Source organism: Carcharhinus amblyrhynchos, chromosome 3 (assembly GCF_965287045.1).
Source record: "Carcharhinus amblyrhynchos chromosome 3, sCarAmb.v2.hapA, whole genome shotgun sequence".
NCBI classification, from domain to species: Eukaryota; Metazoa; Chordata; class Chondrichthyes; order Carcharhiniformes; family Carcharhinidae; genus Carcharhinus; species Carcharhinus amblyrhynchos.
This window is the reverse complement of record NC_137326.1, coordinates 129,477,894-129,549,982: the sequence shown is the minus strand read 5'-3', so window position 1 is coordinate 129,549,982 and position 72,089 is coordinate 129,477,894. Positions and strand designations below refer to the sequence as shown.

The window sequence follows — 72,089 nt, the reverse complement described above, 5'->3', positions numbered from 1 at the left end:
TCAGAGGGTAGTAAGGGCGTGGAATGCCCTGCCTGCAGCAGGTGTGGACTCGCCAACTTTAAGGGCGTTCAAATGGTCCATGGATAGGCACATGGATAACATTGGAATAGTTTAGGATAGAGGGTCATTAGATTGGTTCCACTGGTCGGCGCAACATCGAGGGCCGAAGGGCCTGTACTGCGCTGTAATGTTCTATTCTATTCTATTCTATTCTATAAAATCCACCTCTTTAACAAAGAACAAAGAAAAGTACAGCACCGGAACAAACCCTCCGGCCCTCCATGCCTGTGTCGATTATGATACCCTAAGAAAGTTGGAAAAAAAACCTCCTGCCCTTACTCATCCATATCCCTCTATTCCCTCACTCTCCACGTACCCATTCAGATGCCGCTTAAATGTTGCTAATGTGCCTACTTCCACCACCTTCTCTGGCAGCGCATTCCAGGCACCCATCATTCTCTGTGTCAAAAACTTGCCCCGCACATTTCCCCTTGAACCTGTGCCCCCTCATAATTGACACTTGCACCCTGGGGAAAAGCCTTTGACTATCCATGCTGTCATAGAATCCCTACAGTGCAGAAGGAGGCCATTCAGCCCATCGAGTCTGCACTGAGCACAATTCCACTCAGGCCCTATTCCCGCAGCCCCATGTATTTACCCTGCTAACCCTCCTGATACTAGGGTCAACTCATCATGACCAATCAACCTAACCCACACATCTTTCGACAGTGGGAGGAAAGCGGAGCACCCCGGAGGAAACTCACGAGGAGAACGTGCAAACTCCACACAGTCAGTGACCCGAGGCCGGGATTGAACCCAGGTCCCTGGTACTGTGAGGCTGCAGTGCTGACCACTGTGCCACCGTGCCGCCCAATGCCTTTCTCTGTCTCTCATAATTTTGTAGACCTCTACCAGGTCATAAGAAATAAGAACTTAAGAAATAGGAGCAGGAGTAGGCCATCTAGCCCTTCGAGCCTGCCCCGCCATTCAATAAGATCATGGCTGATCTGTCGTGGCTCAGTTCCACTTTCCCACCCCCTCCCCATAACCCTTAATCCCCTCTCTTATCAAAAACCCATCAACCCGCGTCTTAAATATATTTAGCGAGGCAGCCTCCACCACTTCAACGGGCAGAGAATTCCAGAGATTCACCACCCTTTGAGTGAAGAAGTTCCTCCTCAACTCCGTTCTAAACCGGTCTCTCTTCAGCCTTCATCTTCCCAGTGAAAACAATCCTAGTTTATTCAACCTCTCCTCATAGCCAACGCCCTTGAGTCCAGGCAACATCCTGGTGAACCTTCTTTGCGCTCTCTCCAAAAAAGTGGTGGATCGTCATCCCTAATCTCTCCATTGGCCTGGTCTGATTCTCCGCTGTTTTCCTCTGTTCAATGCACACTTTAACTCTTATTGATTGCTCTTGCCTTCTCAAGTTGCTAGGAAACATAGCAACAGATCAGGGGATTGATATCAAAGCTGTCAAGCTGTGATCAGTTGTCCAGTGTACACGGTTAACAGAACAACTGAACCCTACGTTTGATTTGATCAAACCCGTCTGTCGATTATCCTGTCGGTTAAACATTAAACCACAGCGAGTGCCTTCACAAGAAAATTCCTCCTTCAGTCAAAGACTGCCGATAGGGTGACAGGCTGTCAGCTCCTGGCATGAGTGAAACTGTCTCTTGTAATGTAAACCTGACAACAAACCACGATTTGCAGCTTTCATCAGGTTTTGTTCCACCTAATTCAAACACTGAGATGACATTCCCAAATAGATTTAGCCGTGTAACGTTACACATAATGATAGTTATCCTGGTCCCTTTCGCAGACAGCCCTAGAGGAGACTGGTCCCAGTACTTGTTGGGGTTATTATTATTTTATTTATTTATTATCAGTGTCACCAGCAGGCTTACATTAACACTGCAATGAGGTTACTGTGAAAATCCCCTAGTCGCCACACTCCGGTGCCTGTTCGGGTACACCGAGGGAGAATTTAGCATGGCCAACGCACCCTAACCTGCACGTCTTTCGGAGGAAACCGGAGCACCCGGAGGAAACTCACGCAGACACGGACAGAGCGTTCTGACTCCATACAGACAGTGACCCAAGCCGGGATTCGAACCCAGATCCCTGGTGCCGTGAGGTGGCAGTATAACCATTATGTCACCGTGCCACCCAGTCCAGCAACAGCCAAAAACTTGTAAAAGCTGATTGGATTTACAGCAGCAAGCAGCAGGTTTTACTCACTCCCTCTCTTTCCCCTTGCATGTTGGCTTCAGGTAGGTGTGTGTTAGTGTGTCAGGTACAATTTACCAACAATATTGTGTCTGATTTGTTTTCTTTCTAACAATCAAGTTATCACTTGGGCAGCACGGTGGCACAGTGGTTAGCACTGCTGCCTCATAGCGCCAGGGACCTGGGTTCGATTCCCGGCTTGGGTCACTGTCTGTGTGGAGTTTGCACGTTCTCCCTGTGTCTGCGTGGGTTTCCTGCGGGTGCTCCGATTTCCTCCCACAGTTTGGAACATGTGCTAATTAGGTGCATTGGCCATTCTAATTTCCCCATCAGTGTACACGGACAGGCACCAGAGTGTGACAACTCAGGGATTTTCACAGTAACTTTGTTACAATGTAAATGTAAGCCTACTTGTGACTAATAAATAAACTTTAACTCTTGCTGTTTTGCCGAGGATTGGGGCAGCAAGGGAGGGTGGGGTGAAGAGTTAGGAGCTTTTTTTTGTTTTTTTAATACATTCTTTCATAGAATATGGACATCGCTGGCTAAGTCAGTCCTTCCAGTTCAGGAGGAAGGTAACAGCCAATCACATTGCTGAGTCACACAGAACCATCAAATCCCTACAGTACAGAAAGAGGCCATTCAGCCCATCGAGTCTGCACTCTCTCTCCAAAAGAGCATCCCAACCCAGGCCCACTGTCCCCCTAACCCTACTCATTTCCCGTGGCTAATCCACCCCGACCCGCACATCTTGGGACACTAAAAGGCAGTTTAACATGGCCGATGCACCTAACCTGCTCGTCTCTGAAGTGTGGAAGGAAACCAGAGCACCCATGCAGACACTGGGAGCATGTATCAACTTTACACAGGCAGTGACCCAAGGCCAGAATTAAACCCGGGTCTCTGGTGCTGTGAGACAGCAGTGCTAACCACTCTGCCATTGTGCTGCCCATAGGCCAGACCCAGCAAGGATGTTAGATTTCCGTCCGTAAAGGAACCCGTAGTGAACCAGACGGGTTTTTACAGCAAACAATTTGAATCAGATTACACAAAGAGATGGGGGAAGCGATAAAGTTTAATCATGTCCAGACTAAATGCCAGATATAGAATCAGAGACCGATACACAATCTATTGTGTGTGTGCTGTTTGTTTGCAGGGGTTGTTCAAATTAATCTAGTTCCACAGCTCTTTCCTCATGTATTGGCTTATTGCAACATATTCCCGGCATAGGATCACCATTCAAACAGGCATTAAGGAATCTTTGCAGAATATCAACAGAACTAGCCTTCATTTTCAGCACAACAGCAAATGACTTTGTTTTATCTTAGTTCAGTTGGGCACCCAGTCTGGGAATTATTGAATGGCATGTTGATAAAATCATGGGAAGGAAAGTCAACCACAAAATTTTGTTTGGTGACACTACCCCCTAGAAAGTTTTATTTTCAATTCAGATTGCATTGATTTACATGTCATTGTGTGTGTACATTATGTTCACGTGTCATTCGCAGGAGAATGGATTGTCACTTTGACCGATAGAACCAGTTTATATATGGATTTGACTTGCCTCTTAATCAGTGACCACCCAAGTGTTAAGAAGATTCGAGCCAATTCGGGAAGCCAAGACAGAGATTTTCTTCATCGAGCTGTTTCATTGACTTGTTCAGCCTCACAGCTCCCCTCCCACTCAACCATTTGTTCTCACTGGGATGACAGAGATTGAAGGGCAACACTGACAGAAGTCTACAAGATTATGAGGGGCATGGACAGAGTGGATAGTCAGAAACTTATTCCCAGGGTGGAAGAGTGAATTACGAGGGGACATTGGTTTAAAGTGCAAGGGGCGAGACTTAAAGGCAAGTTTTTTACACAGAGGGTGGTGGGTGCCTGGAACCAGCTGCCGGGGGAGGTAGCGGAAGCAGATACGTTAGTGACTTTTGCTGGACAAATACATGAATAGGATGGGAATAGAGGGATATTGTCCCTGGAGGGTAGGAGGTTTTAGTTCAGTCGGGCAACATTGTCAGTGCAGGCTTAGAGAGATGAAGGGCCTGTTCCTGTGCTGTAATGTTCTTAACCCAGTGTCCCAACTGTCCCCTAGTTTTATTCTTTTGTATAAAACTAGGGGACAGACCCTGGTGGGGCAGCATAACTAAAACAAAGTGTCAAGAGGAAATTTAAATAATTAAATTAAAATGTCATTCCTGGGTGGGGTGGTGATGCAATCCAACCTTCACGATGCTCACTGATTATCCCCCATTTATACATGCTCAAAGTCAGTTAATACCAATCATCTCTTTCTCTTAACCTTAACAATGTAATTGACAGTAACAAAGCTTAACAATGTAATTAACAAGGTATTAACATTAAAGACCTCGCCACATAATCTAAACTTATTGACACATGTAGCACTGGAAAGTTACCATTTGCCCCATCATATCCCAAAATTCACCCCCTTGTCTAGCTCTGCTCCCACAGATTTCTGATTCGAACATTTATCCAGTTTTCTACAAAGACCTGGAGAGGGAACATTCAAAACAAATTAAGGGTGTTTACCTCCCAAGCAAGACTTGCAATTGATTTAACTTAACTCACACAAGCTAAGACCTGTGAATTATATGGCATGGCTATTGAACAATAGGGTATAGCATAGAAAGGATAAAGAAAATTACAGCACGGGAACAGGCCCTTCGGCCCTCCAAGCCTGTACCGATCATGATGCCCTAACTAAATTAAAACACCCTTCTGCCCTTACTCGCACTGTATCCCTTTATTCCCTCCCTATTCATGTACCCATCCAGATGCCTCTAAAATGTTGCCGCTGTGCCTGCTTCCACCATCTCCTCTGGCAGCGCGTTCCAGGCACCTCCTACCTCCTGCGTGAAAAACATTCCCCGCACATCTCCCTTCAACTTTCCTCCTCTCACCTTGAACCTGTGTCCCCTTGTAATTGACACTGGGAAAAAGCCTCTGACTATCCACCCTGTCTATGCCCCTCATAATTTTGTAGACCTCTTTCAGGTCACCTCCCAGCCTCCTTCTTTCCAGTGAAAACAATCCTTGTTTACTCAACCTCTCCTTCATGGCCAACACCCTCGAGACCAGGCAACATCCCGGTGAACCTTCTTCGCACGCTCTCCAAATCTTCCACATCTGCGCCAAAGGGCCAACTAAATGGCACACAATACTCCAAGTGTGGCCTAACTAAAGTTTTATACAGCAGAATATTCCTAATTATTAAAAATATAAAGATATTGAATGTATTCAAGAGGCAGCTAGATATAGCACTTGGGATGAATGGGATCAAAGATTATGGGGAGAAAGCAGGACTAGGCTATGGAGTTGGACGATCAGCCATAATTGTGATGAATGGTGGAGCAGGCTCGAAGGGCCAAATGGCCTCCTCCTGCTCCTATCTTCTATGTTTCTATGAAGGAACATGGGGATAGTGTGGGAAATTTGCACTGAGGTAGATCGCCATGATCTATTTGGATGGTGAAGCAGGCTTGATGAGCTGGATGGCCCACTCCTGCTCCTATCTCCGATGTTTGGATGTAACTTGACACCGTTATGGTCCATTTTGAATCACCTATCACTGGTAAACACGTTGAGCTCACAAGGGAGGAGCAGTAGTTGTGGAATCTGTTCTATACTATGCTGGGGTTATTTGCTACTGAAACAACAGCCCCAGTTTATTTAAATGTAACTGGAATGTTAACCAGCCATGCTATTATGAAACTCCTTGTTCAAATGTGCTGCACAAAGTTAATTTTGCCATCAGAAGGAAGTATGAAAAGTGAAAGTTGCCAAAATCCCATAGGCTGCTCTCCACTTCGATAGGGAGAACTGAACTGGTGATGATTTAACCTGAAGATCACCACACCTCAGATGAGGGGTAAGGTCAGGCGACGTGGTAGCATTGCTGCCTTTCAGTGCCAGGGACCCGGGTTTGATTCCCAGCTTGGGTCACTGTCTGTGTGGGGTTTGCACGTTCTCCCCATGTCTGCGTGGGTTTCCTCTTGTTTCCTCTCACCGTCCAAAAGGCGTGCTGGTTAGGTGCACTGGTCGTGCTAAATTCTCCCTCAGTGTACCCAAACAGACACCGGAGTGTGGCGACTAGGGGAATTTCACAGTAACTTCATTGCAGTGTTAATGTAAGATTACTTGTGACAATAAATAAATAAAACTTACTTAAAAGGTTGAGAAGGTGGGGCCTTCATGGATAACGCCAGCTGGTACAGGAATTGAACCCATGCTGTTGGTGTCACTCTGCATCATAAACCAGCCAACTGAGCTAACCGACCCCTAATCTGCCTGAGAAAGCAATAACCTAGTGGCAATATTGAAGAATTGCCATCACAATTATCATTGAGAAGATTCAATGGAACATTTTATTTTGCATTGTGCCATAAACAGACAGTCTCCAGGTTACAAAACCAGAAAGCTTATCCCTTATTAAGTAGAGAGTGAACTGCAGGCAGGCAGAGGACTGATTTATACACGCTTTAAGTAGTTCCTTTAAAACGCACTAATTGCATCTTTAATCATGGAAACACAATAGGTCAAACGTTTCCGTGAGCTATCTCCCATTATCCTTGAGAAAAATGACTGAATAAATCTGGAACCAGAGGATGGCATTGCAGAGCTGCTGAGCATAAATTAGATTTACCATTCAGTGAAACATATAAAGTGACACACGTTGACTGCGAGGCACCAGCATTCATCTCTACAGCACTCCATGTAGTTCAGTCCAGTTTGCTGCTTTTTTGCCTCTGGGATTGCCCCTTCAACCGTTACAATAAAACGCTTTGGCTTCCTCAGTGAGGGGTACTTAAGACTTACTAAGGGCCTTAGAAATTCACTTACACTTGAGTGCACCATAGAACATAGAACACTACAGCACAAACAGGCCCTTCGGCCCACAAGTTGCGCCGATCATATCCATACCTACCAGGCCTATCTATAACTCTCAATCCCATTAAATCCCATGTACTCATCCAGAACTTACTTGAACAGTTTAGTGGGTGACGAGTAGGTTAACATGATCAACTTCACACCCTCCACGTGTTTCATTCTCAAGAGTGTTGGAGAAAAGTAGGGCAACTCACGACTGCACCTTTTAGAGTTCCATGTTTAACTGCGCATGTGTGTGTGTGCCAGAAGTTTCCATCCAATTTACTCCGTAATAATGTGATCACTGATATAGTGGCACGGTGATTAGCACTGCAGTCTCACAGCGCCAGGGACCCAGGTTCAATTCCGGCCTCGGGTCTCTGTCCGTATGGAGTTTTGCATGTTATCCCCGTGTCTGCGTGGGTTTCCTCCAGGTGCTCCGGTTTCCCCACAAAGCTTAGGTTGATTGGCCATGCTAAATTGTCCCTTAGTGTCAGGGGGATTAGCAGGGTAATTATGTGGGGTTACGGGGATAAGGCCTGGATGGGATTGTTGTCAGCACAGCCTCGATGGCCCGAATGGCCTCCTTCTGCACTGTAAGAGTTCTATGATAGCCTCACCCTTATCCCCATCACAAATCCAGCCCAAAGGTGTGCTGTGTTCTCTGTGTGAATGTCTAGACATTAAAGGAATCCCTCAGGGATCCATACATAAGTAATTACTCCTCACCATTTTACTCAATGATTTGGATGAAGGCAGTGGAGTGGGGAGATGTGTGCAGAAAAGAATTCTGAAGTTTGCTAATGACATCAAAGTGTGGGCACGTGAGTTGGTGTTTCGGATTAAATGAACAGACTCTGGACTGATCTTGATACACTGGGGAGATGATCTGTGTAAAAAATGTTCTTCACTGTGATGCTGGAAATCTTTCTTCATTCCAAGAACTGTCGTCAACTTATAGGACAGCCTTCCAGTTGATTGATACCCTGGAACTGTTAGAGAAAAACCACAAGATGCTACAGTGAGCAAGTTCTAGAATTTTCTTCAGTTGCATTGTAGCATAGTATTTGCAACACATGCCAATCTGCCCAATAAGTCAATGTTTATGTTCCAATCCCATTAAAGTTTTAAAGTTTATTTATTAGTGTCACAAGTAGGCTTACATTAGCACCGCAATGAAGTTACTGTGAATATCCCCTAGTCGCCACACTCCGGCGCCTGATTGGGTACCCTGAGAGAGAATTTAGCATGGCCATTGCACCTAAACTGCTACTCTTTTGGACTGTGGGAGGAAACTGGAGCACCGAAGGAAACCCACACAGACACGGGGTGAATGTGCAGACTCTGCACAGACAGTGACCCAAACCGGGAATCAAACCTGGGTCCCTGGTGCTGTGAGGCAGCAGTGCTAACTACTGTGCCACCTTACTGCCTATTAACATATCTTTCTATTCCAATCTCCCTCATGTGCATATCTAAATCCTCCTTAAACACTCTATGCTTTTCACTAAGATAAAGGCAAAATACGGCTGAGACTGGAAACTGAAACAAAAACAGAAAATGCTGGAAAATCTCAGCAAGTCTGACAGCATCTGTGGAGAGAGAATAGAGCCAACATTTCGAGTCTGGATGACCCTAGCCTCCACCTCTTTGGACTGTGAAAGGAAACTGGAGCACCCAGAGGAAACCCACACAGACACGGGGAGAATGTGCAAACTCCACACGGTCAACCAAGGCTGGAATTGAACTGGGATCCCTGGAGGAATGTGGAGGGTGGCCACTGAGCAGGGTCACAGGAGTCTGCTGATGAACTTTTAACAAAATAACCAACATTTTTCAGCAAAGGATTAATTATATTACACTATACCTTTATGCCAACGATCCTTTTATGGACAAATACAGATTTGTAAGGGTAACATGAGTTACAGGTCAAGGTGATGCCAGAACGTGACAACTTCTTGCAAACTATGCCCAGCCTACCATCTAGTTCTATCTTTTACTCTTGTTCTACACTTCCAAAACTACTTTATCTCTTAGAAACTCTCTAACAATGGATTATTCACTACATTCTGCACCCTCTCCTTTCTTCCTCCATGTATAGTATGTTTTGTCTATATAGCATGCAAGAAACAATACTTTTCACTGTACATTAATACATGTGACAATAACAAATCAAATTTTAAAAAAGTCTATCTTATACTGTAATGCTCACAATTAGAACAGTCCATACAAACCAATAGGTGACCTTGTGGTTGGATACACAGCACTCTGAAACCAAGTGGCAGATGCCGTCTAACATTGAGAGATCAACTCCCCCAGAGGCTTCTCACAAAGTGAGCCAACTAGTCTCCCAGAAACACTGGCCCTGATTTTACGGCGCACCCACCCAAGACTCGATCTTACAGGCCTCGGGCGGGCACACCTGTCTTTCACGCAAGGGTTTCAAATCTCCACTCTCGAAAAACTCACCTTCAATTGCCTCCCAAACTACACTCCCTCTTGAACATCTTCAACAAGGGTCCACTTCCAAGGATTCAGCCTCTCCATCTGATGTTCCTCTCCTCTGGACTGCCACCTGTGTTCAAGTTTAGCCTTTCACACACACTCTCAGCCATGCCAACAGAATCCAACATTTCACATGCCCACGGGAAGGAGTCACCAATCTTTGGCTGTCTCCTCTGACGTTTTGGCTTCTCACAAGCCTGCTTTGCCTTGATTCTGCTCCCCTCACATATCCCTCTTTAATTTGGAGCCTTTTCCTCAGCTCTTTAATTTAACTTCACCGAATTGAACCTTGTCCTGATTCCTGTTCTTAAGAACATAGGACCCTACAGTGCAGAAAGAATCCCTTCGGCCCATCGAGTCTGCACCGAACACAATCCCACCCAGGCCCTAGCCCCATATCCCTACATATTATACCAACTAATCCCTCTAACCTACATGGACACTAAGGGACAATTTCTTAGCATAGCCAATCAACCTAACCCGCACATCTTTGGACTGTGGGAGGAAACCCTATCAAGGGCAGGAGTCTTAGTAGTGTTGAAGAGCAGAAGGATCTTGGGGTCCGGGTCCACAGGACTCTTAAATCGGCCTCGCAGGTGGAAGAGGTGGTCAAGAAGGCATATGGTGTACTGGCCTTCATTAATCGAGGGATTGAGTTTAGGAGTCGGGAGGTAATGCTGCAACTTTATAAGACCCTTATCAGGCCTCATTTGGAGTACTGTGCGCAGTTCTGGTCACCTCACTATAGGAAAGACGTAGAAGCTATTGAAAGGGTACAGAGGAGATTTACAAGGATGTTGCCTGGACTGGGAGGCATGCCTTATGAAGTTAGGTTGAGGGAGCTGGGTCTCTTTTCCCTGGAGAGACGAAGGTTGAGAGGCGACCTGATAGAAGTTTATAAAATGTTGAGAGGAATGGATAGGGTGGATTCTCAGAGGCTATTTCCCTGGGTTGAAATGGTCGCTACGAGAGGACACAGATTTAAGGTGCGGGGAGGAAAGTACAGAAGTGACGTTAGGGGTAAGTTTTTCACTCAGAGGGTGGTGAGTGAGTGGAATCGGCTGCCATCAGTGGTGGTGGAGGCGAACTCGCTGGGGTCTTTTAAAAGACTTCTGGATGAGTATATGGGGTTTTATGGGATTGGGGGTTATAGATAGGTGTTGATGTGATCGGCGCAACTCGTGGGCCGAAGGGCCTGTTTGTGCTGTAGTGTTCTATGTTCTATGAAACCGGAGGAAACCCACGCAGACACGAGGAGAATGTGACAGTGACAGTGACCCGAGCTGGGAATTGATCCTCGGACCCTGGAGCTGTGAAGCAGCAGTGCTAACCACTGTGCTACCGTGCCGCCCTCAACTTTAACTTTCTTTTGGTGTTCCTTAACTTTGGTAACTTCCTCAACCTTTCTTTCTTGTCCCACTCCCTGATTCCTGGAACCTTCTCCTGTTCTGTTGAGAAACCTTTCTGCTATTCCCTCTCCTGCCCAGCTCCTCCGGGCACCTGCTTCCAGGTTTACCCCTGTGTTTGTGGGCCTCCTGTTGCTAGGCAACAGCAGTTTTTTATACTCAAGAGTTTTCTCTAACTTCACTAACCCACTGGCACTTTGATAACACAGCTCCCCATTTTAAGGGTCATAAAACTTCAGTAAAACGTAGGTATGCAAACAATCCACACCCCCCCCCCCCACCCCACCCCCCACAACAACTAACTTGCAGGCAACCTTTCAAAGTGAACGCAAATCTCAGTTCCTGGAAGTTTTACACAACTACAGAAATATAAATGGAACTTAAACTTACAGCTGAACTTAAAGCTACAGCTTATTCCTGATAGGCACAAATTACAAATACATCTGACTTAAAACTATCACTATTTCATTAGAATCCTTCAGTGCAGAAAGAGGCCATTCAACCCATCGAATCTGACCACAATCCCACCCAGGCCCTATCCCCATAACTCCATGCATTGACCCTAGCTAGCCCCCCTGACATTAAGGGGCAACTTAGCACGGCCAATCCACCTAACCCGCACATCTTTGGACTGTGGGAAGACACCAGAGCACCCAGAGGAAACCCACGCAGACATGGGGAGAAGATGCAGACTCCATACAGAGAGTGACCCAAGCCTGGAGTCGAACCCGGTTCCCTGGTGCTGTGAGGCAGTCGTGCAAACCACTGTGTGCCACTGTGTCGCCCATAACACAATCATTTAAATCATGCTTGGCAGTGCTTGGGAATGATATACTTTTTCATGACGGGCTAAGTGGGTGGGAATGTGCATGGCAGATGCAGTATGATTTGGATAAATGTCAGAATATCCACTTCGATAGCAAAAATAGGCAGGCAGATTATGGGTGTAAATTGAGAGAGATAGATATTCAGTGACACTTTGTGCAGGTACAGCAGGCAGTAAAGAAGGCAAATGGTCTGTTGGCCTTCATAGCGAGGGGATTTGTGTATAGGACTAGTGATGTTTTATTGTATTGGGCACTGGTGAGGCCACACCTGGTGTATTATGTGCAGTTTTGGTGTCTTTACCTGAGGAAGGATGTCCTTGCTGTAGAGGGAGTACAGCGAAGGTTTACCAGACTGATTCCTGTGATGGCAGGTCTGTCATATGAGGAGAGACTAAGTCGGTTAGGATTATATTCATTTGGGGTTTAGAAGAGTGAGAGGGGATCTCATGGAAACTTACACAATTATAACAGGGTTTGACAGAGTAGATTCAGAAAGAATTTTCCGATGGTGGGGGGAGTCCAAAACAGAGGTCATAGTTTGAGGATGAGGGGTTAACCTTTTAGGATTGAAGTGAGGAGAAATTTCTTCACCCAGAGACTGGTGAATGTGTGGAATTCACTACCACAGAAAGTAGTTGAGGCCAAAACATTGTGTGATTTCAAGAAGAAGTTAAATACAGCTCTTGGCGTTAAAAGGATCAAAGGATATGGGGGTAAAGGGGGGGGGTCAGGATGTTGGATTTGATGACCAGCCATGATCAAAATGAATGGCAGAACAGGCGCAAAGGGCCAAATGGCCCACTCCTGCTTCTAGTTTCTATGTTTCTATGTGTGGTAATTTGCCAATAGGTTCAGAAAACTAAGTGTTAAGGTTTTGCAGATGGGAAAGACAGCTTGTGTTTACGCAAGTCAACAAGTCAACACCAGCTAGTCATTAAATTAATCACAGACTTTTCCTTGTGGAAGATCTTAATTGTTTTGTGGGGTTGCATGCATGCTCCAGATGTTGGGTAACATCATAATGACTTGACGTACTGCGATTTGTTGAAGCAACACTAATTGAGAAAGTGTCACCTGTCTTGGAATAATCATTTTCCCAAACTATCAAGTTGACTTGTCATAAATAATGCTTGCATGGTACGTTGTCACATTAGAATGTTGCAAAGGGTTGCTGTGATGCAGACGAGCGTAGCAACTAATTCTTAACCAGCAGTTTCTAACAAACAGGAATGAGCAGCTAATCCATTTTGTTAATGGTATTTGTTGACTGAGGAAATTTGCTTAAGATAAAGCAGCATGCTTCTATGAATAATATCAGGGGGAGCTTTAATATCCACATTAATCATAGAACCCTACAGTGTAGAAAGAGGCCCTTCGGCCCATCGAGTCTGCACCGAACACAATCCCACCCAGGCCCTACCCCCATATCCCTACATATTATACCCACTAATCCCTCTAACCTACACTTCCCTGGACACTAAGGGGCAATTTCTTACCATGGCCAATCAACCTAACCCGCACATCTTTGGACTGTGGGAGGAAACCGGAGCACTCGGAGGAAACCCACGCAGACACAAGGAGAACGTGCAAAGTCCACACAGACAGTGACCTGTGCCGGGAATCGAACCCAGGACCCTGGAGCTGTGAAGCAGCAGTGCTAACCACTGTGCTACCGTGCCGCCCCATTAATGTCAACATCTCTGGAAAAGACAGAACACTTAAAATATTGAAGGGTTTCCACAGCAGAGAGAAATTGGGGGCCATTCTCCCAGCCCGCTGCATTGCTTCTGCAGAGCAGGAGACTCGAGCAGAAGCCATTTTGCAGGCTTCCTGTTGGATGCCATGTCCCCTATTAGTCTCTGGCAGCTGGACAAGGGTGGCAGCTCCTCTGCCCCACTGCCCGCGACCTTGGCCACGATGACTGAGGTGGGCCCAGCCATGTCGCCTGGAGCACCCTCCCAGGCAGAGCCTACTCAGGCCTTAGTGGTCAGAGGATGACCGCCAAGGTTAGCAGGGCCAACAGGACAGCAGGGTCAGTAACCTGCCCCCAGTACTGGTGCCAGCGAGTGGGAAGGGGTAGGGGGTGGTTTGGGTGGGGGTGGAGAAGGGGGTGATGTTGCACCAAGATGTAGCACTCGCAAGCATCAGTTTAGTGCACCGTGAGCACAGGGTGAGTTTTCAACAGGGACTTTTGTTCATTTCATCAAAATAATGTTTTGTTTCTGTGTGTAACTGCCAACTAATTTATGTTCTGCTCCTTGTTTGCAAGTCTGCTCAGGATATAAATAAGTATTGTGTTACAATGAGGGTGGCACAGTGCTTAGCGCTGCTGCCTCACAGCACCAGGGACCCGGGTCCAATTCCGGCCTTGGGTCACTGTCTGTGTGGAGTTTGTACATCCTCCCCATGTCTGTCTGGGTTTCCCCTGAGGGCTTCGGTTTTCTTCCACACTCCAAAGGTGTGCGGGTTAGGTGGATTGGCCATGCTAAATTGCCACTTGATGCCAGGGAGATTAGCAGGGTAAATATGTGGGGTTACGGGAATAGTGGCTGGGTGGGATTGTTGTCAGTGCACACTCGATGGGCCGAATGGTCTCCTTCTGCACTGTAGGAATTCTATGATTCTATGCGCTAGGAGGACACAGATTAAGAATAAGATAACTCCCTTATAAGACGGAGATAAGGAGAAATCCTTTTTCTCAGAGAGTGGTTAGTTCTTCTCCAGAGAGCAGTCAAATTTATTTGAGGCAAAGGTTGATTGATTTTTGACAGACAAGGGAGTCTGGGGGAAGGGGTGGGGTAGACAGGAAAATGGAGTTGACATCTCTGGCCTTTGTTTAAGAAGGGTTGCAGGGAAAAACCTGGGAACTACAGGCCCGTGAGCCTAATGTCTGTGGTAGGTAAGTTGTTAGCAGGTATTCCGAGGGACAGGGTCTACATTTAGAGACACAAGGACTGATTAGGGACAATCACCGTAGCTTTGTGAGTGGAAAATCATGTCTCACAAATTTGATTGAGTTTTTTTGAGGGGGTAACCAAGAAGGTAGATAAGGGCAGTACAGTTGATGTTGTCTACATGGACTTTAGCAAGGCCTTTGACAAGGTACTGCATGATAGGTTGTTGCATCAGGTTAAATCTCAAGGGATCCAAAGTGAGGTATCTAACTGGATACAAAATTGGCTTGATGACAGAAGACAGAGGGTAACTGTAGAGGGTTGTTTTTCAAACTGGAGGCCTGTGACCAGGAGTATCCCTTAGGGTGTTGGTGCTGGGTTGTCTGTTATTTGTCATTTATATTAATGATTTGGATGAGAATATTGGAGGTATGGTTCATATGTTTGCATATGACACCAAGATTAATGGCATAGTGGACAGTGAAGAAGATTATCTAGGATTGCAATGGGATCTTGATCAATTGGGCCAGTGGGCTGATGACTGGCAGGTGGAGTTTAATTTAGATAACCACGAAGTAATGCATTTTGGAAGATCAAACCAGGGGCAGGACTTACTCAGTTAATGGTAAGGCATTAGGGAGAGTTATAGAACAAGAAGATTGAGGGGTATAGGTCCATAGCTCCTTGAAAGTGGAGTCACAGGTGGGCAGAGTGGTGAAGAAGGCATTTGGCATGCTTGGTTTCATTGGTCAAAACATTGAATGCAGGAGTTGGGGCGTCTTATTAAAGTTGTACATGACAATAGTTAGGCCACACTTGAAATATTGTGCACAGTTCTGGTCACCCTATTATAGAAAGAGTTATTAAACTAAAAAGAGCGCAGAAGATATTTACTAGGATGCTACTGGGACTTGATGGTTTGAGTTATAAGGAGAGCTGGATAGACTAGGACTTTTTTCTCTAGAGCGTAGGAGGCTTAGGGGTAATCTTATGGAAGTCTATAAAGTAATGAGGGGTATAGATCAGTTAGATAGTCAATATCTTTCCCCAGAAGTAGGGAGCCTTAGACTTGAGGGTATAGATTTAAGGTGAGAGGGGAGAGTTGCAAAAGGGTCCAGAGGGGCAATTTTTTCATTCAGAGGGTGGTGCGTGTCTGGAACAAGCTGCCAAAGGTCGTAGTAGAGGCAGGTACAATTTTGACTTTCAAAAAGCATTTAGACACGGGTAAGATGGATACAGAGGGATATGGGCCAAATGTGGGCAACTGGGACTAGCTCCGTGGGAAGAAAAGGGCGGCATGGACAAGTTGGGCCAAAGGGCCTATTTCCATGCTGTATACCTCTATGACTCTACGACACCACAACCAGGTCAGTCAGGACTGCTGTGAATGTTAGAACAAGCTCGAAGGGCTGAATGGCCTACTTCGGCTCTGTAAATTCTTGTAAATAAATATGTTTTCAATTTTGCCGCAGAGAACAGTGTTCTCCTTATTTATTGTTGTATCTTACACGTTATTTTCAATACAATTGCTTCTTGCAAGCAATGTTCTGTTTGTGTTCCATTCCGCTGAGCTTCTCGGTGTCCAACCCAAATTCTCTTGTGTTCTTCAATCCTGATCACAAAGGCTGAATGGCTGCAAGATCTTCAATCAGATCTATTACCATGGGAACACAATGAGCCTGTAACTGCAACATTCTTTTACAAGACTCATCGCTCAAACATAATCAATTATTCATCCACCCGAGACCAGATACATCTTTGTGAATGAAAAATCTCTGGCTTTCTCTTCAGCGTTCTTTTAGTGATGGAAGAGGATAGGAGCGATGTTCTGACACATGATGAATTATTCAGAGTAATTTGAGAGCAGGACTGGGTTCCGAGGGTTATCTTGATGTCAGCCTAAGGTATGCAGTTCAGCTGATCGATGGTCATGTCACTGTGTTAAATAAGCGGCCAGGCTGACTGGCATCAGGATAAGTCCTGGGAGCTGGAAGAACGGAGATCTTTCTCATTGAGAGCAGTGCTGACTTGCTATGTGCAATTCACAGATGGACAAGGAATTGGACAGTCATGACCGTCACTTCAGCGAGCAAGATTTAGATGCAATCACCAGCAAGATCAGTGACTTAGGCAAATGGAGAGACATCTTCAGCCAACAAGGGTAAAGCAAACCTTTTATTTTCTCTTTCACACTGATTTCCTCCAATTTGTAGAAAATACCTTTTTCCCTCCGAAGTACAATTCTGGTCGCCACACTACCAGAAGGATGTGGAGGCTTTGGACTGGGTACAGAAAAGATTTACCAGGATGTTGTCTGGCTTGGAGGACATCAGCTATGGGGAGAGGCTGGAGAAACTTGGTTTGTTCTCACTGGAATGGCAAAGGTTGAGGGACGACCTGATAGGAGTCTACAAGGTTATGAGGGGCATGGACAGAGTGGGTAGTCAGAAGCTTTTTCCCAGGGTGGAAGGGTCAATGATGAAGGGGCATAGGTTTAAGATGTGAGGGGCGAGGTTTAAAGGAGATGTACAAGGCAAGTTTTTTACACAGAGGGTGGTGGGTGCCTGGAACTCGCTGCTGGGGGAGGTAGTGGAAGCAGATACAATAGTGACTCTTAAGGGATGTCTTAACAAATATATGAATAGGATGGGAATAGAGGGACATGGTTCATGGAAAGGAAGGGGGTTTTAGTTCACATGGGCAGCATGGTCAGTGCAGGCTTGGAGGGCCGAAGAGCCTTTCTCTTTGTTCTTTGTTATACCACTCACAGATTGACCATGAGGTGGGGGCAACTTCCATAGTTAAAAGATCAACACTCAATTTCTCTCCCAATTTCTCAGGCCTCCTCAGGATTTGTCTTTACATCACCTTCCTGGCCACCTGCCCTCGTCATTCCACAGCTACAGAACATTCATTTACCCTGTGAATTGTTTTGTGATGTTTACAAAGAGTTCGCAAGAATGCTCTCTGAGGATGATCATGTCCATCTCAGCTAACTGAATACATGCCATTAGCAATCGTGGCATATGACAAGATCCCTCATTTAATAAACCTTCATATTTTGTAAAGTCTGTCTGCAAATAATTTGAATATTGTTACAATATCTAGGTGCTATCCAGCACTGTTCTTTAATTACTGCTCAGGGTACGAGGAAAGGTTTCATCATCAGGTAAATCATCTTTCTCCCACCTCCAGCCTCAATTGAAACCTTTTTCGCCCTTATCCATGTTTTCACCGTAACAACTTTCCTCTTGTGTTCTTCAGTGGCGATTAATATAGTATCCCCTGAACTCCCCCCTCACTGAACTCCCTCTCACTGAACTCCCCCTCACTGAACTCCCCCTCACTGAACTCCCCCCTCTGACTCTCCCTCACTGAACTCCCCCTCACTGAACTCCCCCTCACTGAACTCCCCCCTCACTGAACTCCCTCTCACTGAACTCCCCCTCACTGAACTCCCCCTCACTGAACTCCCCCCTCACTGAACTCCCTCTCACTGAACTCCCTCTCACTGAACTCCCCCCTCACTGAACTCCCCCTCACTGAACTCCCCCTCACTGAACTCCCCCTCACTGAACTCCCCCTCACTGAACTCCCTCTCACTGAACTCCCTCTCACTGAACTCCCTCTCACTGAGCTCCCCCTCACTGAACTCCCCCTCACTGAACTCCGCCTCACTGAACTCCCCCTCACTAAACTCCCTCTCACTGAACGCCCCCTCACTGAACTCCCCCTCACTGAACTCCCCCTCACTGAACTCCCTCTCACTGAACTCCCCCTCACTGAACTCCCCCTCACTGAACGCCCCCTCACTGAACTCCCCCTCTCATTGAGCTCCCTCTCACTGAATTCCCCCTCTCTGACTCTCCCTCGCTGAGCTCTCCTTTGCTGAGCTCTCCCTCACTGAGCTCTCCCTCACTCAGCTCTCCCTCACTGAGCTCTCCCTCACTGAGTTCTCCCTCACTGACTTCTCCCTCGCTGAGCTCTCTCTCACTGAGTTCTCCCTCACTGAGTTCTCCCTCACTGAATTCTCCTTCACTGAGTTCTCCCTCACTGAGCTGTCCCTCACTGAGCTCTCCCTCACTGAGCTCTCCCTCACTGAGCTGTCCCTCACTGAGCTGTCCCTCTCTGAGCTCTCCCTCACTGAGCTCCCCCTCACTGAGCTGTCCCTCACTGAGCTCTCCCTCACTGAGCTCTCCCTCACTGAGCTCTCCCTCTCTGAGCTCTCCCTCTCTGAGCTCTCCCTCACTGAGCTCTCCCTCACTGAGCTCTCCCTCACTGAGCTCCCCCTCACTGAGCTCCCCCTCACTGAGCTCCCCCTCACTGAGCTCCCCCTCACTGAGCTCCCCCTCACTGAGCTGTCCCTCACTGAATCCTCCCTCACTGAATCCTCCCTCACTGAGTTCATCTTCACCTTCTGCACCAGTCTGCCATGTGGGACCTCAGAGAACTTGCAGAAAAGATTTACCAGGATGTTGCCTGGTTTGGAGGGCATTAGTTATGAGGAAAGGATGGAGAAACATGGTTTGTTCTCACTGGACCGATGGAGATTGCGGGGACATCCTAATAGAAATCTACAGGATTATGAGGGGCATGGACAGAGTGGTTAGTCAGAATCTTTTTCCCAGGGTGAAAGAGTCAATTACAAGGGGGCGTAGGTTTAAGGTGCGCGGGGCAGTGTTTAAAGGAAATGTATGAGGCAAGTTTTTAAATAGAGTGGTGGGAGTCTGGAACTCGCTGCTGGGACAGGTCGTGGAAGCAGATACGATCGTGACTTTTAAGGGGCATCAGGACAAATACGTGAACAGGATAGGAATAGAGGGATATGATCCCCAGAAAAGTAGGGGGTTATAGTTCAATCCGTGCAGGCTTGGAGGGCCAGAAGGCATGTTCCGGTGCTGCAATTTTAGAACATAGAACAGTACAGCCCAGTACTGGCCCTTCGGCCCTCAATGTTGTGCCGAGCTATGTCCGAACCCAAGATCAAGCTATCCCACTCCCCATCGTTCAGGTGTGCTCCACTTGAAAATTCCTAAAGTGTCTGACTCAACTATCACAGCAGGCAGTGCATTCCACACCCCAACCACTCTCTGAGTAATTTTCTTTGTTTTTTGTTCTTCGATATACTTGTTTTATAGGGAAAGATTGATTCCTGGGATGAAAGGATTAAAACATTGAGATTGAGTAGGAAGGTTTATTGGGCCAACCCTTTGGCTGTTAGTTTACAAAGCAAAGCTAGCTGAGCTCAGGTAGGAGGGAAGGTTAGTATCTGAAGGGGCAGGGATGTGACAGTACGTCTCAAGGCTCAATTAATTCTATTTTCTACCTGTCTGGGGTGGTACAAAGTGAGAAAATTCCTGCCGTAATGCCACATTTTAAAATTCCTTGCCCTCATACCAACATCCACTTAAATATTCTGGCGACAATAACTTTAACTGTCACATTACAGCAATCACCCTGGCTGTGTCCATGAGTGAGTGCGTTAATACAATGGAGTCCCTTTGCTGATAACTTGCATACTTCTGAATACAGTAGCGGAGTGGTTATATTACTGGACTAGTAACACAGTGACCTGGAGCTGTGGTAGCTGAAGAATTAAAATCCAGCAAATTAAATAAATCTGAAATGTGAAGCTATTATTTTAACCATGCAGCTTCCTGGGTTGAGATAGAAACCCATTTAGAAATTCCTTGCCCCATCTGATTTGACCCACTGCAGTGCGATTGACTCCTAACCACCCTCTGAAATGACCCAGCCAGTATTCAAGAAGACCGTTCACCCCCACCTTCTCGCCACCACTACAGTGCCAATGACCCAGGTTCAATTCCGGCCTCGGCTCACTGTCTCTGTGGACTCTGCACGTTCTCCCCATGTCCGCATGGGTTTCCTCTGGGTGCTCCGGTTTCCTCCAGATATGTGTGGGTTAGGTTGATTGGCCATGATAAATTAACCCTAGTGTCAGGGGGATTAGCCGGGTAAATGATGGGGCTTGGTGGTTTGAGTTATAAGAGGCTGGATAGTCTGTGACTTTTTTTTCTGGAGTATACAAGGCTGAGGGATAATCTTATAGAGGTCTATAAAATAATGAGGGGCATAGATCAGCTCAATAGTCAATATCTTTTCCCAAAGGTAGGGGAGTCTAAAACTAGAGGGCATAAGTTTAAGGTGAGGGGGAGAGATACAGAAGTGTCCAGAGGGGCAAATTTTTCACACAGAGGGTGGTGAGTGTCTGGAGCATGCTGCCAGAGGTAGTAGTTAGAGGCAGATACAATTTTGTCTTTTAAAAAGCATTTAGACAGTTATACGAGTTAAATGGGTGTAGAGGGATATGGGCCAAATGCGGGCAATTGAGACTAGCTTAGGGGTTTAAAAAAAAGAGCGGCATGGACAAGTTTGGCCATAGGACCTGTTTCCATGCTGTAAACCTCCATGACTCTATATGAGGGGTTGTGGGAATAGGACCTGGATGGGACTGTGGTCAGTGCAGACTTGATGGGCCGAATGGCCTCCTTGGGCATTGTAGGGATTCTATGATTCTAAATATTGTAGTTTCATGATCTTAAATTGTAATTCTTGTTTTCATGTTGATTTACAGGTTACAGTTCAAGGACACTGTGGTGAAGGTAAGCGATTGAAGTGATCTGAATTGAAGCATACAAGCGTGAAATGAAGCATTGAAGTTGGTTCATTAAGCCCCTTTTGGTGAATAAAAAACCTAACCTGCCTAATCCCATTGTTTACTTCATTGTACGCAGCCCTGAGATTAGGACATCTCAACAATATATCCATTATTTTTTAAATGTAGTGAGGGATTCTGTTTCTACCACTTTCAGGGCCTGAGTTCCAGGTCCCGAACATGCTCTGATGACAGATGTCTTCTCAACATACCCCTAATCCTTCTGTCAACTACCAGTAGGATGTGGAAGTTTTGGAGAGATTGCAAAGAAGGTTCAGCAGGATGTTGCCTGGTCTCGAGGGCGTTGACTATGAGGAGAGAACATAGAACATAGAACACTACAGCACAAACAGGCCCTTCGGCCCACGAGTTGCGCCGATCACATCAACACCTTCCAACCAATAGACCTATCTATAATCCCCAATCCCATTAAATTCCATATACTCATTCAGAAGTCTTTTAAAAGACCCCAGCGAGTTCGCCTCCACCACCACTGACGGCAGCCGATTCCATTCACTCACCACCCTCTGAGTGAAAAACTTACCCCTAACATCACTTCTGTACTTGCCTCCCCGCACCTTCAATCTGTGTCGTCTTGTAGCAACCATTTCAACCCGGGGAAATAGCCTCTGAGAATCCATCCTATCTATTCCACTCAACATTTTATAAACTTCTATCAGGTCGCCTCTCAACCTTCGTCTCTCCAGGGAAAAGAGTCCCAGCTCCCTCAACCTAACTTCATAAGGCATGCCTCCCAGTCCAGGCAACATCTTTGTAAATCTCCTCTGTACCCTTTCAATAGCTTCTACATCCTTCCTATAGTGAGGCGACCAGAACTGCGCACAGTACTCCAAATGAGGCCTGACAAGGGTCTTATAAAGTTGCAGCATTACCTCCCGATTCCTAAACTCAATCCCTGGATTAATGAAGGCCAGTACACCATACGCCTTCTTGACCACGTCCTCCACCTGCGAGGCCGATTTAAGAGTCCTGTGGACCCGGACCCCAAGATCCTTCTGCTCTTCAACACTACTAAGACTCCTGCCCTTGATAGTGTACTCGTTCATCCCATTGGTTCTGCCAAAATGGACGACTACACATTTATCTGTGTTGAAGTCCATCTGCCACTTCTCCGCCCAGTCCTGCATCCTATTTATGTCCTGCTGCAACTTTTGACATCCTTCCAGACCATCCACAACACCACCGACCTTTGTGTCATCAGCGAACTTACTTACCCATCCCTCCACTTCCTCATCTAGGTCATTTATGGAAATGACAAACAGCAAGGGTCCTAGAACAGATCCCTGGGGCACTCCACTGGTAACTGACCTCCATGCCGAAAAAGACCCATCCACAACCACTCTCTGCCTTCTGCAGGCAAGCCAGTTCTGGATCCACAAGGCCAAAGGCCCTTGGATCCCATGCCCTCTCACCTTTGCAAGAAGTCTTGCATGGTTGAATAAACTAGGATTGTTTTCACTGGAAGAACGGAGGCTGAGGGGGAACCTGATAAAAGATCTACAAAATTATGAGAGGCGCAGACAGGGTGGATAGTCAGGGGCTTTTTCCAAGGGTGGAAGTGTCAATTACAAGGGGGCACAGGTTCAAGGTGAGAGGCAGAAAGTTTAAGGGAAATGTGCGGAGGACGTGTTTCATGCAGAGAGCGATGGGTACCTGGAACGCGCTGCCAGAGGAGGTGGTGGAAGTAGGTTCAACAGCAACATTTAAGAGGCATCTGCGTGGCTACATGAATTGGGAGGGAATAGAGGCATTCGGCCTGGGTAAGGGAAAAAGGTTTCTTTTAGTTTAGCCCAACCCAACTCAACCCAGCCGAACGCATTCTCACCCCACACCAACCCTGTTCCTCTTATTATGGGGGTAGGTAAATTGCCCACTTGGCTGCCAACCTTAGGCCTGTTTAGGCTCAGAACTGCCCAATTAACCAACCTAATCAAAACCCTACTCTGAACCCCCAGGAAAAAACCCAAATACACAAAATACATTAACTCAGAATAAAACAAACACATCCCTAGCAAAAATCAATCATTAACCTGCATTCTCATTGTGTGAGCTGCCTGGTTTGCAGACAAATTGGCACCGTGTAAAACAGAGCTGAATTTTAAACATACCTCCCAAAAGAAACATGATATAAATATATTTCTTAAAGGCACAGTATCATCACACCACCTTGCCCTTATATTCAATTCCCCTTACAATTAATAATAACATTCTATTAACTTTCCTAATTACTTGCTGTACCTGCAACCAACCTTGTGTGATTAGTGTATTGGACGCCCATATCCCTCTGCATCCCAGAACTCTGTAATCTCTCACTATTTAGATAAAGTGCTTCTTCTTTGTTCTTCCTGCCAAAACGGATCATTTTACATTTTCCACATTATAGTCAATTTGCCAGGTCTTTTCCCACTCACTTAGCCTGTATATATCCATTCTTGGCCACCTTACGTCCGCTTCACAATGTCCCTTCCTTCCAATCTTTGTGTTACCAGCAAATTTAGTAACCATATTTCAGTCTCTTCATCCAAATCAATGATATAAATTATAAAAGGTTGAGGTTTCAGTGCTGATAACTATGGCAGACCACTTGTTACATCTTGCCAACTAGAAAATGGTCTATTTATGCCTACTGTCTCTTTCCTGTCAGCTCAGCAATCTTCTATCTATGCCAATATCTTACCACCTACACTATGAGCTTTTTGTTTCTGCAATAAACATTGATGTGGCATCTTATTAAATACTTTCTGGAAGTCTGAGTACAATACATCCACTAATTCCCCTTTATCCACAGCATATGTAACTCCTTCAAAGAACTCCAATAAATTGGTTAAACATGATTTGTGTTTCACAAAACCATGTTGACTCTGTCAACCTTGAACACCTTGAATCATTCTTAATAATAGCTACTAACATTTTCCCCATGACAGATTTTCACCTAACTGGCCGGTAGTTTCCTGCTCCCTGTTTCCCTCCCTTTTTGGACATAGGAGTTACATTTGCTATTTCCCAATCTAATGAAACCTTACCTGAATCTAGGGAGTTTTAGAAAATTAAAAGCAACACCTCAACAATCTCCCTCACCACATCTTTTGCAACCCTAGGAGGAAGTCCATTAGGATCCAGGAATTGTCAGCCCGGAGCTATAACAATTTGCCCATTACCATTTCCCTGGTGATAGAAATTTTCCTGAGTTCCTCCCTCCCTTCCATAGAACCATAGAAAATTTACAGCTCAGAAACAGGCCTTTTGGCCCTTCTTGTCTGAGCCAAACCATTTTTTGCCTAGTCCCACTGACCTGCACTTGGACCATGTCCCTCCACACCCCTCCCATCCAAGAACCCGTCCAAGTTTTTCTTAAATATTAAAAGTGACCCCGCATTTACCACTTTATCCGGCAGCTCATTCCACACTCCCACCACTCTCTGCATGAAGAAGCCCCCCCCTAATATTCCCTTTAAACTTTTCTCCTTTCACCCTTAACCCATGCCCTCTAGTTTTTTTCTCCCCTAGCCTCAGTGGAAAAAGCCTGCTTGCGTTCACTCTATCTATACCCATCAAAATCTTATGCACCTCTATCAAATCTCCCCTCATTCTTCTACGCTCCAGGGAATAAAGTCCTAACCTACTCAATCTCTCTCTGTAACTCAGCTTCTCAAGTCCCGGCAACATCCTCGTGAACCTTCTCTGCACTATTTCAACCTTATTTACATCCTTCCTGTAAATTCCTGATTTACAGATATTTCTGTTAAGGGTGAAAGGGGAAAAGTTTAAAGGGAATATTAGGGGGGAGTTCTTCACACACAGAGTGGTGGGAGTGTGGAATGAGTTGCCAGATGAAGTGGTAAATGCAGGCTCACTTTTAACATTTAAGAAAAATTTGGACAGGTACATGGATGAGAGGGGTGTGAAGGGATATGGTCCAGGTGCAGGTCAGTGGGAGTAGGCAGAGAAGTGGTTTGGCACAACCAAGGATGGGGAAAAGGTCTGTTTCTGTGCTGTAGTGTTCAATGTTTCTATGGTTCTGGGATGGCACTTGAGTCCTCTTTGAAATTGAACCATAGAATCCCTACAAGGCAGAAGGAGGCCATTCAGCCCATTGAGTCTGCACCAGCTCTCCAAAAGAGTATCTTACCCACATCCAAACCTCATTTTATCCCCATTACCCGTACATTTACCATGGTCAATCCATCTAACCTGCCCATCTTCGGACCATGGGAGGAAACCAGAGCACCCAGAGGAAACCCAAGCAGATATAGGGAGAACGTGCAGACTTCCACACAGACAGATACCCAAGACCAGATCTGAACCTGGGTTGCTGGTTTTGTGGGCAGTGCTAACCACTATGCCACCATTCCACCTGTCCACTTGCCACCATGCCGTCTATAGTGAAGACTGATGTAAAATACCTGTTCAATTAATTTGCCATCTCCTTATTCTCCTTTGTTAATTCCCCAGACTCTGTTTCTATAGGACCAATGCTTGCTTTGTTAACTCTTTCCACTTTAAAGTATCTATACAATAAGCTCTTATTGGCTATTTTTTACATTTTTAGCTAGTTTTCTCTGATTTTTCCCTCCTTATCAATATTACGGTCAATTTTTGCTGCTTTTTACATTCTGTTCTATCTTTTGCCCTGCCATAGAGCTCAGCACAAGCACAGACCCATGTTCCATGTTGTGCAGTGCAACATGTGGTAACTATGCAGAGGGTGCCATCCATTTTGTTCTGGCCTAGATTATGGTGCAGGTCCTAATCTCAGATTTTTCAGATTCCTGAGCCACGTACCAGGGAGAAGTATTAGATTTGGTTTCCTGCTACCTGCCTCACAGTTTTTAATCTCAGAGTTTATCTCCTCAGTGATCTGAAACTGAGGGTGTTCAATTGCACATGTTTGGGTGATGAGGGGGTGGGGCGCATGGTGATGGTGGCGAGGGTATGGGTGTGGTTGAGATTGTCTTCAAAACATAAAGGAGAACATATCTCTGTCTACATCAATGGGGATGAAGTAGAAATGGTTGAGAGCTTCATGTTTTTATGTCCTGGTCCCCCCAACGTTGACTCTATGGTTGAGAAATCCCACCAATGCCTCTACTTTCTCAGAAGACTAAGGAAATTTGGCATGTCAGCTACGACTCTCACCAACTTTTACAGATGCACCCTAGAAAGCATTCCTTCTGGTTGTATCACAGCTTGGTATGGCTCCTGCCCTGCCCAAGACTGCAAGAAAGTTCAAAAGGTCATGGACGTAGCCCAATCTATCACGCAAACCAATCTCCCATCCATTGACTCTGTCTGCACTTCCCACTGCCTCAGCAAAGCAGCCAGCATAATTAAGGACCCCACAGACCCCGGACATTCTCTCTTCCACCTCCTTCTGTCGGGATAAAAATACTAAACTCTGAGGCCACGCACCAAGCGACTTAGACTCTTCTCTGCTACTGTCATCAGACTTTTGAATGGACTTACCTCGCATTAAGTTGATCTTTCTCTACACCCTAGCTGTGACTGTAACACTACATTCTGCACTCTCTCATTTCCTTCCCTATGAATGGCGTGCTTTGCCTGTATAGGGCTCAAGAAACAATACTTTTCACTGTATACGACAATAATAAATCAAATCAGAATGGTGAGGGGGGCTGGGTGTATCTGTATTCAGAATTTGACATTCCAGCCATCACTGGGGTGGAACCCAAACCCAAAGCAAAGAACAAAGAACAAAACAGCCCGGGAAACAGGCCCTTCGGCCCAACAAGCCTGCGCCGTCATTTCAACATTATGAGTCCCCCCTCCACCCATGACCCTTGTCTATGCTTATGGCATTCAGGGAAGACCTGTAAACCAGAGTCAAAACCACAATCACAGAGCCACTGGTCCATTGGTGGATGCCCACCCTGTATATGGCTCGGTGGCACAGTGGTTAGTACTGCTGCTTCACAGTGCCAGGGACTCGGGTTTGATTCCTGGCTTAGATCATTATCTGTGCGGAGTTTGCACGTTCTCTCTGTGTCTGCGTGGGTTTCCTCCGGGTGCTCCGGTTTCCTCCCACAGTCGGAAAGATGTGCGGTTCGATGCATTGGCCATGCTAAATTCTCCCTTAGTGTACCCGGACAGGTGCTGGAGTGTGGCAACTCGGAGACTTTCAGAGTAACTTCATTGCAGTGTTATTGCAAGTCTTACTTGTGACTAATAAATATATCTTTATAAAGGCAACAATCTAGTCTCCACGACAAAAACAGAAATTGCTGGAAAAACTCAACAGGTCTGGCAGCATCTGTGCGGAGAGAAACAGAGTTAACGTTTTGAGTCCGTATGACTCTTCTTCAGAGTTAAAGAGAGGAAGAAATGTGATGGATGTAATACTGTTTGAGAGTCAGCAGAGACAAGTAAAAGATCTGGGGTAGGTGCTAACAGGAAAGATTGGTAAATTATCTTCCCTCTCCACAGACACTGCCATACCTGCTGAGTTTTCCAAGTATTTTCTGCTCCTATTTCAGGTTTCCAACATCCCCAGGATTTTGCTTTTCTTCCAGTCTTCAGTTACTTTTTGGTACACGGGGCTATTTAGCATGGTTAACCCACCTAACCTGCACATCTTTAGACTGTGGGAGGAAACCGGAGCACCCGAAGGAAACCCATGCAGACATGAGGAGAATGTGCAAACTCCACACAGGCAGCCAAGGCCAGAATTGAACCTGGATCCCTGGCACTGTGAAGCAGCAATGTTGACCACTGTGCCACCACGTTGTTCGAGATGAGGATCGAAAGTTTGGGCCAAATGGCTTGTGTCTGTGCCGTACATTCTGCGGTCCAGGGTAAGCTATGGGTAATAGAAATGGAAACTGGCCCTATAGGTTTATTGGCAGGCTACGTTATTACCAATAACTCTGATCCTGGTGAATTGCTTGTACAATTGTTTACTGCCCACTGGCTAAGCTGCCATTCTGGATCTGTCACCAAGCAAAATGATAAATAAATGCAAGACGACAGCGTCTAATGTCTTTAGTCCCTTTGCAAGGTTCAAGACCCTGGGGGTAATTTGGGTGACAAATGATTGACTTCAATGGAGATTAAAATGGGGAGATCTGTAAAACAGGCTGCTAATATTCTACTTTTTCTTACACTGTTGCCTAATGTCAAAGATACTGGCTGCAAAACACACTAACAGGAAAGCCACATTGGTAGAGAATTTTGTATGCTTAATAAAGATGTCCAAACGTTGCCCAAAGATGTGTGGGTTAGGTTGATTGGCTGTGCTAAATTGCCCCTTGGTGTCAGGGAGATTAGCAGGGTAAATATGTGGGGTTACAGGGATAGGGTCTGGGTGGGATTGTGGTCGGTGCAGACTCGATGGGTCAAATGACCTCTCCCTGCACTGTAGGGATTCTATGATTCTATATATACTGCACGCTCAGAATCTCTACAGTGCAGAAGGAGGTCATGCTTAAAAACACATCCCACTTACTTAACTCAAAGAGAAAACAGGAGAGGTATACATTATATCACACCTTTGACAATCTCGTGGTTTCACGGCTTTTGAAGTATAGTCACTGTTGTATCAAGCACAACAACTAATTTGTGCATAGCAAGCTCCCACAAAGTGTTGCAATGCAGACTAAATAATCTGCTACAGTGATGCTAATTAAGAGAGAGAGAGATTGACCAACACACACCAGGAAAACTCCCTTCTCTTCTTGGGGAAATGGGATCTTCTGTTTCCACCTGAGTGAGCAGATGAAGATGGCACCTCTGAAAACGCAGCACTCCCTCCGTACTGCGCTCGGAGTATCGGCAAAGATTGTACAATCAGACCTTTATCTGGAGTGAGGTTTTTGGAGTCAGGTACAGAAATATGGACGGAGGGGTGGGCGTGGGGGGCAAAAATAAATAATTGTAAGGTTTAGTTTTGAATTAATGATGACAAAATGGTCTGTTTAAAGAACACAAACAAAGCTCAAGTCAATTGGACATTCCTGGCGCAGTGAGGCAACAGTATCGGTGATAAAATAGAACCATAGAACCCCTCTGTGCAGAAGGAGGCCATTTGGCCCATCGAGTCTGCACCCACTCTCCAACATCTTAACCAGGCCCATCCGGCGCCCTATCCCTGTAACCCCACACATTTACCACGCAAATCTTCCTAAACTACACATCTTGGGATGCTAAGGGACAATTTAGCCTGACCAATCCACCTAACCTGCACACCTTTGGAGTATAGGAGGAAACTGGGGCACCCGGAGGAAACCCACGCAGACACGGGGAGAACGTGCAAACTCCACGCAGGCAGTCGCCCAAGATCAGAATCGAACCTGGGTCCCTGGCGCTGTGAGGCAGCAGTGCTAACCATTGCTCCACCGTGCCGCCCATAAACTTTAACCACAGCGAGAGTAGACAATAAATGTTTTGCAGATTTTGCAAAGCTGAGTGAACTATAAAGAGCGGAATTTTCCATCTGCACTTGCCCCAAAACCAGAAAATCCTGCTGGAGGTCACCGGACCTTTGCATGGTCCCCCTCTCCCCTCCCCCCTTACCACTACGATTCACGTGGTGGGACAGGAAAATTCCACCCCCCCCCACAATGTGTTTTGAGTGCAATATCCGGCAATCTTTTACTCTCATTAAAAATTCAGATCTAAGCTTTCCCACCAGATAAGAAGATGAACGGTTAGATTGGCTGCGGCTCAGAGGCTTTCAGTTGGAGAGGTGACGCCTTCGGAGGGTGGGAGGGGAGAGTCGAAGATTAAAACATCTATCTGGGTTTCACCTATCATGCTGCAAGCCCTTCATCCCTGAGCTGGGATTTCCTTGCACCCTGTTCCATGGAATTGTGTAATGATGTGTTGCAAACCAAAATAGCAGCAGGCGTTTCGACACAGAATTACATTGAGATATTACAGGAGGAAGTTACAAAGAGCCAGAATGTAAGTACGACTCTATTTGGTACAATTATTTTCTGTTGGAACCCACGTTAGACTGTGTTCTGCTGTTATCAAGCCTGACTTAGAGGAGATATACCTGCATAAGTTCTGTCTTATTCTGCTCTTGCACAGAAGTGTCAGGACAATCGCAAGGTTGAGGATGACTGTGGGGATGGAGCCGGGTCACCTCAATCCAGAAGCATCAAGTCTCGCAGCCACTTCTCCACACTCAGCGTCCCCTACTCTGTCCCAAAAGCATTTGTTGTACCTTCAAACCTAGGCGGTCTGCCCATTACACTGGAGACAGCAGTGGTAAGCCTATCTGTTCTGTGCTGAAACTGTATCATGTTTGAACAAAGGAATGATGAAATGTAATCTCTGTCTCAGTGAACTATCACAGCCTATGGTAAGTGCTGCCAGACAAAAGACGAACGAGAGCTTCATTGTATTCATGTTTCCCTTTAAGAATACAGTACGTCAAAACCTAAATAGTGGTAAATTATTCCCGACTTGAGTTCCTCTAAGGGAAGCCATCGTAAGTGGCTAAAATGTCATTCTAATGACAGTCTCCTAACAATGAAAATGTTATGACAATGGGATGTGTGCGTCTCTGATGGCTGAGTAAGCAAGAAGACAAGTGCAGCGAGAAACTGTGCCACAGAGAGCAGGAAGGGGTAAACTAATCCGAGATTTCTCTCCTCGGCCTCGGGCAGGATCGGTTCCTGCGGTCAAGCAGGTTGGTGACGTTCACCGCCCCGGGAACATGTGTGAGAAATAGTCACTTGACTGAGGTAGTGGGCCGGTAAAGGGGGTTTGAGTGGTTTGGTTCTCTGGTTGCTTTGAACTACCTCTAGCTCATTCACTTTGTTCATGTTCCAAGTGCCGGAGGGGTTTCCGGCTGCACCGTGACCAGTGCCAGCGGCAAGTTGCTGTGGCTTTTGACCTGCAACACTTGGCAAAGTGATTCCATTTGCCACAGTTATTGAAACGCTTATTAAATGCGACACATTTTTTTTGTGTGTGCCGGCCACTGCAATTGGGGCTGGCCCATTTCTCTCCTTAATTCTGAGGTGTTCTCTCAGGCTGTTTATTTATCATGCAGATATTAATGGTGGATTGTAATGTGAAGTTTTTACATGAAGCAATTTCTCTCATACAGCACCACCAAGTATTCCACACACTCTACAATCTCTTATGAGTTCACCAATATGCACTTCTTTCAATTCAATTCAATTCAACATTATTGTCATTGTATAATGCACAAATACAACAAAAAGTGAGCTTGCAGGCTCCCAGGATACAAAGGAAAAAAAGCAACTGCAGGAGCCATTGTAAAATAGTGCCAATAGTCATGAAGTGTACACATGCATATTTCGCGAAGCCCATCGCTTGGGAATATGTTGAAGGATGGAGTTCAGCTGGGTAACAGTTCTGGGGAAGAAGCTGTTCCTGAACCTGGTCGAATGCACCTGGAGCACCTCCCAGTTGGCAGGAGGGCAAACAGTCTGTAGCTGGGATGGATGGGATCTCTGGTGATGGAAAAGAGCTCTCCACAGATAGTCCAAATTTTAATATTGAGGAATATATGACTGTACCAATTCATCAATTTTCTGGTTAAAAATGTGTCTGTCCAGGACAACATGTTTTACGAGCGTGCATATCTGTTCAAATTTCTTTAGTAAAACCCAAGGGTCCCCTTGGACTTCTTCCTCTTGGAAGATAAAGGATTGAGATTTACCGACCACCGCTGGGCCCACTAGTTTAACAGCTTTTATCAATTTATTGGGGAGACAGCATGGCAGTGTACATGCCATACCCTTTTGAACATTTTTTAATTTGTCAATGATGTTCTGTTCAAAGATGAGTGGGTCAGTGTACCAAAGTTCTTGTGCTATCTCGGCCAGCTGCTGACACCAGGTAAAGTTGTTGGGTTTTGTTGGAATGCTGACAGAGGACTTAAACTTAAAACAGTTTACAGTAAATTCTTCAGCAGATTTCACAGGCCATGTCTGTAACCACACTGGAAGAACTCCTGCACCACTGACACATCACTTCCTGTGTCTTGGCAATCTCATATAACTACACATTCTACAAATTTATGGCACAGAAGCACCATTCAATCCAACCAGTCTGTTCTACCCAAGCTTCCTCCTAACTTACCTTATCTGAATCTATCTTTGTAACCTCTATTCCCTTCTCCCTCACATATTCTTGTAGCTTCCCATTAAATGCATCAACACTGTTGACCATATCTTACTGGCAATGATTATCAGCTAGGTACAAAGAGGAGAAGAGGCAGGTTTGTCTCAATTAGTAATCCACTTTATTATCATTGTTAGGCAGTGTGCATAGAAATCATACGTCTGGTTAGAACATAAGCTTACAGTTTGCATCAAAACTATGCAGTCTACATTCAGTGGGTTTCCATGACACTCCCTGAGTAATCACAGAATGTGAAAAATAATACCCAAGAAAGGAGAGCAGATGCTGGCTACGTATTCCATCCTCCCTCTCGATGTTGCTGACATAGGCTCTCGTCTTCTACATTGTAAACCTCCGGAGTTTTACTGCTCCTTGTTCAAGAATCTCCATTCTCATCCCATTCCTTATTTACTTCGAGATGTGCTGCCTCTTTCTTGTTGACCCAAGCTTATGCATTTACAAGACAATGATGTCTTTCCATCATTGGCCCCAACCCAAGGTCCTAGGTAGGATGACTTCATTGCTCTCTGGCTATGTAAGGCCTAATGCTTGACCACATTTCCTTAGTATTTTATAGAACTAAGTAAGCTTTAACCAGTTTCAGGTTTAAGGTTATTCCAGTTCAAGCAGCCCCTTACAGCCTCTGACCAACAATATGATTCTCTTCAACCATTCATTGTGGTACCTGGTTCCACATTCTTACCATTCTTTGGCTAACGAATTTTCTTTCGAATTCCCGATTGTGTAGCTTGGTGATTGTCTTACATCAATGGCCACCAATTATGTTCTTCCCGAAAAGAGTGATATCTTCTCCATCTAAATCTTTCTTAGAATAGAATCATAGAATCCCTACAGCGCCATTTGGCCCATTGCGTCTGCACCGACCACAATCCCACCCAGGCCCTATCCCTGTCACCCCGTGTGTTTACCCTGCTTGTCCCCCCTGATACTAAGAGACAGTTGAGCATGGCCAATCAACCTAACCCGCACATCTTTGGACTGTGGAAGGAAACTGGAGCACCCAGAGGAAACCCATGCAGACACGGGGAGAATGTTCAAACTCTACATGGACAGTCACCCGAGGCCGGAATTGAACCCGGGTCCCTGGCACTTTGAGGCAGCAGTGGTAACCACTGTGTCACCCTAATTTCATAATTTTAAAGACTTTAAGTAGGTCACCCCTCACCCTTCCTTTCTGGAAATCCACCTGTTAACCCTTGCCTGATAAGGACACCCTGAATAGGGAGTATGAGGAACTAGGAACTAAATTACAGAGCAAAACCTCTGGATTATTACCTGTACCACGTGACATAGGGTACATAAAATTAGAGGGATGAATATGTGTCTTCAAGACTGGTGTGGGAGAAGCATGTTCCAGTTGCTGGGGCACTCACACCAATACTGGGGAAAGTGGAGCTGTACAGTTGGGATGGTCTATACTTGAACCATGCTGGGGCTGGTGACACACATGATTAGAGGACTAGACAGGACTTTGAACCCTAGTGGGGGTCAAGGGATCAAATTTAGGAAAATGTGATAAAGAGAAAAGACAAGAGAGAAAGGTTTTAATGTGGGAAACGGTAAACAGACCACGACAGGAAGGGACAGAGGGTACCAGGAGTACAAATCAGCAGATGAGGCTCGAGATCAGAAAAATAATAAAAGGACGTAACTCTGTATCAGAATTGCATGTCGCATTCAAAGCAAATCAGACGAACTGAAAACACAAATAGAAATAAGTAAGTACAATCTGATAGCTAATACAAATATCTGGCTGCAGAATGATATGGCCACAAGAAACTGCAAAAGGTCATGAACTGGTAGCCCAGTCCAAACCAGCCTCCCATCCATTGACTCTGTCTACACTTCCCACTGCCTCGGAAAAGCAGCCAGCATAATCAAACACCCCACGCACCCTGGACATTCTCTCTTCCACCTTCTTCCATCAAGAAAAAGGTACAAAAGTCTGAGATCACGTACCAACTGACTCCAAAACAGCCTCTTCCCTGCTGCTGTCAGACTTTTCAATGGACTTACTTTATATTAAGTTGATCTTTCTCAGCACTTTAGCTATGATTGTAACACTACATTCTGCACTCTCTCATTTCTTTCTCCCCAGTGTACTCTATAAGGGAACTGGACATGGCCCTTGTGGCTAAAGGGATCAGGGGGTATGGAGAGAACGAGGGAGTGGGGTACTGAAAGTGCACGATCAGCCATGATCATATTGAATGATGATGCAGGCTTAAATGACTGAATGGCCTCCTCCTGCACCTAGTTTTTTTGTTTCTATGAACAGTATGCTTCATCTGTTTATAACTGTAACACTACATTCTGCACTCATTTCCTTCTCTATGAACGAAATACTTTGTCTATATAGCACGCAAGAAACAATACTTTTCACTGTATACGCATACATGTGACAATAATAAATCAAATCAAATCAAGTTTCTCCTGAATTCTTTCTTTATTATCTTGTGTTTATTGCCTGCAGTTCTGGACTTCCCACAAGTGGAAACATCTGCCGAAATCTTGCTGCCGTTCCCACTGATGGGATCTTACAGCCCAGCCAATGGCGTAGCCTCGCTGCGGGTTTCCCGGTGATGAGAGGTGCATTCAATGGGAAACTCCGTTGACAATGGCAGGACCAGAAGATCGCACCGCCAAAGAGCAGTGCACCATCTCTTGCGCCCTGGGATGAGGGGCCTTTGCCCAGTTGGGTGCCTAAATGATCATTAATGCTCTGGACCTTTTCGAAAAGAGGCAACTCGGGACTCTCCCTGGCTCTCCAGTCAGAAGGGTGACCATATGGCCAATGTTACATTGTGCCCACCCTGATTTTATCGTCAGTCATCAAACCATCTTCAGGTATCATTCACCAAAAAATTCACCTTAGACAGAACCTTCCAAATCCACGACCACTTCCATCTAGAAGGACAAGGGCAGCAGATACAGGGGAACACCATCACCTGCAGGTTCCTTCCAAGCCATTCACCATCCTGACTTGGAAATATATCACCGTTACTTCGCTGTCGCTGGATCAAAATCCTGGAATTCTCTCCCTATCAGCATTGTGGGTCAACCCACAGCACATGGACTGCAGCGATTCAAGAAGGCAGCTCACCACCACCTTCCCAAGGGCAAGTAGGGATGGGCAATAAATGCTGGGCAGCCAGCAACGCTCAAGTCCCACGAATGAATAAAAAAAAACTTTTGTTTTTGTTTGGCCTCTTCTCAATCTTTGGAAATGAGTTCCCATCACTCACCCCCTCCACTGCATCCCCACCACCAACACACAGAGTTTTAAGATAAAATTTCCAGGTCTCCTGATGGTAACTTCAGTGCAAATCTCAGTGAAAGCATATACATTAGCCCAGGGCTTCCAGCAGACCTGTAGAATGAAGAAAAAAAACTGCATTTATACAGCACCTTTCACAACCATTGCTCATCCCAAAGTGCCTCATAGTCTATGGAGTACTTTTGAAGTGTAGCCACTTTTGTAATTTAGGAAACATATGCACAGCAAGATCCCACAGAAAACAATGAGATAATCAGCATTAGGGTTAGGGTACACAGTGGCTCAGTGGTGAGCACTGCTCCCTCACAGCGGCAGGACCTGGGTTCAATTCCAGCCTTGGGTGTCTGTGTGGAGTTTGTATGTTCTCCCCATGGTCTGTGTGGGTTTCCTCTGGGTGCTCCTGTTTCCTCCTATAGTCCAAAGAAGTGCGGATTAAGTGGATTGGCCATGCTAAGTTGCCCCTTAGTGTCCCAAGGTGTGTTGGTTAGGGGAAACAGTGGGGTGAATATGTGGCGTTACAGAGATACAGACCAGGTAAGAATCAATAGGCCAATGGCCTCCTTCTGCACTGTAGGGATTCTATAATTCTAATCTATTTTGGTAATGTTCACTGAGGGACAAACACTGGCCAGGATGCAGGGAAAGCTCCTTTGCTGTTCTTCAAAATACTGCTATCTTTTGTACTCACCTGAGTGCTAGGGCGGGCAAGTCTTAACATCTCATCTGAGAGGCAGCCCCTCTGGAAGTGCAGCACTCCCTCAGTATTGTCTTGGAGGGTCAGACTAAATTCTGAGGCTCAAGTCTCCAGAGTGGGAATTGAACCTACAACCTTCTGACTTTGGGAAGAGTCCTCCCCACTGAGACGGCACAGCTGAACTTTGGCTGAAGCCAGAGAGAGAGAGACTTGGGTCACTGTCTGTGTGGAGTCTGCACGTTCTCCCCATGCCCGCGTGGGTTTCCTCCAGGCGCTCCAGTTTCCTCCCACAGCCCTAAAGACGTGCTGGTTAGGATGCATTGGCCATGCTAAATTCTCCCTCAGTGTACCCAAACAGGCACCAAAGTGTGGCGAATAGGGGATTTTCATGGTAACTTCATTGCAGTGTTAATGTAAGCCGACTTGTAACACTAATAAATAAACTTTTAAAAGAAGAATTCCTTCCGGGTCCGGAAAAGCAGACAGCTTTAGACAGCTTTTTTAATCTGCAGTTCCAAGTACTATATCTGCAGTGTAAACAGCAGGGCTCCCAGCATTCAGCCCTGGCATCGACTAATGGCTCTTTGCCATGTTGGCACGCCTTCAGTCACAACCACTTGGTACTTTCCTTGACTGAGCCAAATGTTCAGTCGACCTCAGAGCTTCTATTCAGTTTATTCAGTACGGGCAGGAATATTTATTATAACTTCAAGAACCCTTTTGTGCTGGGGAGCATGCAGAGAATGAAATACCTCTCCAGATAATAACTCAACACTATTAGTGTACCTGTTTCTATCACCCGCGTATGATACAGTCATCTTGAACTGACTGTGGCTTTTGTGTTACACTATTGTGTACTTTACAATCGATCAGAAATGTTATAATAACATCAGGTTCCTATCCCTAGACACTCACCTCAAAGCACAAGAGAGGTTTTACTATCCAATTAAGCGTTTCTCTGTGTCAAGCACATTGGATTGCCAATTATGCCATGCAATGAACAAGGCATGTTAGAATGAGGGGCAACAGGATAGAATTGATGTTTCCTTGCATTACCCATCTGTGATGTATAACCACATCTTAAGACTAAAATGACCCAAAGTGGAGAGAGATCTTTCTTTAACTTGTTATATTATTGTTTTGTTGGAAGCATGGACTTCTTAGACATCATTAAGCAGAAGTTACCAAGAAGTCTTCATTGACATTACTGAATTATGTATATATTTACAGTTGAGGGTACAGGTATAGACAGAGCTCCATGGCATGTCCTTACATGTTGCTACCTCACTTGACACTATTGACTTAAGCTCGAAGTCAGGTCCCTTCTTATATCACCTGCGGGCAGTATGGACTCAGTCGCAGGTTAACACTTAGTGTTCAGGATCCCTCTACTGCAGTTATGATCTGAAATGCGTTGCCCTAAAGAGTTATTGAAGAAGGATCAGTGATAACTCTCAGAAGTTATACATACTTAGAAAGGAGAAACTTACAGGGTTATTGGGGAAGTAATTAGAGAGCTCCTACAAAGAGCTAACACCGTGGATCAAATGGCCATTATGTGCGCTGCGTTCATCTTGTGAAGTGTTGCCGCGAAATGCCAACACGTTTTGTTTTCCAGCTTCACACAGTTAAATTGTGAGATGAGTTGGCAGCAACACTGAAAGTCTGCGTTTGTTCAAAAGCAAAAAATGTGGCTTCAAAGTGATTGTTTGCATGCACAATCCTGGTCGAACAGCTTTGTTCCTTTCAGAGAGAGGACAATATACCTGGACTAGCAAAGTGTAAATACATGAAGTGAGGAAGTAGTATAAGGATATACTGATAGGCCACACTCACCTTAAGCGCAGAAAATCCCGCGTGAGGTCAACGGACCTTTGCATGGTCTCTCTCCACCACCCCCTCCCCGCCCGCTGTGATACCCCTGGCAGACAGGATAGGAAAATTCCACCCTCAGGGTTAGGTTAAGTTGGGTGAGAGGAAGCTGTTGGAGATAAGGTTGCACTGTGGCACAGTGGTTGTCGGCCAGTTTCGATTCCTGGCTTGGGTCACTGTCTGTGTGGAGTTTGCATGTTGTCTGCATAGGTTTCCTCTGGATGCTCCAGTTCCCTTCCACAGTCTGAAAGACGTGCATTGACCCAAACAGGCACCGGAGTGTGGTGACTAGGGGAATTTCACAGTAACTTCATTGCTGTATTAATGTAAGCCTTACTTGTGACTAATACATAAAGTTTAAAAACTTTATAATAAATAACAGTACAGACCAATTGCATCAACAGTTTGTTTCCATCCTCTAAATTCTTTATATAATTTATATATAGTTTATATCAGAGACTTCACTCCAAAGGCAGGGTTCTGACAGAAGCAATGTATGTTCATTTGATAAGGACTTTAACTTATAAAGCACCCTTTATAGCCAAAGGGCATCCCAAAATGCTTTACAGCCAATGAAGCACTTCTGTTTTGATTGTCCCCGATACAATGTAGGAAACACAGCAGCCAATCTGCACACAGCAAACTCCCGAAACCGCAGTGTGACAGTGACCAGATACTCTGTGTTTATGAGGTTGATCGAGAGATAAATATTGGCTAGGACATCAGAGAGAACTACCGGGTTCTCCCTGAAACCGGGCTATGGAACCTTTTAGCTGGTATTTTACAACCTCACTCGGGCGAGGCTTGTAAAATCCCACCCGAGGCCAACGGAGAATTTCGTTCTGTGAGCCGTGCCTGCCCCAATTCCAGGGTGGGCATGATGGTAAAATTCCGGTCTTTATGTCCACTTGAGGACATTTAAGTTAATGTCTTATCTAAAAAAGTGGCGCCCCCAACAGTGCTGCACTCTCTCAATGCCGCATTGGAGTGTCAGCTTTTTGATTTTTGTTCCTAGATCCTGACTCAGAGGTGAGAGTATGCCACCAACTAAGCTGCGGCTGACACTGAAGGAGGCCATTCAGCCCATGGTGCATGTTCTGGCCAACTGAACTATCAGTGTGAGGTTAAAAATGAGGTTTTAAATGGATGCCTTTTATACCTTTACAATTACTTTGTGATGGCTTGTGATTTCCTTTCAATGTAGGCATTACGGAAGGTTCTGTTTGGGACGGCATTTCAAGTTTTCAATTACGAATGGAAGAAGTCCCACTTCAAGTTCCGGGATCCTTATTCAGACTTGGCATATGGATTGGAGGCAGAAAAGGTCCGTATCGGTAAAAACTGTATCCAAGAACTGTATACAGCTCTGGTCGCCTCACTACAAGAAGGGTGTGGAAGCTACTGAAAGGGTGCGAAGGAGGTTTACAAGGACGTTGCCTGGATTGCGTGGCATGCCTTATGAGGATAGGTTGAGGGAGCTAGGTCTTTTCTCCCTGGAGAGACAAAGGATGAGAGGTGACCTGATAGAGGTTTATAAGATGTTGAGATAGGGCGGATTCTCAGAGGCTATTTCCCAGGGCTGAAATGGTCGCTACGAGAGGACACAGGTTTAAGGTGCTGGGGAGTAGGTACAGAGGAGATGTCAGGGGTAAGTTTTCCACTCAGAGGGTGGTGAGTGAGTGGAATCGGCTGCCGTCAGTGGTGGTGGAGGCAAACTCGCTGGGGTCATTTAAGAGACTTCTGGATGAGTACATGGGATTTAATGGGATTGAGGGTTATAGATAGGCCTGGTAGGTATGGATATGATCGGTGCAACTTGTGGGCTGAAGGGCCTGTTTGTGCTGTAGTGTTCTATGTTCAATGTTCAATCATTTTTGCTTTGGATTTCTGCCACATGCGGAAATCTGTCACAGTGCTCAAAGCCACCAAACTAATTTACTGAGTAATCCCAGGCCCTATTCCCATAACCCCATACGTTTACCCTGCTAATCCCCCTAACACTAGGGTCAATTTAGCATGGCCAATCAGCCTAACCCGCACATGTTTGGACTGTGAGAGGAAACCGGAGCACCCGGATGAAACTCACGTAGATACGGGGAGAAGGTGCAAACTCCACACAGACAGTGACCCAAGGCCGGAATTGAACTTGGGTCCCTGGTGCTGCACGGCAGCAGTTCTAACCATTGTGTCACCATGCCACCCAAATTAGTTCATAGCTGATTTGTACCTCAACTCAGTTCACCTGCCTTAGCTCTGCATTCCTTCACTAATAAAAATCTGTCAACCTAAGTCTTAAAGTTGCCCTTTAGCATTCACAGAATTTTGGAGGAGTGAGAGGCTGTTACTCCCAATAAGTGGTTGTGATGGAAGAATCAATTTAAACTGGCCCACCACTGTTCCTGTGAATTAAGTAAGTTGGGAGTTACTCTGATGGGGACAGAGAATCAGATTTTCAACTTGCTAGCCAGGGTTACTCATGGCATGGTGACTCAGTTAAAACGACAATCAGTTGAGTTTCTATAATGGGTGACCAGCCTATGACACACATGTTCAGGCAGTAAGCTGAAATGTTATCCCAGCACAAATGAGAATAATAGTTCAGCAAATTGAAAGACTTTACAAAAGACGTAACATTTCCCCTAGTAGATAATATTTCCACTTGTACAGAGCTGTCAGAACGAAATGCCTCAAAGTGTTTCACACAATAGCCTACTTTTGAGATTGGGGCAGACCAATTAAATGGAATTCTTTTCCTTTCGCTGTTCATTCTTGGGATGTAGGTGTTGCTGCTAAGGCCAGTAATTTTAGGGAAAGCGAAGGCATAGTGCTATTGACACTGGGCTAGAAAATCCAGAGACCCTGAGCAAGAACTGGGGACCTGGGTTCAAACCTCACCACGGCAGATGATGAAATTTGAATTCAATAAAAATCTGGAGTTAAAAAGAATAATGAAACCATTGTCGATTGCCGTAAAAAACCAATCTAGTTCACTAAGGTCCTTTGGGAAAGGAAATCTGTCACCCTTACCTGATCTGGTCTACACATGACTCCAGATCCACGGCAATGTGGTTGATGCTAAATTGCCCTCAGGAACGGGCAATAAATGCTGGCCCAGCCAGTGATGCCCACGTAAAATAATTATGCTAGCCCATGCCTAGATGTCCTTGAGTAGGTGATAGTAAGCCACTTCATCTTGAACTTCTGCAGTTTATTGTAAGGCACTTCCTCAGTGCTATCAATCTTCAAGAAGCTCTTCCCACAAAACGCTCCAGCTGTCTCTATATATAGAACATATCACATGTTTAACTAGCAATTGCCTTATCAAGGTGATTGCTGCACACTGTGCTTAATACAACATTCACACCTGATTTCTCCTACCCCTTCTGTAAAAAAGTAATTGTAATTCCCATCTTAAATAGCTAAGCTCTAATTTTAATGATATGTATCCTTTCAGTTGAAATCGTCCCTCTGTATCTAACCCATCAAATCCTTGTGTCACGTTAAATGCCTCGATAAGATCACCCTTCAGAATTCTATACTTAGGTCGTGAAATCTAGCACAAAAGTCTAGGTTGACACATCAGTGCAGTACTGAGGGAGTGCTGCACTGTAAGAGGTACATCTTTTGGATGAAGCGTTAAACCCAAGCCCGGTCTTCCCTCTCACGTCGACATAAAAGGGGGTTTCACCTCAGACTAGTCAACTCAGCTTGCACAACCATGCAGACAATGGGATAATAGTTCAGTAAATTCAAAGATTTTACAAGAGGCATGACATTGACCCATAATAGATAACTTTTCCATTTGCACAGAACCCTGCCACAATGAAATGCTCAGTAACTTACTTTTGAAGGAAAAACGGAAAATGCTGGAAAAAACTCAGCAGGTCTGGCTGCATCTGTGGCGAGGGAAAAGAAAGTTAACATTGGGAGTCTGTATGACTCTTCTGCAGAGTTAAAGAGAGGGCAAAATGTATACATGAGAGGGGATGGAGCAGCTGGAACAGAGTAGAAGGTCAGTGATTGGTGAGAGCTCAGAGAGATTGCAACAAAGCTGCCTGCATCACAAGACAAAAGAGGCACTAAGTGCAGGAGAAGGTGCTAGTGGTGGCATAAAGGTGGCATTAATATCAGAATGTGTTAATGGGAGAATAACGATAAGTGTTGAGTGAAAGTGGAACAAAAGAAAAAGTGACAGATAGAGAAGGCAGTGGGGAGTTTTGCCTTGGAAAAAAACATGTTTTGGATATTAAGAAAAGGGTGAAAATGGAAGAGAACAGTCACAGTCTAAAGTTGTTCAACTCAATGTTGAGTCCTGAGAGCTGTAACACGCCCAATCAGAAGATGAGATGCTGCTCCTCCAGCTTGTGCCAGGCTTCATTGGAGCATTGCAACATGCCAAGGATGGACTCGTGAGCCTGAGAGCAAGGTGCTGAATTAAAATGGCATCCAACAAGAGGTTGGGGCCATGCTTATGAAGGTGCTCTGCAAAGCGATCACTCAGTCTGACTTCTGAAATTGAGGCAGACTGAATAAATAGGATCTTCTGATCATTCGATCTTGGAATATGAGTGTTGCTACTAAGGCCAGCAATTATTGCTCATGGTTAGGTGGTAATAAGCCACTCCATCTTGTACTTAATGTGAAGAGGAAACTGCCACCATGCAGTTGGGTGGGAGTTCTAGGAATTTGGCTTTGCAACAATGAAGAAGTGATCGAAATGTCTCCCGAGTTGGGTTGATGTATGACTTAAAGGGCAACCTCAAAGTGAAGCCATTATCCTTAATGTACAGCACAGAAGTAGGCCATTCAGCTCAACCCATCCATGCTGGTGTTTACACTCCACACAAGCCGCCTTGTTACAGGGCTGTTACAATGGTTTTCTTATTGAAGTTAAAACTATCATTCCCCGCAAATAGCTAGACAAAGTCATGGAATGGTTACAAGATGAATTTATTGAAAGACTAAATCTAGAGGACACTGAATGACGTCATCCAGACAGAGTGAAAAATTCAGAAATACGTAGGCAATTATAGTTCAATTCCAATTACAAGTAATTAGCATATACCAATAGAAGTATAGGAGTTATCTCTATCCAATCATAGTTACTAATTAAGGTTACATCATGTATATATAACAGTATAATATCCAATTAGAACTTGCGCATGTCATCAAGAAATGATAGCTACATCTTTGACTAATGATACCTCAACCTCCCTTGTTCTAATGGGCATGTATGAACTGCAGCTGCACATTATTCAATTAGATAGACCTTGACCCTTATCTGAGCTTACTTTAAACAAAACCTGTCGTTTGCACATAGCTTTCCTTCTGTGACTGAGGTTCCGCTTGCAGCTTATGTGATTTTTAAACTTGTTTGATTATTAACCCTTTCACTCCTCCCATATTTACTTGTCTAAATTTACCCTCATGACCATCTATTACCTTCTCCCTCAAATGGTTCTCTAGCTTCCCTTTAACTATATCAATGCAATCCACATCAGCCACCCTACCGTAGCACATTTCACATTCTCACCACTTCTTGGGTAAAGAGATTTTATCTGAATTCCCCATTAAATATCTTTTTCTGGATGTTACGGGCTGTGGTTTGATGGTACATTATCTTGACGCACCCATTTATCTATTTCAAGCTCAGTGTCTCAGATCAACACATATATGTGTGTTAAAATGTATTCATTCTTTTTAAGGGTGGTACGAGATCTATCCAGATGGCTGTACAAGCGCACGTCCTCAAGTATTTACTGTTCACCAGAAATAATGAAGTGGAAAGCCACAACATTAAATGGTAAAACAGCCTCCCCTCGACTTATTCAATAAATGCTTGAGAATAATTGTGAGATTTTATTGATCATTTTCAATGAGTTTTTAGATGCTTCCATTCTATCTGGGACAGGGATCTTTGGTAAAATCCCAAAGGAAGGATGTGAGGAGCTTTGGAAAGGATACTAACAGGCTTGCAGCTGCCTTGGCACATGAGGGGAATAGAAATTAAATAAGCATTAAATCCCCTTTTACATATCTTAGAAATAATATTGCCAACCGTCCAGAATTGCTCTGTAATCTCCATGAATAGTGCCTCCCAAACATCGTTCTGATGTGACCCTAGTTTAATGCCATAGGCTTTGTGTGACCCCAGGGTGCAACTTTGGAGGAAAGGATTTGAGTGTGCCCCATCTCCTCCTCCTTCACACCTTCACTCCAAATCACCCTCCTTCACCCACCTCTCCTTGACTCCCTTACTGATTAGAAAACTGTCCATCTCAGCCTTGAACGTCCTTAATGACCCAGCCTTTCCAGCCCTCTGTGGTAAGGAATTCCACAGATTCACCCCCCTCTGAGAGGAGAAATTCCTTTTCTTCATCTCATCTCCACAATGGTGGGGTGTCAACAACCAGGGGTCACAGACAATTGAGGACAGAGATGAGGAGAAATTTCTTCACCCAGGGAGTAATAAGCCTGTGGAATTCGCTACAAAGAAAATAGTTGAGGTCAAAACACTGCATGTTCTAAAGAAGCAGTTCGATATAACGGCAAAGGGGACCAGGCAATTGAGTTGGATGATCAGCCTTGATCATAATGAATGATGGAGCAGGCTTGAAGGGCCAAATGGCCATCCCTTGCTCCTGATTTTTTTGTTTCTATGTTTCTAAATGGGTGACCCCTTATTCGGAGATTATGCTCTCTGGCCCTAGACTCTCCCAGGAGGGGAATGAGAGCAAGAAGTAGTTGGGTGAATTTCTAGGCTTGCAGGGAGAGGAAGTAGGCTCCTCCATGTTGAGGTGTCCTCCAGGCCATTTTATTGTACCAGGGACAGGCAGAGAGGCCCTGGTGTACAGAGGAAGGATTTCTCAGTATTGAAGCTGGGAGGAGGAAGTTATAGCCTTGTGGGGTGGGGGGGCGCCATGGACAGCATTAAAGAAGGCCCCCCCCTCCCTCCCCATCCCTGCCCCCCAGGAACCTGTTGAGAATCTACCAGGGTTTACCTGCCAGTCTCCCCACACTGTGGGGTCCCTGTTGAACAGAGAGGCAATGCATGTTAATTGACCAATAAATTGGTTTAATTGGCGGCCCGCCTCTGATCAGTGACCGGCCACACTGCTGAGGCCATTAAGAGTACTCCATTCCAGTGAGAAATCATTGGACTTTCCTCCCCCACACCTTCTGCCAGCATTTACTTGATGCTTCCTATCTTCCAGCCCATCTCCAGAGGCTGGCAAGATCCGCCCCAGTGTAAGTAACATCGTGCCAAATGTTATATAAGCAAAATACTGCAGACGCTGGAACCTGAAACAAAAACAGAAAATGCTGGAAAATCTCAACAGGTCTGACAGCATCTGTGGGGAGAGAAAAGAGCCAACGTTTTGAGTCTGGATGACCCTTTGTCAGAACCAAATAATGATTGGTCTTACCCTTATCTGAGGGCACTAAAACACCCAGTGACCCTTCAATTGCCATCCACACCATTTGGCTGTAACATTGATCTCAGATGGAGTGAATCTGTAACCAGTGCCTCATGTATTCTGCATTCTCCTGCAGCCTCCTTGGAGTGAGCCATAAAGAGCAAGAAAACGCATTGGCAGCAGCGCTCTCAGACATTCTTTGGACAGCGGGGGAAGGAATCAAGAGCTTTGTTTGTTTGGTGACCACTGAGTGCTATTTCGCTCCTACAATTGACTACAAAACGGACAGCTACACGGAAAGAGTAAGCCCCCCTCTCACACACACATCACAGCTGTGAAGTTAAAGTGTTCTTCCAGTTGAATCGCGTATAATTTACACATTTTAAAGTTTGCAACATTTGCTATTCTCTAAATGAGACACCACACCAATACTCCTGTTGCGATGGCCATTAGGCATGACCAGCACTGTCGAGGAAATGCATGGAATTCCCTGCCTTAGCTTGGCATCAGAGATCACTCCTATTGCAGCTTGCTTTTCCCTCTGATAGGAATGTTACTTTACATGCACAATATCTTTTATGCAACACGTCTAAACAATTGTTTATTGCTGCATGAGGATTTTACTTAATTCATTCATGGATGTGGACATCATTAGCAAGGTCAGCATTTATTACTTATCCTTAATTGCCCTTGAGAAGTTAGTAGGCAGCCACTTTCTTGAACTGTTACAGTCTGTATAGTGGATCCGAGTTCTGTTTGGTGGGAATTTCAGGATATAATCCCAGCAACAGTGAAGAAATGGAGATATATGTCTCAACGATGTGTGGCTTGGAGGGGGACATGTGGGAAGTGTAGACAAAGTCAGTGGATGGGAGGATAGGTTGCGTGATGGACTGGGCTACATTCACAACCCCTTAAGCAGCCTGAGCATCTCACACTGCCCTATATGTACCCCATACCTGATTAGTTGAATCCATCCAGCCAACCCCACTATTTCCTTGAACTGGAGCCATACCAAGCTGTGAAACATTCTATGGTGCGTTTGTAAAAATTGGTGAGTGTCATAGCAGATCGTGCTGAATGATCTTTTGTACTTCAGAACACAGAAGGGAAAACACTGTCAGAACATATTTTGACTGTAAAATTTGGAAGAGGTTAATTCAAAGTAACAGATAACCAGCAACAAGAGACAGGGCAGCCGTTAAAAATATGACCCTTCACTTCCTATAAGCCTAAACAACTCTGTCACCGGCTAATTACAGAACCTTGAGACACATCCTCCACTTGGATTCTGTTATAGATAAACCTGCAAACTAGGGGCACACAGATTGAGATTTATCTGAACCACAGGAGGACTCACTCTGACTCGGAGGTGGATCAACTTTAATGTGATAATTTCACAAACACTGACCACACCACCACACCCAGTCACAGTACAAAATCCAGCCTATTTGCATGTGTTGCCTCCAGTGCTTTACTTAGATAGATTTCAGGACAATGAATGAAGTTTGATTATTTAAACTGTGTCTAGCTGCCCTGGTGTCAAAATGTATTTGAACTATTCTGAGACTTGAGAAGTCACAGTTTGCACTTCAGACTGCAATGTATATCCTCTTTGAACTCTGAAATGCAAGATGGTGGTGCAGGGTTACAATTTACTCAGGGAACCCAAATTGCCATGGCAGCAAGTTCTTTACATGCATGTTGCCATCTGGAGCTTCGGTAAAGGCTCCAATGTTCTTTCCCTCATGTAACTGACTGTGAATCCCTCCCGCTCATACTGTCTGCCATTGGCAGCTGTTGGAAGGATTTGCAGGTTGGCACACAACCTGTTTGGCCACATTATGAATCTACCTTCCTTAACCATCAAGTCCTGGAGTGGGACTCGAACCCAGAGCTTCTGGCTTAAGTTTAAGTTTATTTATTATTGTCACACACAGGCTTACGTTAACACTGCAATGAAGTTACTGCGAAAATCCCCTAGTTGCCACACTCCGGCGCCTGTTCGGCTACACTGAGGGAGAATTTAGCATCTAACCAGCGCGTCTTTCGGACTGTGTGAGGAAACTGGAGTGCGCGGAGGAGACCCACGCAGACACAGGGAGAATGTGCAGACTCCACACACAATGTCCCAAGTCAGGAATCAATCCCAAGTCCCTGGCACTGTGAGGCAGCAGTGCTAACCACTCTGCCACTGTGCCACCCATAGAACTTAGAGGCAGGAATGCTCCATAAGACCTCAAAAAGTCAGAGAGTAGGAAGCAAATTTAAAGTAACGAGATAAATCTTTTGCATATTAAAACTATTAAATATTATGATATACCATAGCTGCAGCTGCAGTGATATGTGGGTGAAATATGCTATGCTTGAGTTAAATGTAGATTCAAGCAGTTAAGTTCACAGGACAATAGAGCTGAGATTAAGTTTCAGGCAGGGAATCTGAGCTGGCATTCTGAAATCAATTAAAGATTGTTAGGAACAGCAGTGAGAGACTGGAATCCAACTTTGCTTCCCTTGCTATCCATAATCAGTGTGTTTTGAGTTTGTGCCCCTTAACCTCTGAGTATATGACAAAGGGGAGTAATAAGAAGCAAGCTTTTGAGGTTTAAACAAAGAAGATTATTCATTCACCTGACAGCCTAAATGCTACTTCACTCACACAGGCACATACACCACCTATGTACATAACCTGTTGCTCTCATGCAAGATACAGTTCAAGAAGATAGTGCACTTTTACGAACTGCAAACCAACAAACCTTCTTAAGTCATATTTTGACTCATTTTAGGAAGGAGCATGTTGCGTACCAGTTCAAGGAAACAATTTCCCTTCTAAAGGGGGTTGGCTGGGTGGATTCAACTAACCATGTATAGGGTACATATAGGGCAGTGTGAGATGCTCAGGCTGCTTGAGGAAATGGCTGATATATCCTCAGGTTGAGTTGTATCAAGCGCAGAATTCTGCAGGTCTTACTTCCCCGAGGTTCCTAAATCACCCGACAAAATTTCTACAGAGATCAGCAGAGCCCATGCTCCAGTTTCCTCCCACAGTCCGAACGTCGTGCTGGTGAGGTGCATTGGCTATGCTTAATTCTCCCTCAGTGTACCCGAACAGGCGCTGGAGTGTGGCAACTAGGGGATTTTCACAGTAACTTCACTGCAGTGTTAATGCAAGCCTACTTGTGACACTAATGAATAAACTTTACTCCCAGGTGTTTCTGAAAACTTACCCCCAATTCTGTGACGGGAAACCCAGAATCAATCGGATTGCTTTGGAGCTTCCTATGCTGCTGCCTCACACTTTTCTCATTTTTCCCTAGCTCCAGCTCTTTAAATTCACGGACAAAGGAAAGCTACAGGATTTCATCACTGAATATATACACTGTGTAAGTACTGAAACTGCCAATTGTCGGCTGTTAGAAAATGCAACACTGCAGTGGCGTTCAGGCAGTCCTGGGACTTGCAATTCAACTTGTTCCTGGAAAATGCTTCTTAAGTCAAAACATCATAACTTGGAACCGCTTTTCCCATGGGAACAATGTTAAAAATGGGGAATTGGTTGCATCAGCGAAACAAGGAAGGTTAAAACCAACAAATTGTGATCCCATTTCCGGCAGGTTTTAGACATCCATCCCAGAGTCAGAGAGTGTTACAGCACAAAAAGAGACCCTTCGGCCCATCGTGTCTCCACTGGCCATCAAGTACTTACCAATTCTAACCCATTTTCCAGCACTTGGACCACCGCCATGTTTGCTGTGGCATTTCAAGTTCTCATCTAAATGCTTCTTAAATGTTGTGAGGATTCCCACTTCTACCACTCTTTCAGATAATGAGTTCCAGATTCCCATCAGCCTTTTACCTCAAGTTACCTCAAGTTTGGGGTAAGTTTTTCACTCAGAGGGTGATGAGTGAGTGGAATCGTCTGCTATCGGTGGTGGTGGAGGCTAACTCATTGAGGTGTTTTAAGAGATTTCTGGATGAGTACATGGGATTTAATGGGATTGAGGGTTATAGATAGGCCTGGTAGGTAGGGATATGATCGGCGCAACTTGTGAGCCGAAGGGCCTGTTTGTGCTGTAGTGTTCTATGTTCTATGTTCACTGTAAATCTCCTGCCCCTTAGCTTAAATCTATGCCCCTGGTTATTGATCCCATACTAAGGGGTAAAGTTTCTTCTTATTCACTTTATCTATGTCCCTCATGACTTTGTACACCTCATGTTCCCCCACAGCCTTCTCTGCTCCAAGGAAAACAACCCCAGCCTAACCAGCCTCTCTTCAATAGCTGGAACACTCCAGCCCAGACAATATCCTGGTGAATCTCCTCTGCACCCTCTCTAGTGGAATCATAACCCTCCTGTAATGTGGATGTTGTGTCCTGTTGCATTAGAATCCCTACAGTGCAGAAGGAGGCCATTTGGCCCATCAAGCCTACACTGATAACAATCCCAACTCGGTCCTGTCCCCATATATTTACCCCACTAGTACCCCTAACACTAAGGGTCAATTTAGCATGGCCAATCAACCTAACCCGCACATCTTTGGACTGTGGGAGGAAACTGGAGCACCTGAAGGAAATCCAGGCAGACACAGGGAGAATGTCCAAACTCCACACAGATATGACCCGAGGCCAGAATTGAACCCGGGTCCGTGGCGCTGTGAGGCAGCAGTGCTAACCACTGTGCCACCATGCTACTCTAAGACCTCTGTCAATGAGCTACAGTTGCTGCTCTCCATAGCTGGCTAAGAAAAACCTTTTAGACCATGACGGGGAGGGGGGGTGGGATTTATACTGGAAAAGGATGGCACAGTGGCGTAGTGGTTAGCACTGCTGCCTCACAGCACCAGGGATCCAAGTTCAATTCCAGCCTTGAGTCACTGTCTGTGTGGAGTTTGTACATTTTCCCCATGTCTGCATGGGTTTCCTCTGGGTGGTCCGGTTTCCTCTCATCGGGAAAAAGATACAAAAGTCTGAGGTCACATACCAACCAACTCAAAAGCAGCTTCTTCCCTGCTGCCATCAGACTTTTGAATGGAACTACCTCGCATTAAGTTGCGTGATTGGCCATGATAAACGGACTCTAGTGGCAGGGGATTAGTGAGGTAAATATGTGGGGTTATGGGAATAGGGCGGATTGTGGTCGGTGCAGACACGATGGGCCGAATGGCCTCTTTCTGCACTGTAGGGATTCTACGAAATCGTGGCCTCATTTACCGGTTTTCAAAAGAGAATTTTCTGGCTTCTGGGCCGAGCAGCACGCTACCGGCAACCACAGTGACCATTCCCCATCGCCATTCTCCAGCCAGAGTTACATACGTGAGTAAAGGAGACAGGGGACCCAGTGTTTTGGGGAGAGGTTTCCAAACTTCCCCGGGCCTGTTCAAAACGTTTCAAATTCATAAATCATATTTCTAAAAATATGGTGGGTAGGGGCATTACTCCGACACCACAAGACCCTCCAGCCTCAGCTAAAATAACAGATAAGAGAACTTTATATAAACACATCAAAACCATTGTTAACACACAGCCAGATTTCAATACAGGTGCGACAGCATTATTATATTCTGCTTGTATGAAACTTGATGTTCATTTATAAACACTCTAAACTTTGATTTGCTCTCCAATCAGTTTAATGGTGAAGGGAGCCACGCAGTCATTCTGTTCCTGTACAGTTTGCTCCTGTCAAGGACTCTGGAAAGGTAAGAGTTGATGAGCTGATGGTAATGTGGGATTGAAATCTTTAAAATGGACAGTACCACATCTGCAGAAAAGATTGCAGTGTTTTTGATTTGATTTATTATTGTCACATGTATTCGTTTACAATGAAAAGTATTGTTTCTTGCATGCTATATACTCAAAGCATACCGTACATAGAAAAGGAAAGGAGAGAGTGCAGAGTGTAGTGTTACAGTCATAGATCGGGTGTACAGAAAGATCACCTTAATGCAAGGTAGGCCCATTCAAAAGTCTGATGGCAGCAGGGAAGAAGCTGTTCTTGAGTCGATTGGTACATTTCCTCAGACTTTTGTATCTTTTTCCTGATGGAAGAAGGTGGAAAAGAGAATGTTTGGGGTGTGTGGGGTCCTTGATTATGCTGGCTGCTTTTCCTAGGCAGCGGGAAATGTAGACAGTGGCAATGGATGGAAAGTTGGTTTGCGTGATCTTGTGCAGTCTTGGACAGAGCAGGAGCCATTTCAAGCTGTGATACAACCTGGTTGCTTTCTATGGCGCGTCTGTGAAAGTTGGTGAGGGTCGTAGCGAACATGGCAAATTTCTTTAGTCTTCTGAGAAAGTAGAGGCCTTGTTTAATGTTGCACAGATGATCATACAAAGTAGGAATTGTTCATGGAAAGAAGAGAAACCATTAGTCTCATACTCAACTCACTCAGTGTTACATTGTCCGTTTGAGACTTTAACCATTCAGGCAATTCCTCTCCAATTCCATTTTCAAGTTTGCTGACGACACCACCATTGTGGATCGGATCTCAAACAATGATGGGACAGAGTACAGGAATGAGATAGAGAATCTGGTGAACTGGTGTGGCAACAATAATCTCTCCCTCAATGTCAACAAAATGAAGGAGATTGTCGTCAACTTCAGGAAGTGTAAAGGAGAACATGTCCCTGTCTACACCAGTGGGGACAAAGTAAAAAGGTTCGATAGCCTCAAGTTTTTAGGTGTTCAGACCATCAGTGACCTTCCTGGTCCCTCCCCATGCTGACACTATAGTTAAGAAAGCTCACCAACGCCTCTATTTTCTCAGAAGATTAAGGAAATTTGGCATGTCAGCTACAATTCTCCCCAACTTTTACAGATGCACCATAGAAAGCATTCTTTCTGATTGTATCACAGCTTGGTATGGCTCCTGCTCTGCCCAAGACTGCAAGGAACTACAAAAAGTCATGAATGTAGCCCAATCCATCATGCAAACCAGCCTCCCATCCAGTGGCTCTGTCTACACTCCCTGCTGCCTCAGCAAAGCAGCCAGTATAATTAAGGACCCCACACACCCTGGACATTCTCTCTTCCACCTTCTCCCTTTGGGAAAAAGATTTAAAAGTCTGAGGGTACGTACCAACCGACTCAAGAACAGGGTCTTCCCTGCTGCTGTCAGAGTTTTGAATGGACTTACCTTGCATTGAGTTAATTGTTCTCTACATCTTAGATGTGACTGTAACACTACATTCTGCACTCTCTCGTTTCCTTCTCTATGAATGGTATGTTTTCTCTGCATGGCGCACAAGAAACAATACTTTTCACTGTACGTTAATACATGTAACAATAATAAATCAAGCCAAATCAATAGGGGACAATTTAGTGATGTCGCTATCATAACTCCAGGAGTCAGCTGCGAATGGTGGTTATTGCGCACAAAAAAACCACAAGCTTATGGTGAACACAAAAACTCCCACCTGGGACAATAGAATAATGGACCCACTCAGGGGCCTGCTTTATATAGGATTCGGTGTATGAGTTCCATCTGGTTAGTTAATTACCAATCCCCAGGGAGCTCGTATTCAATGAGTCCTTCAGGGAGGCCAATCAGCGATTCCCCAAGCAGGTCATAGAGGTTCTCACAGTCACTCAGGAACATTTATTAAGCAACTAAAGTGATTCTTAACAAACAAGGTAGTGACTTCACTGGCTTAGCATATTTCTTGCTTCCTCAGGTGCAAGATGTCACTTGGTCTTTTTTCTCTCTCTCTCTCTCTATCTGTCGAACTGTGGTTTTCTGATTCCAGCTGGAAAGCAATCTTCAGTCCAGTCTTCAAATTCAACACCTCTGATCACACAAAGCTGGTGCTTTGTGACTCTTGCCAGACTATAACCCATGTGCATGATTAATCCTTTTTCTGGATTCTGATTAGCTCAGTCAGTGAATGATCAATCTCTGATTGGTGTAGGTGGCGCATGGTCAATCTCTGGTTTAGATGGTGTATGGTCAATCTCTGATTGGTTTAGGTGGTGCATGGTCAATCTCTGATTGGTTTAGGTGGTGCATGGTCAATCTCTGATTGGTTTAGGTGGTGCATGGTCAATCTCTGATTGGTTTAGGTGGTGCATGGTCAATCTCTGATTGGTTTAGATGGTGCATGGTCAATCTCTGTTTGGTTTAGGTGGTGCATGGTCAATCTCTGATTGGTTTAGGTGGTGCATGGTCAATCTCTGATTGGTTTAGATGGTGCATGGTCAATCTCTGGTTTAGATGGTGCATGGGCAATCTCTGATTGGTTTAGGTGGTGCATGGTCAATCTCTGGTTTAGGTGGTGCATGGTCAATCTCTGATTGGTTTAGGTGGTGCATGGTCAATCTCTGATTGGTGTAGGTGGTGCATTGTCAATCTCTGATTGGTGTAGGTGGTGCATGGTCAATCTCTGATTGGTTTAGGTGGTGCATGGTCAATCTCTGATTGGTTTAGGTGGTGCATTGTCAATCTCTGATTGGTGTAGGTGGTGCATGGTCAATCTCTGATTGGTTTAGGCGGTGCATGGTCAATCTCTGATTGGTGTAGGTGGTGGATGGTCAATCTCTGATTGGCTCAGTCAGTGCATGGTCAAACTCTGATCGGTTTGGATGGTGCATGATAAGCCTCTGATTGGTTTAGGTGTTGCATGATCAGTCTCTGATTGGTGTAGGTGGCCCATGGTCAATCTCTGATTGGTGTAGATGGTGTATGGTCAATCTCTGATTGGTTTAGATGGTGCATGATAATTAATTGTGTTAATAACTTATAGAGCAGTTATAGCCTCTGATTGTAGCCTTTCTCATTATAGCCTTTCCTGTTGCCTTAGTACGTAGTGTGAATTCTCATTGAACACACATTCAGTGTGTTTTAGTTGCGGTGTCAGCTTATTCAAGATAAGGGTGTCCAGCACTACTAATAACAAGTGTCAGTAACCCAAATGTTCGGTTGAAACTGGGATGTCTTATAGAATTCTTATCTATCTGCCTGTACTAGGTACTGGTGATGCCCAGCCTTACAGAAATTACTAAGTTACAGAGGTTACATGCAGTCTACAATAAATACATATAAAAATCAGCATAGCAATCACTGGTATTTTAAATTTACAGGTACAAGGTACAACCTCATACATTCAATGTTCATAAAAAAATTCAAGACACAAGAATTCTATAGCTGCTCAGAGCAGAACTTCACTCTAAGCTTACAGAGCTAAAGATGGTTACATCTTTAGAATACTCACTCAATACCCACTTGCCTGTTGAAGGAGCAGTGCTCCGAAAGCTCGTGATTCCAAATAGACCTGTTGGACTGTAACCTGATGTTGTGAGACTTCTTACTGAGCCCACCCCAGTCCAACGCTGGCATCTCCACCTCACAAATTGAAGACTAAGTAGTCCTGGAACCTTGTAGTTCTGTTACTTCATACAATAGCCTTTCGAATCTCAGGAAATACAAATTGATAAGTTTGAATTGTTCATTGAGCGGGGGAGGGGGGGGTGGGGTGGGAGATGGCCTAGTGGTATTATCGCTGAATCCAGAAACTCAGCTAATTTTCAGGAGACCCGGGTTCAAATCCCACCACAGCAGATGGTAGAATTTGAATTCAATAAAAAATATCTGGAATTAAGAATCTACTGATGACCATGAAACCATTGATGATTGTTGTAAAAATCCATCTAGTTCACGAATGTCCGTGAAGGAAGGAAATCTGCCATACTTAGCTGGTCTGGCCTACATGTGATTCCAGAGCTACAGCAATGTGGTTGAGTCTCAATTGCCTCTGAAATGGCCTAGCAAACCCTCTCAGTTCATGGGTGACTAGGGATGGACAATAAGTGCTGGCCCAGCCAGCGACACCCATGTCCCATGAACGAATGAAAGAAAGAACAGAGGCTTTACGTTCTAATCTAATAACCTTGACTGAATTTACAGAGCTGGTTGGAGTTGCCTGCTGTCCCTCCATAAGGCTGTGAGATGTAGGAACAGTACTCAGCCCACTGAGTCTGCTCCACCTTTCAATGAGATCATGATTAATCTGACATGATAATCCTTAACTCCATTTTCCACCCTTATCCCCATAACCCTTGATTCCCTGACAGATTAAAAATCTATCTAGGCCTTGAATTTATTCAGTGACCCAGCCTCTGCAGCTTTCTGTGGTAAGGAATTCCACAGATCCACTACCTTCTGAGAGAAGAAGTTCTTCCACATGTCCATCTCAAATGAGTGACCCCTTACTCTGCAATTATACCCTCTGATCCTAGACACTATTCCCATAACCCCACATTTATCCTGCTAATCCTGTCCTGACACTAGGGCCAATTTAGCATGGCCAATCAACCTAATCAGCACACCTTTGGACTGTGGGAGGAAACCGGAGCACCCGAAGGAAACCCACGCAGACACGGGGGGGGGAGACGTGCAAACTCCACACAGACAGTGACCTGAGCCAGGAATTGAACCTGGGTTCCTGTCACTGTGGGGCAGCAGTGCTAACCACTGTGCCGCCCCAATAGAGGTAGTGTCACTGTGAGACTCGCTGAGCTCTTTGTAGATGCACATGTAATGAACTGACTAGCACAAAACTGTGTGTGGTCAGCCTCTCCCCACACCCCTCCCCCACAGCCGATCACTGCCGCTCCCAGCACCAAACATAGATTCCAGAATGGAAGACTGCAACCAATGTTTCTGTTGGGATTGCCACACAGTTTCAGGACTCGGAATTCGCTGTCCTCAGAATGCTTTGGGGTTATGCTGTCGTTGGAAGGCATCGATTATGAGCAGCAAGAGAGGAAATGTTTCCATTTAAGTTACCCAATTTTCCCATTTATGCCTCTGATTCTTTTTTTAACCGCCTCTCTGTCCCCATGAGATGCTTCAGGTGCCTGTTAAGTGCTTCCCTCATTAGATTTGTAAAGTAATGAACAAAGACACAGCGCTTTGCAATATTAACTGTCTCCCACATCTCTAACGTGGTACGGGGTGGCACAGTGATTAACACTGCTGCCTCACAGCTCCAGGTACCTGGATTCAATTCCCAGCTTGGGTCGCTGTCTGTGTGGATTCACACATTCTCCCCGTGCCTGCGTGCGGTTTCTTCCCATAGCCCAGAGATGTGCGGATTAGGCACATTGGCCATGCTAAATTACCCCTTAGTGTCCCAGGATGTGTAGGTTAGAGGGATTAGAGGGGTAAATATGCAGGGTTACGGGAATAGGGCCTGGGTGGGATTGTTGTCAATGCAGACTCGATGGGCCGAATGGTTTTCTTTTGCACTGCAGGGATTCTATGATGTTTTGACATTTCTGTCAATTTTTCTGAAGTGTAGCCCGTGTGTGAAACTGCTTGACTTGCCTTGAAGGGATTTTTGTGGTTTCTTTATGAAATATCATCCTTTATTCCAGGCTCCATAATGATATGGGCAACACAACCTCTCATCTCTTGCAGTTAAGCCTGGGAAATTTCATTTGCAGACAAGTAAGTAATAATATCTTACAATGCATGTTCCTTAATCATAGAAATCTAATGGCGATTCACCATTCTAGCTCACATCTTTCAGCCAGCGTCTCTGTGCTCACTTACCTACGTTGGCCCATACTCTGGCAACATTTCCAGTTTAAAATTAGCAACCTTGTGTTGAAATTTCTCCCAGGTCTCACCCTTCCCCATCTCTGTAACCTCCATCAGCCTTACAACCCTCTGAGTCACCATTCAATTCCTGGCTTGGGTCACTGGCTGTGCAGAGTCTACACATTCTCCCCGTGTCTGCATGGGTTTCCTCCGGATGCTCAGGTTTCCTCCCACAGTCTGAATGACGTGGGAGGAAACCTCAAGTTCTGGAATTCCTTCCTGAAAACTCTCCACCCTTCTATCTGCTTTTCTTACTTTAAGATGTTCCATAAAACCTATCTCCGTAGCCTGTCCTGAAAAACTTCTTCAGCTTGTTCCAAATTGGGCTATTATCTCACACACACACACACACACACACACACACACACACACACACACACACACACACACACACACACACACACACACACACACTCTCTCTCTCTCTCTCTCTCCTGGAGATCATCTTTAGGACATCTTATAATGTTAAGACTGTACAAAGGTGAGCTGTTGTTCCTGTTATCTGTGGTTCTGACAGCAGTGGAGATGCCACAACTGACCTTGAGCTCTCCAGTGCTGGGTAGAGACGCAATTAGCCAGGGATTCCTGCTCGTGAAATCCATCTAATTCTTTGAACAGCTGTGGTGTTACCGACAGCTGGTTGACAGTAATTTTCTGGATTCAAGCATCAAAGAATACCCCATAAGTTCATAAGATGTAGGAGCAGAATTAGGCCATTCGGCCCATTGAGTCCACTCTGCCATTCAATCATGGCTGATATGCTCCTCCTCCCCATTTTCCTGCCTTCTCCCCATAACCTTTCAACCAATTACCAATCAAAATTCTGTCTAGCTCCTCCTTAAATTTACTCACTATCCCAGCATTCACTGCATTTTGGGGTAGTGAATTCCACTGATTCACAACCCTTTGGGAGAAGTAGTTTCTTCTCAACTCTGTTCTAAATTTGCCGCCCCTTACCCTAAGGCTGAGTCCTCTTGTCCCAGAATGCCCCACAAGAGGAAGCATCTGCTCCACGTCTACTTTATCCGTACCTTTTATCATCTTGTATACCTCAATTTGACCTCCCCTCATTCTACTAAATTCTATAAAAGCAAAATACTGCAGATGCTGGAAATCTGAAACAAAAACAGAAAATGTCGGATAAACTCAGCATCCATGAGGAGAGAAACAGAGTCAACGTTTCGAGTCCCTGTGACTCTTCTGATAGTTCTGAAGAAAAGTCATACCAACTTGAAAAATTGACTCTCTATAGATACTGCCAGTTTATCCAGCATTTTCTGTTTCTATATCAAAAATATTTTCTTGGGTGTGATACTTGAGGGTACCTGGCACTCCGAGAACGATGTCCAAGAACTGAATGTTTCCAGCACAGAGAAAGAGGGAGAAAATTTGAAGATTAGAGGTGGTATCTTACAGTTCACTCAGGGAATCCCAAGTTGCTGTGACAATGCACATTTTTACTCAAGTTGTAGAATTTCTACAGAGCAGAAGAGACCATTTGGCCCATCGAGTTTTCACCGACCGCAATCCCACCCAGACCCTATCCCCATAACTCATGCAGTTACCCTAGCTAAACCTCTGACACTAATTTAGCAAGGCTAATCCATCTAACCCACACATCTTTGGACTGTGGGACGAAACTGGAGCTTCCGGAGGAAACCCACGGGAAGATTGTGCAAACTCCACACAGACAGTGACCCAAGTCAGGAATTGAACCCAGGTCCCTGGTGCTGTGAGGCAGCAGTGCTAACCACTGTGCCGCCATATTGGTCCAAGCTCTAACTCAAATGAGTTTTGGCTAGTCAACAGTAAATGACGTCCCTCAGGTCAAAGGAAAATCCTTTGGAATAATAATTTCTGAAGGCCTATCTGAAATGCAGATGTCATGTGGATGAAAGTGGGGTGAAACTAAAGTAGAATTGAGTGTAACTCTTCACCAAAGATTTCTCACCACGCTTTCTTGGTTATGAGGTAACCAAAGGGAAGAAAGGAGGAAAATTTTTATTTCCATAAAACCTTGTGTGGCCTCAGGACATCTCTAAGCATGTTCCTGCCAATTAAACATAGAAACATAAACAGATGTAAGCCATTCAGCCCTTCAAGTCTGCTCCACCAATCATTCTGATCATGGCTGATCATCAAATTCAATATCCTGATGCCAGCCTCTTCCCATATCCCTTGGTCCCTTTAGTCCCAACAGTTATATCTAATTTCTTCTGGAAATAACACAATATTTTGGCTTCAACTACTTCCCACACATTCACCACTCTCTGGGTGAAGAAATTTCTCCTCACCACAGTTCTGAAAGGTTTACCCCTAATTCTCAAACTATGACCCTTAGTTCTGGACTCTCCCATCATTGGGAACATTCTTTCTGAGTCTACCCTATCTAACCCTGTTAGAATTTTATAAGTTTCTATGAGATCCCCTCTCACACTTCTAAACTCCAGTGAATATAATCCTAACCAATTTAGTCTCTCCTCATATGACAGACCTGCCATCCCAGGAATCAGCCTGGTAAACCTCAGCAGTGCTCCCTCTATAGGAAGGACATCCTTCCACAGATAAGGAGACCAAAGCTGCGCACAATTAAGTGTTTTTGAAGTCCAGTCGCTGTTGTAAAGAGGTAATTTGCACACAGTAAGATCCCATACGAAGCAATGGGATAATGACCAGATAATCTGCTATTTATTGTTGCTTAAAGAAGGAACTTCCTACTCTTCTTCAAAACACAGCATTGGAGTCCACCTGAGAGAGTAGATGGGGCCTTGGTTTCATATCCCCTGTATCATACAGTACCTCTGCCAGTGCGGCACTCCCTCAGCTGCAAACTGCAGTGTCAGCCCAGGTTATGTTCCCCAATCTCAGGAGTGAGATTTGAAACCATGGCCTTCTGAATCAGAGGCAAGAGTGGAATCAGCATATGACCTTACACTCAACAGACATGGGAAGCTTCGCCTCATCGGTCTTGTTCGGATTTGAACTCAGTCCTAGAGATGAAAGCTCAGTGTCCAACTCACAATTTTGTCCAATCCTTCATAAAAACCACATTTTTTTCAACCAATATCATAGTGTCGAAGCTAAAAAGTTATTCAGACACAGTGTTCGCGAGTGGTGGATCCTTTATTCCTTTTGTATCGATAAGGAGAGGGAAACTATTCCTGAGGTAATGTCACAATTCCTACAACTTCTACAGTCTGCTCTGCCCAATTGTGTACAGTCAGCCTCTCTAATAGGGCAACAACTTCTACTAAAGATAATTGTTTCCCGGTCATGCGTGCACCGGTAAATTATTCACATTTGATGCAATGAGTTAGGCCCAAGACAATAGCTGTTTAATCACATCCCATTGGTAATGTCGTAATCTTTAGTGGTAGATGGATGGAATATCCATTCAGACAATGATCACTTAATCATGTCATCATTACAGTTTTGGCACTGTTAGCAAGGACATTCAGTTGTGTCTTGTTGATAGATAGAGTGAAACATTCCCTTTGTCTGCGCTGATTATTTCATGTAAATGGATATTGGGGAGACGAAGGTCTAGTGGTATTAACGCTAGACTATTAATCCAGAAACTCAGCAGGTGGTGGAATTTGAATTCAATAAAAATATCTAGAATTAAGGATCTACTGATGAAACCATTGCCAATTATTGTAAAAACCCATCTGATTTACTAATGTCCTCCAGGGAGGGAAATCTGTCGTCTTTACCTGGACTAACTTACATGTGACTCCATAGCCACAGCAACGTGGTTGACTCTCAACTGCCCTCTGAACAAGGGCAACTAGGGATGGGCAATTAATGCTGGCCAGCCGGTGACACCCATGTCCCTCAAATGAATAAGAAAAAATATGCAGAGACAACCTGTCTTATGTGAGTGTGCTGCTCATTTTCCTGGCCCCTCTGCTGAGATCAGTTCTCCTCTCCCACAAAGGGAAGTATGCTGGTCCATGATGATTCCGGTGCTCAGGAATGGAAGGATGTCTTTTTGGTTTTGGTTTTGTGTCTTCCTTGTAGGCCCTCATAAACCTGATGCTCACTGGAAGAGCCAGTCCAAATGTTTTCAATGGAGACCTCCAGTATGGAGACCAGGGTGCCCTGCTTAAAGAACCACAGCATGGAGTCCTTGCTCGGAGTGATGTGGGCTATCTCTACTGGAACAGACATGAGTTGGGGCATGACAAGCTCCCGCAGGTATTTTGTTTCATTTTTCTGGTGCTGTAGAGCTGGGACTGTGTTTATGTTGAAGGGGAGAAAAGTCTTTGGTGCGATCCCAATGCAGAGTTAGGCTCTCCATGAAGCAACACTGAGGAAGGCTTTTCAAAGATAGCGTGTTACCATGGTTACTGCTGGACATGACCAGTTGCAATTTTACACAGCCAAGAAAAGAAGACATCTTCTGTCAGCATGGTGGTACAGTGGTTAGCAATGCTGCCTCACAGCACCGGGGAAACAGGTTCGATTCCGGCTTGGGTCACCGCCTATGTGGAATTTGTATGTTCTCCCCATGTCTGCATGGGTTTCCTCCGGGTGCTCCAGTTTCCTCCCACAGTCCAAAAGACATGCTGGTTAAGTGCATTAGCCATACTAAATTCTCCATCAGTGTACCCGAAAAGGAGTGTGGCGACTAGGGGATTCTCACAGTAACTTCATTGCGGTGTTAATATAAGCCAACAATAAACACAGAAACGTAGAAAACTTTTTTTGCAAAATATACTTTATCCATAAAATATCTGAAAGAACAGTGCAAACATTTTAAAATTGCCATCACAAAGTGCAGTAATATTCAGGTTCTCTACATACATCATGTTGGACTCTTGAGGAGGTTCAGTACAGCTAAAGAAATGTTACAAACATTTCAAACCATCTTTTATAAGGGGAAGCGATGGCCTAGTGGTATTATCACTAGACTATTAATCCAGAAACTCAGCTAATGTTCTGGGGGGCCCGTGTTCAAATCCTACATGGCAGATAATGGAATTTGATTCAATTAAAAATATCTGGAATTAAGAATCTACTGGTGACCATGAAACCATTGTCAGAAAAATCCATCTGGTTCACTAATGTCCTTTAGGGAAGGAAATCTGCCGTCCTTACCTGTTCTGGCCTACATGTGACTCTGAACAAGGGCAACTAATGATGGGCAATAAATGCTGGCCAGCCAGTGATGCCCATGCCCCATGAATGAATAAAAAAGCATGTTGCTTCTTCAAAGAACTCCAATGAATTGGTTAAACATGATTTGCATTTCACAAAACCATGTTGACTCTCCCTGATCACCATGACCTTTCCCAAGTGTCCTGCTATAAAATAGCACTCCTAATTATAGCTTCTAACATTTTTCTATAACAGAGGTTAGGCTAACTGGCCTGTAGTTTCCTGCTTTCTGTCTCCCTCCCTTTTTAAATAAAGACCATCCTTACTCTGGTTTGGCTTACATGTGACTCCAGAGCCACAGCAATGTGATTGATTCTCAACTGCATTCTGAACAGGGGCAGTTAGGATATACCAGCCAATGATGCCCAATTCCCATGAATGAATTAAAAAAAAAAACCATCTCAATGACCATTGCTACACTGAGGGCAGGGGATGCAGTGAAAACTAATCCAACAAACAAAAACCTAATACATTTGATCTTCAGCAGTCCCTGTTGCTCATCTTGCTATTCTTTTGTCCCAGGTTGGAAGCATGTTGAAAACTCCCAAACTCCCCATATGGCTTTGCAACATCAATGATACATTCAGTGTGCTGTTCAACACTAATCGACTACTCCTGTCTGACTGGAAAATGGAACATCTCTTTGATTTGTACTTTTACAGCGGCCAGCCTTCCCAGACAAAGACAGTCACGCTAACAATAGGTACAAATTTTGAAATTTAATGCAAAAATCTAAATACTGTGGCTACCAATGCAGGTCAAAGGCTACTAACTCACCTCCTGACCACTGCCCCCCACCCCCACCCCAGCAAGGCCTGTCCACCATCTACAAGGCACAAGACATTACTGTTACTAGAGAGGCGGTGCTCAACAGACTGGAGGGGCTGATTGTGGACAAGTCTCCAGGACCGGATGGAATGCATCCGAGGGTTCTGAAAGAAATGGCGGAGGTGATAGTGGATGCATTGGTGGTTATTTTCCAGACGTCGCTGGATTCCGGGGAAGTGCCAGATGATTGGAAAACGGCTAATGTTACGCCGTTGTTTAAGAAGGGTGCCAGGCAAAAGGCGGGGAATTATAGGCCGGTTAGTTTAACGTCTGTGGTAGGTAAAATGTTAGAATCTGTCATTAAGGAGGAAATTGCGAGGCATCTTGAAGGGAATTGCTTGATAGAGCAGACGCAGCACGGTTTCATTAAAGGGAAGTCGTGTCTGACAAATTTACTGGAGTTCTATGAGGATGTGTCTAGGGCAGTGGATAGAGGAGAGCCGGTGGATGTGGTCTTTCTAGATTTTCAGAAGGCGTTTGACAAAGTACCTCACAAGAGGTTATTGCAGAAGGTCGAGGGACATGGAGTTGGGGGTAGGGTGTTAGCGTGGATAGAGGATTGGTTGTCAAATAGGAGGCAGAGAGTGGGGGTCAACGGGTGCTATTCGGATTGGCGGATGGTGACTAGTGGAGTGCCCCAGGGGTCGGTGCTGGGGCCTCAGCTTTTTACCATTTATATAGATGATCTGGAGGAGGGAACCGAGTGTAGGGTGTCGAAATTTGCTGATGACACCAAGATTGGGGGAACGGCAAATTGTGCGGAGGGTGTGGAGAGTCTGCGGAAGGATCTAGATAGGCTGGGCGAATGGGCCAGGAAATGGCAAATGGAATTTAATGTTGGCAAGTGTGAGGTGGTCCACTTTGGTAGGAAGAATGGTAGGAAGGACTATTACTTACGGGGCGAAAAACTGCAGCAGGCGACGGTGCAGAGGGACCTCGGGGTCCTTGTGCATGAGTCGCAAAAACCCAGCCTGCAGGTGCAGCAGGTGGTCAGGAAGGCGAATGGGATGCTGGCCTTCATAGCGAGGGGGATTGAATATAAAAGTAGGGAGGTCTTGCTGCAGCTGTACAGGGCATTGGTGAGGCCGCAGCTGGAGTACTGTGTGCAGTTTTGGGCGCCGCACCTGCGCAAAGATATTTTGGCCTTGTAGGGAGTGCAGAGGAGGTTTACTAGGCTGATACCGGAGTTGAGGGGGTTGAGCTATGAGGAGAGGCTGAATAAACTAGGCTTGTACTCGTTAGAGTTTAGAAGAATGAGGGGAGATCTCATTGAGACGTATAAGATGATGAATGGGATGGATAGGATAGAGGTGGAGAGACTCTTCCCACTCAAAAAAGACAGTAGGACTAGGGGGCACAGCCTCAAGATAAAAGGGGGGCGGTTTAGAACGGAGTTGAGGAGGAACTTCTTCACTCAAAGGGTGGTGAATCTCTGGAATTCTCTGCCCGTTGAAGTCGTGGAGGCTGCCTCGCTAAATATTTTTAAGACGCGGGTTGATGGGTTTTTGATAAGAGAGGGGATTAAGGGTTATGGGGAGAAAGCGGGAAAGTGGAACTGAGCCGCGACAGATCAGCCATGATCTTATTGAATGGCGGGGCAGGCTCGAAGGGCTAGATGGCCTACTCCTGCTCCTATTTCTTATGTTCTTATGTTCTTAAGTCTGATGGGAAACTCTCCACTTGCCTGGATGAGTGCAAGTCCAACAACACTCAAGAAGCTCGATACCATCTAGGACAAAGCACTGATAGCTACTCCTTCCACAAACATTCAACCCCCAAACAACTGACGATCAACAGCAGCCATATGTACCATCTATAAGTTGCACTGTAGGAACTCACCAAGGTGCCTTAGACAACACTTTCCAAATCCACGGCCACCACCATGTAAAAGGATAAGGGCAGCAGATACCTGGAAACACCACCACCTGGAGGCATCCCCTCCAAGTCACTCACCACCCTGACTTGGAAAAACGGGGCAACACAGTGGCACAATCCTTAGCACTGCTGCCTCAGAGCACCAGGGACTGGGTTCAATTCCTGGTTTGGGTCACTGTCCGTGTGGAGTCTGCTCATTCTCCTCGTGTCTGCTTTGGTTTCCTCTGTGTATTCCGACTTCCTCCCAAAGCATTGGCCTTGCTAAATTCTCCCTCAGTGTACCTGAACAGGCACCAGAGTGTGGCGACTGGGAGATTTTCACAGTAACTTTATTGCAATGTTAACATAAGCCTCCTTGTGACACGAATAAATAAATGAGGAACTTGAACCCACACCTTCTGACACTGAGGCAAGAAGGTCCCTGGGTCGAAATCCTGGCACGCCCTTCCTAACAGCACTGTGGATGTACCTACACCACAGGGACTGCAGTATTCCCAAATTTTAATTCTTACCCTCTTCTCATTTAGATACTCACTCCCACCACTGGGAGGAAGGAATGCACGAGAAGGAAGGAGATCCGGAAAAAAGATTCCCTTCAGTGGAAATGACCATTCGCACCAAGTGGGAAGGAGCTGCTATTGACTGGAATGGGACTGTGCCGTTTTTTTGAAGGGTTTTTGACAGAAGGCTGTTAAGCGACAACAGATGACTGAGCAGCCGTGTTGTATTTGGAAACTGAGGATCAGCAGCTCAAATCCTTCATTGCCTGTCCACCCTCAGTTCCTCAGTACTGCATGACTGTTCGATTACAGTGTCCACTGGCATTTGAGCCATTCCTTAGTCATTGACGTCCCTTGTGGCCTTCCAGCCGAAACCTAAGTGGAGAATTCTCTACTGCCGCTAAGCCAACAAAGGACGTTTGATTGACGTCCTGTGTCTTGTGCAAGTGGGCCAGATCCTGGGTAGCAGTGCATCTAACTATATCGGTCGTCAGTTAGACCCTGCCTTTGCACCTTTCAGCTAAAGAAAACCGCTTAGCCCACTAACTTGCTGGACACATGCCTGGATAAAGGGCAAGGTTCAACCAGGCAACCAAGAGGATATCTCCTTTACCAGTCAGATCGAAGGATTGGGAAATAAACATAAGGAAGGATTGAGAAGGAGAAAATTACGTGAAGGAAGAGATTTCAATGCCAAATCCGTTCAGAAAGAAATATAAGTAGTATCGGAAAGATTGGAGTAAGGAAAAGAGGGAATAAAGAAAAGTAAACAAGATACATTTATAATTTGAGATCATTTAAATTTTCCCCAAAAGAATCTAAAACCTGAGGGGGTGAGATTCGAAACTAGTAAGAGTTAATTTTCAGAAGCAGCACCTCTCACAGTAAGAGACATTTATCATTCTGTTTATAAGGTTACTTAAGAACATTTGACAATAAGAAATAAGACCAGGGCACCTGCCCCTTGAAACACCTCCACCAGTTTATAAATCCATGGCTGATTTTCAACTTCAATTCCACTTTCCCATCTGATCCCCATATCTGTCGCTTTCTCCTGGAGTCTGACCGCTATCTGTATCAATCTGATGTATACTCAAAAACTGAGTACCAGTCTCCTCTGAGGTACAGAATTCCAAAGATTCTAGAATCTAGAATCTCTATAGTGTAGGAGGAGGCCATTCAGCCCATCGAGTCTGCACCAACTCTCTGACAGAGCAACTTAACCAGGCCCTATCTCTGTAACCCTACACATTTACCATGGTTAATCCCTCTAACCTACACATCTTGGGGCACTAAGGGACAATTTATCACGGCCAATGCATCTAATCCACACATGTTTCAGACTGTGGGAGAAAACCGGAGTGCCCAGAGGAAACTCACGCAGACATGGGGAGAATGTGCAAACTCCACACTGACCCAAGGCCGGAATTGAACCCAGATCCCTAGCGCTGTGAGGCAGCAGCGCTAACCACAGTGCCACAGCGCAGCTCATTTCTCCCTTTTGCTTTCTTAAATGGCCAACTCTTTATCCTAAGAATCTGACCCCTAGCTCTAGAGTCTCCAACTAACAGAAATCACCTTTCAGCATCTACACAATCGAGTCCTCGTAGAATTAGAATGTATCAATGAGATCACCTCTTGTTCTTCTAAACTCCAGGAAACATAGGCCTATTCAGTTCAATCTCTTTTCATAGGAAAACCGTGTCGCCCACATAATCTATCTACTGAACCTTCCTTGCACCGTCTTCAAGATAAGTATACCTATCCTTAGAAAAAGTCAAAACTCTGCACAGTACTCTAGATATGATCTGACCAAAGTCCTGTACAATTGCAGCAATGCCCACTTTTGTAGTCCAAATCCTTTGCAATATAGGCCAACATACCACTAGTTGCACTTCACAGAATCATACAATGCAAAAGAGCCTGTTCAGCCCATCGAGTCCACACCAACATATTAGAAACACCAGAACTTCCACCTAATTCCATCTGTCAGCACTGTAACCGTGAATGTTATGATGTGCCAAGTTCTCATCTAGACAGCTTTTAAAGGATGTGAGGCAACCCACCTCCACCACCCTCCCAGGCAGCACATTCCAGACCGTCACCAACCTCTGCGCATCCCCCTAAACCTCTTGCCCCCCCACCTTGAATCTATGTTCACTCGTGACTGACCCTTCAACTAAAGGAAACAGCTGCTCCTTATCCACTCTGTCCATGTCTCTCATAATCGTGTACACCTCGATCAGGTTGCCCCTCAGTCTCCCTGGTCCAATGGAAACAAGCCAAACCTATCCAACCTCTCCTCATAACTTGAATGTTCCATCTCAGGCAGCATCCTGGTGAATCTCCTCTGCATCCCCCCCAGTGCAATCACATCCTTCTGATAATGTGGTGACCAGCACTGCATACAGTACTCTAACTGTGGCCTCACCAAAGTTCTATACAACTCCAACGTGACTTCCCTGCTTTTGTAATCGATACCTTGACTGATAAAGGCAAGTGTCCCATATGCCTTTTTCACCACCGTACTAAAATGCCCTTCTGCTTTCAGAGATCTGTGGACAAACACATCAAGGTCCATTTGTTCCACAGAACTTCCTAGTGTCCCACCATTCAATGAGTACTTCCTAATCAAATTATTCTTTACAAAGTGTATCGCCTCACACTTTTCAGGGTTAAATTCCGTCTGCCACTTATCTGTCCATGTGACCATTCAGTCTATATCTTCTGGTAGCCCAAGACACTCCGTCTCACTGTTAACCACCCGTCCAATCTTTGTGTCATTTGCAAGCTTATTAATCCTACCCCCCACATAGTCGTCAATGTCATAAATATAAATGATGAATAATAGGAGGCCCAACACAGATCCCTGTGGAAAACCACTGGGAAACCAGCATGCCATTATACTGAACTTTCTGTGGCAGGTTTAATAAGCAAGTATAGCTAGTTCCTAAAAACAAAATAGACAGGTTAAGAGCGAGGTTCTGTTTTGTGGAGCTGTTGCTTTGATAGCAAATTCTGGCCCATGTTTTTTAATGGTAGTTATTCCACTTAAGCCTAACTATCCTCCATTGAGACTGGATTGAGATATCATCAGGTAACCAAAATACTGCCCAGAGCTTCACCAGGGTGGAAAGTAGCTCTGTCCTGGCAAAAGTGGTGGAAGTAGACAAAATTGTAAGTCTTGTCTTTGTGGGATGTTGGGAAAACGGAAATGTGAAATTGAAGTGTGAAGATTAGAATGGGTCTGAACTTTGTGGGTGCATTTGGATAGCCCTTAAGAGAGATAGGAGAAGACCCCTATGGATATGGTGGAGGTCAGGTGCTTTTGGGGCATATCAGATGCCCTTTAATTTGCTAAAAGTCATCATAAATATTTATAGAAAGTCAATAAAGTCATTACTGTCAAACTCATTGGAACAGTCAACAGACCTGTCAAAATCAACTGTCAAAACTATCAGAAACTATTGTCAAAGGGACCTGTCAAGCTGTCGAAACATTTAAAAGTCCTGCCCTTTAAATCTTTGAATCTTTGAAAAATATGTCTACGTGTTAAAAAAAAAATCATTGCTTGCAATTTCAGTCTGTCTGTTAACATAAGCCTGAGATTTCCATTTCTGCAAGACTGATTTCACAATCATCTGTTATCACAGTGCCCTTTCACTGTTTGATTGACAGGTATAAGTGATTATAGAATTTTTGATATGGTACTTTAGAACATAAGAACATAAGAAATAGGAGCAGGAGTAGGCCATCCAGCCCTTCAAGCCTGCCCCGCCATTCAATAAGATCATGGCTGATCTGTCGTGTCTCAGTTCCACATTCCCGCCCTCTCCCCATAACCCTTAATCCCCTCGCCTATCAGAAACCCATCAACCCATGTCTTAAAAATATTTAGCGAGGCAGCCTCCACCACCTCAACGGGCAGAGAATTCCAGAGACTCACCACCCTTTGAGTGAAGAAGTTCCTCCTCAACTCCGTTCTAAACCGCCCCCCCTTTATCTTGAGGCTGTGCCCCCTAGTCCTACTGTCCTTTCTGAGCGGGAAGAGCCTCTCCACCTCTATCCTATCCACCCCATTCATCATTTTATACGTCTCAATGAGATCTCCCCTCATTCTTCTAAACTCTAACGAGTACAAGCCTAGTTTATTCAGCCTCTCCTCATAGCTCAACCCCCTCAACTCCGGTATCAGCCTAGTAAACCTCCTCAGCACTCCCTCCAAGGCCAAAATATCCTTGCGTAAGTACGGCGACCAAAACTGCACACAGTACTCCAGCTGCGGCCTCACCAATGCCCTATACAGCTGCAGCAAGACCTCCCTACTTTTATATTCAATCCCCCTCGCTATGAAGGCCAGCATCCCATTAGCCTTCCTGACCACCTGCTGCACCTGCAGGCTGGGTTTTTGCGACTCATGCACAAGGACCCCGAGGTCCCTCTGCACCGTCACCTGCTGCAGTTTTTTGCCCCGTAAGTAATAGTCCTTCCTACCATTATTCCTACCAAAGTGGACCACCTTGCACTTGCCAACATTAAATTCCATTTGCCATTTCCTGGCCCATTCGCCCAGCCTATCTAGATCCTTCTGCAGACTCTCCACACCCTCCGCGCAATTTGCCGTTCCACCAATCTTGGTGTCATCAGCAAATTTCGACACCATACACTCGGTTCCCTCCTCCAGATCATCTATATAAATGGTAAATAGCTGAGGCCCCAGCACCGACCCCTGGGGCACTCCACTTGTCACCAACCGCCAATCCGAATAGCACCCATTGACCCCCACTCTCTGCCTCCTATTTGACAACCAATCCTCTACCCACGCTAACACCCTACCCCCAACTCCATGTCCCCTTACCTTCTGCCATAACCTCTTGTGAGGTACCTTGTCAAACGCCTTCTGAATTCCAATACTTGTTATCATAAGGGATTGAAGAAATGTTTGTTGTCGTAAGGTCTTATTTAGTTGAAGGGATGTGAATGTAGTAAATGGGCTTTTATGAATGAGTTTTTTTTTCTAATATCGTGAATTCAGCAATTTATACTTCAAACTTTATTTTATGGAACTTAATTTTATCTCAACTCTGGATGGGTTTTGAGATCTGCCCATGGGCGTGAGTTGGCATAAAGAGATGTAAAGAGAAAGGTCGGTGAGTGGGGCATAGTTGGCAAGAGTTGGTACTAAGTCAGCATGGGGATTAGAAAGGAACATGGAAGTGAGTGGATGGGCATAGGTTTGCACAGTGGGTATGGGGGCCATGGGGGTTGAGTGGAGGGCCATGAGATGACATGGATGGGGCATGGGGAGTATGTGGGTACGTGAGGACTGGAGGAATGATTAAAGTTTTAATCTTTAGTTTTAAACCTTGGACACAGTGAAGTAGGCCTTCCATGTGGTCCGCCTTCACATCCACATCCACCTCGGTTCTCACTGGGTCACCTGCCTTGACTTGTAATCTAGCCCTTCCCGACTGGATTGTTTAGAAACTCTATCATTCAGGTAGCGTTAAGGTTGGAATGCATCCAAGGGTTCTGAAAGAAATGGCGGAGGTGATAGTGGATGCCTTGGTGGTTATTTTCCAAACGTCGCTGGATTCCGGGGAAGTGCCGGAAGATTGGAAAACGGCTAATGTTACGCCGTTGTTTAAGAAGGGTGCCAGGCAAAAGGCAGGGAATTATAGGCTGGTTAGTTTAACGTCTGTTGTAGGTAAAATGTTAGAATCTGTCATCAAGGAGGAAATAGCGAGGCATCTTGAGGGGAATTGCTTGATAGAGCAGACGCAGCACGGTTTCGTTAAGGGGAAGTCGTGTCTGACAAATTTACTGGAGTTCTATGAGGATGTGTCTAGGGCGGTGGATAGAGGAGAGCCGGTGGATGTGGTCTTTCTTGATTTTCAGAAGGCGTTTGACAAGGTACCTCACAAGAGGTTATTGCAGAAGGTCAGGGGACATGGAGTTCGGGGTAGGGTGTTAGCTTGGGTAGAGGATTGGTTGTCAAATAGGAGGCAGAGAGTGGGGATCAATGGGTGCTATTCGGATTGGCGGTTGGTGACTAGTGGAGTGCCCCAGGGGTCGGTGCTGGGGCCTCAGCTATTTACCATTTATATAGATGATCTGGAGGAGGGAACCGAGTGTATGGTGTCGAAATTTGCTGATGACACCAAGATCGGTGGAACGGCAAATTGCGCGGAGGGTGTGGAGAGTCTGCAGAAGGATTTAGATAGGCTGGACGAATGGGCCAGGAACTGGCAAATGGAATTTAATGTTGGCAAGTGCGAGGTGGTCCAC

General features: G+C 45.2%; 1 protein-coding gene across 1 annotated transcript; it reads left to right on the top strand.

The window, feature by feature from the left end:
- The first annotated feature begins 16,802 nt into the window (after window positions 1–16,802).
- On the top strand, window positions 16,803–66,544 carry mindy4b (MINDY family member 4B). The gene is made up of 12 exons (XM_080186519.1): window positions 16,803–16,915; window positions 21,350–21,377; window positions 30,497–30,676; window positions 39,635–39,754; window positions 44,136–44,233; window positions 45,985–46,150; window positions 49,166–49,231; window positions 51,473–51,543; window positions 57,213–57,285; window positions 61,459–61,635; window positions 63,121–63,301; window positions 65,829–66,544. Exons 1-12 carry the CDS (start codon window positions 16,803–16,805, stop codon window positions 65,969–65,971), a joined length of 1,416 nt encoding a protein of 471 aa, XP_080042645.1. The 3' UTR covers window positions 65,972–66,544.
- Window positions 66,545–72,089: the final 5,545 nt, after the last annotated feature.

What these genes read in the sequence shown, in the direction of transcription:
- mindy4b (XM_080186519.1), top strand. Translation starts at nt 16,803, where the DNA reads ATGGACAAGGAATTGGACAGTCATGACCGTCACTTCAGCGAGCAAGAT. An exon ending in CGGACAGCTACACGGAAAGA is followed by an intron (nt 46,151 to 49,165) that starts GTAAGCCCCCCT and finishes ATTTTTCCCTAG; the next exon opens with CTCCAGCTCTTTAAATTCAC. An exon ending in CTGTCAAGGACTCTGGAAAG is followed by an intron (nt 51,544 to 57,212) that starts GTAAGAGTTGAT and finishes CCTTTATTCCAG; the next exon opens with GCTCCATAATGATATGGGCA.